A 72,089-nucleotide genomic window follows, 5' to 3' on the forward strand; every position below is an offset into this window, starting at 1 on the left:
TCTGACAGGATTGGACAGGTTAGATGCAGGAAGAATGTTCCCGATGTTGGGGAAGTCCAGAACCAGGGGACATAGTCTAAGGATAAGGGGTAAGCCATTTAAGACTGAGATGAGGAGAAACTTCTTCACTCAGAGAGTTGTTAACCTGTGGAATTCCCTACCGCAAAGAGTTGTTGATGCCAGTTCATTGGATATATTCAAGAGAGAGTTTGATATGGCCCTTACGGCTAAAGGGATCAAGGGGTATGGAGAGAAAGCAGGAAAGGGGTACTGAGGTGAACGATCAGCCATGATCTTATTGAATGGTGGTTTAGGCTCAAAGGGCTGAATGGCCTACTCCTGCACCTATTTTCTATGTTTCTAAACTCGAATCCCTTTGTAACAAAAGCCAACAAAGCATTTGCTTTCCTAATTGCTTGCTGTAGAAGCAGAAAAAACAATAAAATGTGAAACAGGCAGTGGTCGTTGAGTTTGTGTGAGTGAACAGCTGTTTGTAGAGGGTTACTAAATGCTGAGATGCACATGTTTAAACTACTGAGGGATGAATGACCTTTAACTAAACAGGCAATGGAACTCCCCATAATCCAGTTTAAATAATTCCAATTAAGGTTCCATTCATTTTGATTCCAAATATAGTACAATCTCAGGACTTTCTGTCCCAAAACAACCTGGCGCTAGTGATGGAGGATTGTCAGAAAAATCACTCCTCAATAAGCATTATATCTTGTGATCTGCTTTCAGGTACACATAGGTGCCATTTGGATTCCAATCCCACTAAATTGAGGTTAGTGAGCCGTATCAAATGGGCACCTGACCAGGTGGTTGATATGACTGGTCCAGTTAAGCCTCAGGGCACCAGTGACCCCGCCCGGCTGGTTGATGATGGTGCTGTCATCAAAGAAACAGCTGAAGATGGTTGAGACAAGGATGCTGACCTGAGAGCTAATGGAACAATGTTGTGAACTGTGATGATTGGCGTCCGACAACCACAGACATCTTCCTGTGCATCAGATTTAACTCCAGCCACTGGAAAGTTCCCTCGTTGACCTCCCCTCCCCACAGTTGACCTATCTTGGTGCGATGTTCAGTCAAATGCTGCTTTGAAGTTAAAGGTAGTTGTTTTTGCCTCTCCTTTGGCATTCAGCTCTTGGATCCACATTGCCAATCATACTGCCCATCATTACTAGAGATTGTAGAGCGACGCGAGTTCGGGGCCCAGAAGAGGCGAGGGCCCAGAGGCAGCCCGGCCAGCCCACACTGCGATATGTGTGCGCACGAGGTCCGTGCAGCAGAACTTGTCCCCAGTTGTCTTGGTCAATCCTTGCCAGTGGAACAAGACCTAGCTCTGTCAAGCCCGTGTGGTGGCTGGTGTGCAACGGCCACCACACGTTAAAAAAATCCACACACAGGCATCTTCAACATGTAGTTCGGGACCTGGAATGTCAGGACTTTTTATTGAAACACCTGTGAGCTCATTCCTTTTTGGTGTGGAAGCAAGTCATCCTCGATATGAGGGACCGCCTAAGAAGAATAAGTTTTCATTACTAGACAGATCCAATTAAGTCATGGTTACACTAACAAATGCCATGGAATGATAAATCAACTATGGACAAAGGAGGTCAGGCAGCATCTGTGGAGAGGAAGCAGAATTAACGTTTTGGGCCGATGACCCTTCTGACGACCCAAAACATTAACTCTGCTTTCTCTCCACAGATGCTGCCTGACCTGCTGAGATTTTCAGCATTTTCTGTTTTTATTCCAGATTCCAGCATTCACAGTATTTTGCTTTTGTATGGACCACGGAACAAGATACAGAGTGACAACCATTGCTTATTAAGGAATGAAGGAAAAACTTGCATGTATATGCAGCCCAGATACATCCTTGGCTTTGTATGTCAGTGGATTTTTCTTATGCTATTTAAGTGGTGATTGATTGTGTAAATTCCCCCGCCTCCATGAGTAATCAGATGCAGCTGAAGTTTAGAAACAATGGTTTTGAAAGAAGTATTGCTAGAAGTAGCAATAATAATATGAACAACTTTCCCAATTAGATCAAGATTGCATATTTATGATGATTGTATCTCGTCTGGATGAACTAAGAAGCTACCATAATTTCAATCAATTTTTTTCTGGTCGTTCCTTCAAATAATTATAAAATCTTGGTAAAGGACCAGAGTGGCTGAATTGATCAGTTCATTGACCAATATGTTGTCAAATTTCACATTTTAAGTGGTAAGAGTGTTAAGTGAGAAGATGGCAGCAGGAGACCTGCTCTCGGCAATGCCATGGATCCCAGCTATTGGGATGGGATTATGATAAATATTCTAAGGAAGTAGTCAAGCATCCCAGTTCGCTTTGCACCAGTAGTGGAAAGGGGAGAAACTGAGTCGTAACGCTGTGTGTGAGCAAAAGATAGTTTGAGAACTCAATGACAGGGAATAGATTAGAGGACTTGTTGCTAAGAGACCCACATACCTGAAAGGCTGGGAGACTAAGGAGGTGACAGGACGTGAGGCCAGTATTCTGATATCAGAAGCTCACGCATTCCTGAGGGGTACAACCAGATTGAGGATGAATCAGCCGCAGAGCGTGGTCCCGGTGAAGCCAGCTTTCACAGACTCAGCATAGGGGTGGAATCAACGACAGAGATAGGAACAGAGATGTGTACGTGCAGCCCAAGGTAGTCAAATAGTGAAAAGATAGATCCTGAAAATTAGAGAGCTCATGGTACAGTCAGGAAGTCCTTAGCCCAGTGATGGAAGTTGAGCTCATCTTGAAGGCCTAGGAACCAGGTTGTATTATTTAGGATCATAGAATAGAATCATAGAATGGTTACAGCACAGAAGGAGGCCATTCGGCCCATCCAGCCTGTGCCGGCTCTCTGCAAGAGCACTTCAGCTTGACCCACTCCCCCGCCCTTTCCCCATAGACTTGATTTTTTTTCTTCCTTCAGGTACATATCCAATTCCCTTTCGAAGGCCACAACTGAATCTGCCTCCACCACCCTTTCAGGCAGTGTATTCCAGACCCTAACCACTCACTTCGTAAAAAGATTTTTCCTCATGTCGCCTTTGGTTCTCCTGTCAATCATCTTAATCTGTGTTCTAAATTCCCCAGCCAGGGGAAATATTTTCTCAGCATTAACCCTGTCAATTCCCTTAAGAATTTTATATATTTCAATTAGATCACCTCTCATTCTTCTGGGCAATATAGGCCTATTCTACTCAATCTCTCCTCATAGAGCAATCCCCTCATCCCAGGAACCAGTCTATTGAACCTTCGTTGCACTTGCTTTGGCAAGTATGTCTTTCCTTAGGTAAGGAGACCAGAACTCTACACAGTACTCCAGGTGTTGCCTCACCAATGCCCTGTATGATTGTAGTAAGACTTCTTTACTCTTATACTCTAATCCCTTTGTAACAAATGCTAACATACCATGTGAATTCCTAATTGCTTGTTGTACCTGCATGTTAACTTTCTGTGATTCATGTATAAGGACACCTAGGTCCCTCAGAATGCAAACATTTCCCAGTCTCTCACCATTCAAAAAGAATTCTGCTTTTTTGTTTTTCCGACCAAAATGGATAACTTCCCACGTTCCCACATTGCATTTGCCATGTTCTTGCCCACTCAGTCAACATGTTTATATCTCTGCAGCCTTTGCGTCCTCTTCACTGCTTACATTCCCATCTAACTTTGTATCATCAGCAAACTTGGATACATTACATTCAGTCTCTTCATCCAAGTCATTAATATAGATTGTGGCCCCAGCACTGATCCTTCCAGTACCATACTAGTTACAGCCTACCAACCCAAAAAAATCCTGTTTATTCCTACTCTCTGTTTTCTGTCCATTAATCAATCTCAATCCATACTAATATATCACCCCAATCCCATGTGCTTCTCCAGTCTATCCATGTAACTGAAGTCCCTCATCCCTAGAATCATTCTGGTAAATATTTTCTGCACCCTCTCGAAGGCCTTCACATCCACTCTCTCTAAGGCCTTGGCAGCGTGGCGGCATACCACTCCAGGGAGCAGCACGTGCTGGAGCAGGAGAGCAACAGCAGTGAAGAGTGATGTTACCAAGATCCATGTCGGTGATTGGAGCGTGGGCAGTTCCAGGAGTGGCGAGGTCGGGGCGAAGCAGCAATGAGAGATTGTACAGGGGCATGATCGCTGCCCAGCAGAGGTGTGGGTTCAGGGCTCAGAAGAGGCAAAGGCCCAGAGGCAGCACTGACCAGCCCACATTGCGATGTGTGTGTGCACTAGGTCCATGCAGCAGAGCTGGTCTCCAGTTGTCTTGGTTAATCCTTGCCACTGGACCAAGACCAAGCTCTGTTAAGCCCGTGTGGTGGCTGGTGTGCAACGGTTACCACATGTTAAAAAAATCCAAGCACAAGCATCTTCCACCCTTCAAGATTTAGTTTGGACCAGGAATTTTAGGTCCATCATTGAAACACCTGTGAACTTTTTGACGTGGAAGCAAGTCATCCTCAATTCGAATGACTGCCTATGATGATGATGTTTCCTGTCACTTAGCCAATTTTGTATCCATGCTGCCAATGTCCCTTTTATTCCATGGGCTTCAACTTTGCTGGCAAGCCTATTATGTGGCACTTGATCAAATGTGCTTGTTATTTATTGTTAATTATGGAGAACAGTTGTATAAGAACAATATTGTTATTAGTCAATATATTAAAGCTTGTTGATTAAAACCACTCAGGCCAGAATCACGTGGAAGTTATTGTTGGAGGACTAACGGCCCTTTGTTGCGACAGTAACCTATTTCAATTCGGCCCAGCATCCCTTTTTGTCTCTCTAATCTCTCCTGCCTTCCACAGACCTTCCCTTTTATTCTTTCTTCCCCTCCCCTTTCAGTGCTTGTTAAGAATCTGTTCTTTCCGAACACCGTTCTGGCGAAGGGTCGTCGATCCGAAACACTAACTCTGCTTTCTCCACAGATGCTGCCTGACCCGCGCAGATTTCCAGCATTTTCTGTTTTTATTCCAGATTCCAGCATCCGCAGTATTTTGTTTTTGAATAAATCCTCTTGTAGGATATTAAACAGAAAGGCTGGAACTCCATCAGGGAAAGACCAATTACAATGTCATCAGAACCTAAAGATCAGCATGCACCTTAATGAGTCTTTGATTGCCTGGCACTGGGGGGCAATTGTGGCAGGGGGTGGCATCACTTGGACTTGCTCACAACCTTCACCTTCCTTAATGAGCCCAGAGACAACCATCAACACGGAGGTACTTGACATCTATAGAATCAGCCCTTAATGTTCCAAAAAGAAACGTTTGGGCTCAAACTCGAGGCTTACACCTTCACGTATTGTTAAACCCAACATGTTCCTGAGCCTTATTAGTTTCTTGGCATGAAAGAGCATGGCCAGAGGCTCTGTTCTGGATGTCAGGGCATCTCAGAAACACGCAAGAGGATTTTGTGTCTACATCAAATACAGCCGGGAACTGTATTTCACTAGCACCCGAATATTTTTGATGCGACTTACAGCGATGTTTACTGCACATGGCCTCAGATCCCTTGTACAGCTTACTTTACCTTTCTACAGATTTGCCCAATAAACACATTACAGGAAAGCTGTGCTGTTTCTCTGCTCGCCATCACCCAGCCTCCTTAATTCCTCATCGGGGAAACTAGACTTTTGACCTCTTCAGTAATTGTAATTAGTAATTTTCAACAGAAAAGATGATTGTTAACTGGTGGAACCAGTCTCCTGCAATCTTATACAGCAAAAATAGTAACTGTGTTTTTCCGCGGCCAATTTGGAGCACGGGTTTAACAGTCCTACAGAACCTATGGAGCTCTAAAGGCGATTTCAGGAAAAGCATTTCTCCTCCCTAGGGATATTTAACAATGTCTACCATCACCATCAATATCTGCAGATCAGCCACTGTTGAAATGTACTGAAATGATATTTATTTGGTTTTAAGAGGCGCATAAGTAATCACAATTCAGAGATCAGGTATCATTAAAACAACTAATTATTTCAAATGAGTTACATATGACTGAAACACACAACTAGCAGCTCATTAAGTTCCACACCTGACCCGAAAGAAAAGACTTAGATTTATATAGCGCCTTTCACAACCACCAGACGTCTCAAAGTGCTTTACAACCAATGAAGTACTTTGGGAGTGTAGTCACTGTTGTAATGTGGGGAAGGTGGCAGCCAATCTGCACACAGCAAGCTCCCACAAACAGCAATGTGATAATGACCAGATTTTGTTATGTTGATTGAGGGATAAATATTGGCCAGGACACTGGGGATAATAGGTACAGAATGTTGCTCGAGAACTATTTTGCTGCAATATTGACCAAGAAAGACCCAATAATCAACAGCAGTCATGGGATGCAGGTTTGTGCCTGCAATTCCCCACACAAGATCCTGGACTAGATTAGGACGTAATGGCAGGGAGCAGAAGATAAGGCTAGACGCTTCCCCTTAGGGGAGACATAATGACTACATTACTGTCTTGCTCACTCCTGTATAGACCACACTTATGCCCTGCCCCTAGAATACAAAAGTAAACAAAATCCCGTTCCCGAGGTCAAACTTGTGTGGCAGACTTAAACGGAGCCACATGTGTTCATTAAAAGCAGGAGTGATTTCATAAGTAAAATATTTGACAGCTATTTTAAAAAAGCAGTTTAAGTAACTGAAATTAAAAAAAATATACAGATCATCAGGGAACGACAGAGATCCGGAGGAATTGAATAAATACTTGGAAGCAGAAACATTTACAGGGCTCTGGAGAAAGAGCAGAGTGGGATTAATTGGATCGCTCTTTCAAAGAGCGGGCACAGGCACGATGGGCTGAATAGTCTCCTTCTGTGCTGTATCATGGAAGGGCGAGAGACAGAGGGACAGCAGAGGAGGGAGAGAGGGGGTAATAGATTAAAAGACTTAACATTTCAGGTGGAATCTTTCTGAAGTTCTCAGTTGAAGAGAGCTGGGTTAATGAGGCAAAGGTGATTTAGACTCACTGCCCTGGCACATCTCCAGGTGCGTTCCTGCACTATTGCAAATCCCCTGGGAGGACAGACGCACCAACGTCTGTGTTCTCGCTCAGGCCAACATCCCCAGCATCAAAGCACTGACCACACTCGACCAGCTCCGTTGGGCAGGCCGCATCGTCCGCATGACCGACACGAGACTCCCAAAGCAAGCGCTCTACTCAGAACTCCTACACAGCAAGCGAGTCCCAGGTGGGCAGAGGAAACGTTTCAAGGACACCCTCAAAGCCTCCCTGATAAAGTGCATCATCCCCACCGACACCTGGTCCCAGACCGCACTAAGTAGAGGAAGAGCATCCGGAAGGGCGTTGAGTGCTTTGAGTCTCATCGCCGAGAGCATGCAGAAAACAAGCACAGGCAGCGGAAGGAGCGTGGGGAAAACCAGACTACCCACCCACCCTTTCCTTCAACCACTGTCTGTCCCACCTGTGACAGAGACTGTAATGCCTGTATTGGATTGTACAGTCAGCTGAGAACTCATTTTTGGAGTAGAAGCAAGTCTTAGGATTTTGAGGGACTGCCGATGATGATGATGGTCTGCTTTGCTCAATCCTAGTCCCCAATAAGGGATGATCCCAATACCATCAGCCTTACCCAAATGTACAGATCTAGCTGTCCTTGCAAGTAATGAAATGTGCCACAATCGCATAATCAGCAAAATCTTGCTGCTCTTAATAAAAATTGAAGAGGAAGGTGGGGGATGTCCTGCAATTTTCATTTGAGTCCACAGTCAACGGGAAAAAACATTGGAATATTTCTTGATTTCAATTCTTGTTGCTTGCGCATTTGAAAAATGAGTCAACTCTCCCAGTGTATCTAAATAATCTCCTCATGATTATATAATCATTTCCATATCAGTTGATTCCTGCTTTTGGAGCTGGGTGATAGTAATCCGTGTAGATGCCGACTGAAATATATGAAGTATCTGCCGCCATCTTAATTAAATCTGATACTTACTTCACTTGGAGCAAAAATAGTCAGTGGTAGTTCCCAATGTTCATACCTTGTTTCTATAGGAGCTTTGTGTTTTTTTAAAATGAAGTAGAATTAATTTAAATAGCTTGTGCAGTTCGTATTGGGGGGGGCGTGGCTAAGAGCTCAGCAAGTTTTTAAGTGAGTAATCGAGTACATTCTTGGAGGTACAAAGTAAGTTTGTGCAAGGGAGAGACTTCTTGAACTATGTGAGAGTGACTGAGTGAAACGTTAACAGAGCTCATCTTTGCTGAGACAAAGTAAAGAAGTCGATGGGGCGAATAGCTCCCTTGATTGTATGAAGTCAGTTTGGCCCAAACAAATCTAATTAGAATGTGAGAATTAGTTCCAATTAATGTTGTCTAGAATATCATATAGCAGTTAGGAGCAAAGTAATGGCAGATCAGGAGTTAGGCTAGTGATATGGCATGTATTATGTGGCATGCCCTGGATTTGCAAAGTATCCAGGAACTGCTGGAGATAATGCAGGGAGCCTCAGAGTTGTGTTGTTCTAACAGAAGAGTATTGAGCTCGACGACCAAATGATTGCGCTCTGCAACATATGTAGGGAGAATTTCACGGACACATTCCAGAGGGTGGTTACCCCACAGATGGAGAAGAATAGCGAAACAGAGGAAGGGGCGGGAGTGACTGCCTGAAAGAGGTAGGGAGTACACAGGACATGAAAACCCTGTGGATTATCCAATCAGTATACTGTTCCCAACACTCATGATGCGAACAATCAAGAGCAACGCCATGGCACAAGGGGTTACACATGGGTAAAAGAGACTCTAAGAGACACAAGACTCAGACAATTCTATAACTTGGCCCGTTCTGCAGCCCTGACCAGGGATCATGGACAGTCAACCCCCAGGTGCCAGGGTAAGGGACATAATCGAATAGGTGGTAAAACGTTTGAAAAGGAAGGGAAATCAGCCAGAAGTCACAGCACAGAAAGGTTATGATATTAAAAAGGGACAGATAGCGTAAAGAGAGAGAAACTATTTCTGGTACATAGTCTAAAAATTATAGCCAGGTTTTTCAGGAGTGAAGTTAGGAAACACTTCTATACGCAAGGGGTGGCAGAAGTTTGGAACTCTATTCCGCAAATGCAATTGATGCTAGGTAAATTGTTAATTTTAAATCAGAGTTCGATAGATTTTTGTTAACCAAAGGTATAAAGGGATATGGGGCAAAGGCAGGTATATGGAGTTCGGTCACAGATCAGCCACGATCTTCTTGAATGGCAGAACACGTTCAAGGGGCTAAATGGTCTACTCCTGTTCCTATATTCCTATGAACCAGTGACACAGGAAAAGAGTAGAAGGGAGATCTTACAGAAAGAACTTGAGGAGCATGATCTAAAGTACACATCTGCAAGGGTAGTCCCAGTACTATGTACACACTGGACAGGTTAGGGAGAAACATACAAATATCTCAATACCTGGGATTATTTAAGATTTTTGAGGGAATAGATGAATTGAATCTCTGATATGTTCAACACTGCCATAAGCTCTAGAACCAGAGGACAGAAGCTCAAACTTGGAAGGAAGAAAGGAAGGTGCACAGTTAATTTAGATTTATCTACTTAATGCACAGGACAGCGAATATGTGGAACAGAGTATCCAGGAAGGCAAATGGTCTGGACAAATTTAAGGGAGAATTGGTCAGATATTTGCGGAAGTGGTCATCGAGTGGAAAATTAGTGTCTTTTCTAGGCGTATGTTTTTCTATGTGCCATTGATAGGGCTTTACTGTATTGTTTAATCACAAAACAGGGAATTATAGAAGCTTAAAAATAACACTAAATGTCACAAGGAAACCTGCCCATCACATATCTTAAAATACCAACGTAATTTTCCATGTATAACCAGCACTTTCTTGGTTTCCAATTATGTCGGATAAACTTGGGCTTTGTATCTACTGTCCAAATATAAACAGTGTGTTAGATATAGTGAACATGTCGGGGTCCTTTTTTTCAATAAACATTTTTAGATGGACCATAGACTGGATTTCTGGATCATTTTCTCCATGTAGAAGGCTCACGTTGTATGAGAAAGTAGGCTAACTTAAGCTCAAATCAAATGAAGTCAAATCAAACTTAAGCTCCATTAAGACAACTCCACTGATATTTGGTTACACCCATAGGATATAAAAAACAGATTATTTATACCCGTTATAATTTCCTGTCTATACAAATCAGTCACAGTGGCTTTTTGTTACTTTCCTAACTATAATCATTTCAATTAACGTCAGTGTTGCCATCAGGCTTATTTAGTACATTGGTATCAACAACCTACAGATAAAAGAAAATTCACTTGGGACATGGTGTTTCAGTATTGCATAATACATCTCGCACAAAACTCTTAATTCACCACCTCCAGTTGCTGGCATGACCTTCAGCAACAGATTGTAACCAGCAGTACTTTTTCCCGGTGATGTACAGCTCAAATATTCTCTCCAAGGACAACCCAAATCTGGATGGTCCAAAACCATAAGTGAGCAGGTGGGTGTGTTTTCCCACAGTTCAAACAGACATGCAAAAAACTCCACACATCATAGTGACGAAACTGAAGACGCTTTTACCGGTATCCCAATACTTACACTGGGTCAGGGGGACAAGTCCATTCTCGATGCAAGAGGTGCCAAACAAACTAGTTCCAATCATGGACTGAAATACATAGACACAAAGTTTAAAGCATAATACAGGCACATCTTTGCACAGCAAATGTAAATCATGTGAAGCAGAACCCTGGGATCCTCTACAGCATAGACACAAGGAGTCATCACTGGTGTACAACATCCTCCTCTTCACTGTCCTCGTTTGCCTGTCCATTCCTTAGCAGTAGCTCCATATCAATATCAGTTGCTGCCTTATCCTGGAGTTTATCCGTCCTTTTGTCTTTGGGTGAGTCTGAGAAAGGAGAAAGACAACAATAGAAAAGCAAAGTAATTGGGACTCTGAACTTGGATGAAATTGGGAGCAAGACTCTGCTATGAGTTATAATGTGCATTCCATTGGTTAATTTTTGGCCCTGTGATATTACTTTGTAAGTATTCATAATTTATATCACATCTATCAGACAGTACTTAACAATTAGATATTTTTGACATTTGAGGTATTCCAAGTAAAAATCTATATCTGTGCATTAAATTCTTTGAGACTGAATGAGGTGATGTGATCTCTCATGTTTCCTAACACAAGGATGTCCTGACGCTGCTTGTTCTGTAAGGGAGAGTAGCCCATGAGTTTCCCCGGAAAGAGAAAATTTAAAGACAAGTCACCCTCAGCATTAACAGAAACCCGCACTTACAAAAATAAGCTCAAAACAAGTTAAATCCCTCCTCACCCATGAACAAGTAAATCTGTTTTGACGGCACCCAAGCAGAACCAGTTGAAATACACCTTTCACACACAAACCTCCAAGTAAGGAAAATCCTCACTCGCAGAGCTCATGGTGAAGACAAGTCTCGAAGTCCTGAGTTATGTGCTCTCTACTTCTGGCCACTTGAGCACCCTGATTTTAATCGTTCCACCATTGGCTGCCGCGCCTTCAGCTGCCAAGGCCCTAAGCTCTGGAATTCCCTCCCTAAACCTTTCCACCTCTCTTTCCTCCTTTAAGACACTCCTTAAAACCTACTTCTTCTGCCCTAATATCCCATGTGGCCTGGTGTCAAATTTTGTTTGATAATGCTCCTGTGTATGTTAAAGGCGCTGTGTAAATACAAATTGTTATCTGATGGTAGCTAATTTAACCCGCTATGCCCCTTCTAAATGGAAAGAAAAGCAGAGTACAGAAATATCATTTTACACTGAAAGTGCCTCATGTGCTGTGTGTTTTCAGGCTACTGGTCGCTCCATTAAAACATTTTACAATTGATGTTATTTGTTCTTGGGATGTGGGCAATACGGGCAAGGCAGTATTTATTGTCCATCGCTAGAGGACATTAAGTCAACCACTTTTATTTTTAATTAAAGCGTGTGGGAGTGGACCACTCCAGACCATCCTGGCATGGCAGGTCCCTTTCCAAAAAGACATCTGTGAACCAGTTTGGTTTTTACAACAATCCGGCAGCTTCAATGGTCAATATTTCTGGTGCCCACCCACAAATTACAAGATTTAGTGAATTCAATTCACAACTTAAGCCCACAACAGCTAGGTTACTAATCTAGTACCATAACCACTAGGCTACTTTATTGATTCCCAGTTCATAAACCAATAAATATGTAACCTTACCATTTGGCATTTTTACTGAAAGCAAAATAAATGAAAACGCTTTGCATTCATACCACTACACCAAGACTTAGCTTGAAGTTCAAAAAGAAATATCTTTACCTTCTGAATAAATGATTTTAAGTGCAACGTGTAATGAGATTCCAGAGAGACACATTGCAAATCCCAACCAGTTTAACGTGCTCAGCTGATCACCCATCACATGGCTGGCAAGGACCAGTGTGCACACTTCCTGCAAGAGAAACACAAAGCTCCTTTGGGAGCCATTTCCACAAGCTTGCTCTCCTTCCAGTACATATAAAGCACATTCCAAAAACAAACTCAAGCTTTTTTTCCCCATCACTTAATACTGGCTAAAATGGATTTTCTTCCCAGTTTCAATTGCCGGCAATTCAATAGTTTGTTGCTTTGGTTTGGCCACAAACAGGAAAGAAAGGACAACTAAAGTACTATTCACTTACTGCAGGTGTACTTACCTTCCTTCTTCTAATACAGTATAACCTCCATAGACAAATAGGATATTTAGGTGCATGGGGAAAAGTAGTGATGATGGCCAGTTATAAGTTTTGGGAGCATCTAAATGTTGTTAAGGCAAGATAGAGTGCAAACAAAGTACTAGGGTTAATTTTCAGCAGAATAGAATGCAAAAAGCAGGAAGGTAATGTTAAATTTATATAGAACCTTGGTTGGACCAAACTTGGAATACAGTGTGCAGTTCTAGTCGCTATACGACAAAAACAACATTGAAGCACTGGATAAAGTGCAGAAAAGGATGTTATGGGAATTGAGAGGATGCAACTATCAGGAAAGATTGAGCAGGCTGGGGCTTTGTTCTCCATTTAAAAAAGATTAAGAGGAGACCCGATAGAAGTATTTAAAATTATGAAGCCATTCTCCAGGATGGATGTGGAGAAACTTTCCACGTGTGGGAGTGTCCAGAGCAAGGTGGCATAAATATGATAACCACTAACAGGTCAAATAAAGATTATAGGAATTTCTTTGCCTGGAGAGTGGTAAGAATGTGGAACTCGCTGCCACATGGAGTGATTGAAGCACAGAGCATTGTTGTATTTAAGGGAAGGTTTGATGCACACACGAGGGAGTAGGGAAGAGAGAGATACGAGGGGCAGTGTGGGAAAAGGCACAACGAGACGAAACCTGTGGAATATAAACACTGACATAGACCAGTTGGGCCAAATGGCCTACTCTGTGCTGTAGATTCTATCCAGAGGCCTATTTGCACATCTAGTCTTTTTCTGCAACATATCCTCGGCAGGTGCATGGCCCAGGTGTACGGGGGGGTTGGCGAATAGAATATCCTATTTGTGTGTGGAGACTAATCAAAGGAGGTTTTTAAAAAAAAATATAGATCTTCAATCTTGTTTTTTTTTTTAAGTATCTGGAAGTTTAAAGTCACAACTTAAACTTGCATTTTAGTTATCATTGTTTAAAAGAAGATATGCAACCCAGAAAAATCAAACATAGCTGTCCATTCATGAAACTATTCAACTGAAACCCATGACGTTTTCCCAGGATCCGTTCGCTTTGTGCAAGTTTCAGCCCTTCACAGATAAGAACGTGAATATTTACAAGAGTTTACTAACAATACCCATCAACATATTCCTCTATTCATTTCCCCCTCATGTGTTTATCTAGCTTACCCTTAAATCCACCTATGCTATTCGCCCTGTCACACACTTTCTAGCAGGAGTTACTGGATAGCCATATACAAAATTTTTTTAAATTTTTTTTAAAAACATCTTTGCACACATCAATAACACGATTACAGTGCAGACTGAACAATGGGCCAATATAGAGATTTGTTGAAGGGTCACACCTTAATCACAAAGCTAAATTTCTCTTTCAAATGCTGAGTAATCCAGTATGCATTCTTATATTGAGATGTTTTTAGTTCACACTTCCAGCATCCACAGTTCTTTCTGCCTCCATCGTTTAGACACATACTTTGCGATCGTGACAACAACATTGTCATGCGGAAAGGTTCGAGACTGAAGTGGCTCACCTTAAAAATACCCGCTATAGATAGAGTCAGGCTGGAGGTTTTAGAGACCAATAGGAATTCAGAGAAGCATAGTCCAAATGCCAGAAATCCTCCTGCAGCCAATACAAACATTATATGCAGCAAAGTCGAGGCCTCATGGTAACGAAACAATCTCTCTGAAGCAGACAGGCTTAATCCTTGAGAAAGGGAAAACTCAATGTTAGTAGAGCACAGAGGACCAGCTAAGCTACTAGTGATTGTAAATCTAAATATTTTAAATTGAAATTCAATGTTTTTTTTATTCGTTCATGGGATGTGGGCGTCGCTGGCAAGGCCGGCATTTATTGCCCATCCCTAATTGCCCTCGAGAAGATGGTGGTGAGCCGCCTTCTTGAACCGCTGCAGTCCATGTGGTGAAGGTACTCCCACAGTTCCAGGATTTTGACCCAGCGACGATGAAGGAACGGCGATATATTTCCAAGTCAGGATGGTGTGTGACTTGGGAGGGGAACGTGGAGGTGATGGTGTTCCCATGCACCACAGTATGCCGGCGGTGAATAGAGTGAACGTTTAAGGTGGTGATAGAGTGCCAATCAAGCAGGCTGTTTTGTCCTGGATGATGTTGAGCTTCTTGAGCGTTGTTGGAGCTGCACTAATCCAGGCAAGTCCATCACTCTCCTGACTTGTGCCTTGCAGATGGTGGAAAGGCTTTGGGGAGTCAGGAGGTGAGATACTCACCGCAGAATACCCAGCCTCTGACCTGCTCATGTTGCCACGGTATTTATGTGGCTGGTCCAGTTAAGTTTCTGGTCAATATTGACCCCCAGGATATTGATGGTAGGGGATTCAGCAACGGTAATGCCGTTGAATGTCAAAGAACGGTGGTTACTCTCGCTTGTTGGAGATGGTTATTGCCTGGCAATTATGTGGTGTGAATGTTACTTGCCACTTATCAGCCCAAGCCTGAATGTCGTCCAGGTCTTCCTGTATGTGGGCATGCACTGCTTCATTATCTGAGGAGATGTGAATGGAACTGAACACTGTACAGTCATCAGCGAACATCCCCACTTCTAACCTTATGATGAAGGCAAGGTCATTAATGAAGCAGCTGAAGATGGTTGGGCCTAGGATACTGCCCTGAGGAACTCCTGCAGCGCTGTTCTGAGACTGTGATGAATGACCACCAACCACCATAACCATCTTCCTTTATGCTAGGTATGACTCCAGCCAGTGGAGAGGTTTCCCCCTGATTCCCATTGACTTCAGTTTTACTAATGCCACACTCGGTCAAATGCTGCCTTGATGTCAAGGGCTGTTACTCTCACCTCACCTCTTCAATTCAGTTCTTTTGTCCATGTTTAGACCAAGGCTATAATGAGGTCTGAAGCCAAGTGGTCCTGGCGGAACCCAAACTGGGCATCGGTGAGCAGGTTGTTGGTGAGTAAGTGCTGCTTGATTGCACTGTTGATGATACCTTCCATCAGTTTGCTGATGATTGAGAGTAGACTGATGGGACAATAACTGGCCAGATTGGATTTGTCCTGTTTTTTGTGGACAGGACATAACTGGGCAGTTTTCCACATTGTTGGATAGATGCCAGTGTTGTAGCTGTACTGGGATAGCTTGGCTAGAGACGCAGCTAGTTTTGGAGCACAAGCCTTCAGCACGACAGCCGGGATGTTGTCGGGGCCCATAGCCTTTGCTGTATCCAGTGCACTCAGCCCTTTCTTGACATCACGTGGAGAGAATCGAATTGGCTGAAGACTGGCTTCTGTGATGGTGGGGATGCCAATATGGATCATCCACTTGGCACTTCTGGTTTTTTAGCATTTATGTAGTCCTGTGTTGTAGCTTCCCCAGGTTGGCACCTCATTTTTAGGTATGCCTAGTGCTTCCTGGTATGCTCTTCTATACTCCTCATTGGACCAGGGTTGGTCCCCTTGCTTGATGGTAATGGTAGAGAGGGGGATATGCCGGGCCATGAGGTTTCAGATTGTGATGGAAAACAATCCTGCTGCTGCTGATGGCCTACAGGCCTCATGGATGCCCAGTTTTGAGCTGCTAGATCTGTTCTGAATCTATACCATTTTGCATAGTGGTGTTGCCACACAACACGATAGAGGGTGTCCTCAGTGTGAAGATGGGACTTCTCGGTCAGTCGTGGTGCTACCGAGCCAATCGATGATGGACATTGAAGTCCCGCACCCAGAGTACTTTCTGTGCCCTTGCTACTCTCAGTGCCTCTTTCCAAGTGGTGTTCAACATGGAGGAATACTAATTCATCAGCTGAGGAAGGGCAGTAGGTGGTAATCGGCAGGAGGTTTCCTTGCCCATGCTTGACCTGAAGCCATGAGACTTCATGGGGTCTGGAGTCAATGTTGAGGACTCTCAGGGCCTCTCTCTCCCGACTGTATACACTGTGCCGCCACCCCTGGTGGGTCTGTCCTACCGGTGGGACAGGACATACCCAGGGATGTGATGGAGGAATCTGGGACATTGGCTGAAAGGTATGATTCTGTGAGTATGACTATGTCAGGCTGTTGCTTGACTAGTCTGGGGTACAGCTCTCCCAATTTTGGCACAAGTCCCCAGATGTTGGTGAGGAGCACTGGGCTTACAGCACAACACAATGTACAGCACAGAAACAGGCCATTCAGCCCAACTGGTCCATGCCACCGTTTATACTCCACATGATCCTCCTCCCACCACTCGTCATCTAACCCTATCAACATATTCTTATATTCCTTTTTCCCTGGGGTATAGAGTTCCACATTCTAACCACTATCTGGATAAAGAAGTTTCTCCTGAATTCCCCATTAGATTTATCAGTGACTATCTTATATTTATGACTTCTCGTTTTGGTCTCCCCACAAGTGGAAACATTTCTACATCATAGAAGTTTACAGCATGGAAGGAGGCCATTTCGACCCATCGTGTCCGTGCCAGGCATCTAAATCTACCCTATAAAACCCTTGGGTAATTTTAAAAACCTCTTAATGAGCCCCAGCCTGTTCAATGGTTTCCCGATAGGGATAACCTCTCAGTTATGGTATCATCCTTGTAAATCATTTTTGCGCCTTCTCCAGTGCTTCTATTATCCCTTTTATGATATGAGTCCAAAACTGTGCACACTAAATGTGGTGTAACCAAGGTTCTATACACATTTAACATAACTTCCCTAACATACAAAAGGATTTATTTTGCATTTCAGTGTCAGCTTGTCTCAGTGGTACTACTCACCTCCGAGTTGAAGATCAGAGGTTTATGCCATAGTCAAGGCTGACACTTCAGTGCAGTACTGAGGCAGTGCTACATTGCTGGAGGTGCAGTCTCCAGGAAGAGATGTTAAACTGAAACCTCACCTCAATGGCCAACATTCCTCCTTCAACCAACACCACCCACACAGATAAACTGATGGTTTATCTCACTTTGGGGTGTGCATGTTTGGTTGCCGTAAATAGCAAACGACTGCACATCAAGAAGTAAATAATTGGCAGAAGAGTGCTTTGGGATGTCCTGAGGGGACTGTCTAGCAACAGGGCTCTCTTAGTAAGGATGGAATGGGAGAGGAAGTGGCCGGGGGGGGGGGGGGGGGGGGAGGGCGGGGGGAGAAATAAGCGAAGGTGCGAGAAAACTGTCATCAAAAGTTGTATTTCAGTGTACCTCAACACATTCTACCTGTTGCCCAACAATTTGTACAGCAAAAGCACAGCAAACAGCACGAAGGGAAAATTTATTAACAAAAACAGCTAAGGTACCCGACTCATTAAATGGGGAACGTTGCTGATGAGAAGGCACATGAATATCAGGTGGACAGGGCTGTGATCCACTCAACAGTTTTCAAAACTCTCCGTCTAGTTACACGTGAAAATGGAACCCATGCATAACTACCGTCAGAAGAGAGGGGAAGAACCCGGTGCCATTTGGAGATTTTACTGAGCATGTCCCACTTCTATCAAACCCTGGTACTGCCTGCCCATTGTCCCCAAAAAGCTTCCCCCCAAATCTTACAACTCTTCTCCCAGTTCTCCGACACCCTTCCAACACTCTCGCACGCCACGCTTCTACTCCAAATATTCTTCCCATGACCTCATGCTCACTACTCTCACACAATGGCTCCCCTCCGCAATTCCCCCTGAACCCAAAACTTCTCCATTTTGCTCTGACCCTACCACCGCATTTCTAGTACTCCCACAGCCCAGGGCCACCCGTGTAACTCAAAACTTGCGACAGAGGAAGTAGGGATCTGCAGGCATAACAGTCTGCAAGACTTAATACATTATCCTTCCAGAGTGCTACAGCCTGGACAAACACCAGAGATCTATTGAACCCCAAAAGATTATTTTGTTTTATACCTCTAATTATTTAAAGATAGGGCTGTCAATCAATCAAGATCAAAACAACAATACTGCTTTGACATGTAGAAGTTTTTTCCAAACATAAAAAGATTTACACAAATATGACAACTTTGTAACACTTAATGTCGTGTCCCAAAAGGAGACTTATACAAAGTTTGCAATGAAAGCATGCAACACTCATTGCAGACCCACTAAGTAAGCAACAGAACACCATATGTACAGTGAATATAGTGAACTTTTGGACCTTGCTGTTCTTCACAGAAGTGTACAGTACATTGGCTATTATCCCAACAAAACTGCACATACCTTCATTGAATACAAACAGTGGGAAGAGGCCAATGAACATCAGTGGCTGGAGATGGTACATGGTGTCAATGGGATTCTGTAAACCTGAACAAAACAGATTAAAGTTTAGCCATTCCTTGGAAAACTGAAAATCTACTTCAATTTAAAAACATTTCTTTTTAAACTTTAAATGGTTTCGTAATAGCCAAAATAAAGCTGAAAACATGGAAATATAAAGAAAATAAAGTTTATACAACACTGACAATTGCAATTATAAAACATTCAGTGCAAGCAGCACCAACATGGGATCATGAAATCGATTTTTTTAAAACTCAAACAAGATTCACACATCCCTCTGTACCAAGGATACATGAAGAGTACCCAAGTACTTCCAGGCTGCACTTAACATGTCAGGATATATGTGGCAGCTCTGGAACCAGAACATGTTCAGACCAGGACTAAATCTCAAGCATCTGGAGTTATGTATAATCAGCACAGGCCATATCGGATTTCCAACCCCAGGATTGGACAACTGAGCAATAATCACATTTCTTTTTAATTGAAAGGTTCTGTAAAGTTGGTTTTGGAGTTAAGCTGCAACACTTCTAATCTGCAGCCATTGCAAGTCAAGCAGTATCCAGCAGGTACAAATATTAGAAAATGAAGCAAATTGCACCCTTTTCATTCACATAAACAAACATAGGGGGAGAAATTCAGATGTGCCTCGTTTGGCGCTAATATTTTAGTAACCTGGTCCCTGATCGTGGCCAAAGAGGAATCGGAAAAAATTGAAAATATTCATTTGAATATTTTTTCCACCTACCTCAGCAACCTTGCAGTTAACTTTCTCCCCGAAGCGCCCGGCCTCCTGAACAACGCCTCCTGCAGCTGTCGATGTTTACGCCCAGCGATGCTGCAGGGGGCGGAATCAAAGTTCAGGTCCGGGGTGCTACGCATGGCAATGACGTTACGATCTCTGGGCACAGGAGATCAGGGCGCAACATCTTCCCACCACCGCAAACCTCCCGGCCAAGTTAGGAATCGTTCATCTCGCCGCGCCCGGTAAGTCGTTAGCGTCCCCCCCGGAGGCGATAACGGGAGGCACTAAGGAGACCAATTTCTAGGCCCTAGTATATTTTGATGGTTCACGGTTTCAATCTATAATGGCTCAATTGTCCCCCCCACCCCGCAAATTCATCTGTGCCAGTTAGATTGAAAATGGACCCCAAATCGGTATAGTGACAACCCCAGAGTCAGTTAATCACTCACATCTTAGAAGTAGTGCATTGTAATTCATTCTACCAACAATATGCCAAATAAAATTACATCATTGTTTTCATTGATGCTGGCAGAAAATCAAACCCTGATATTTTGTCAGGACTTAACAGAATCTAGCTTTGAATCCCCATTCATCTGAAGCCTGACCCAGTTTCACCAGCAGCAACAGATGAGACAGGCACACTAATGTGTCTATCATTCCTGCTACCTCCCGGACACGGAATTTAGAGCTGGGAGCTGCTGGATTTAAGATACGAATTGCTGAGTAATCCAAGCACAACAATTTTTGTACTTCACACAAAAAAATATATAAATGGGTAGGTAGGAGAGGCAGACACTTGCAGGGAGTAGAGCAAGCAACTGCTCCCCCTTGTGTTCTTTGAAATTATCTTGACCTTACTCAGTGGTGGGGTAATTAATTTCCATAACCACAGCTGATGTTTCAGTTGTCTGCATTTGCACTGGAGTTATATATAGTAGAAAGATACAAAAATTAATTTCAAAGGCCAATGGAATGTTGCTCTTTGTCTCAAGGGGATTGGAATATGAAGAGGTGGAAGTTATGTTACAGTTATATAAAGATCGCTTGGACCTCATTTAGAATACTGCATGCAGTTCTGGGCACCATACCTCCGGAAGGATATACTGGCCTTGGAGTGGGTGCAGTGCAGATTCACCAGAATGATACCAGGTCTAAAAGGGTTAGATTATTAGGACAGGTGGTAAAGAATAGGTGTGTATTCTCTTGAGATTAAGGAGTGATCTAATTGAGGTGTTTGAAATGATTAAAGTAGTGGATACAGATAGAAACATAGAAAATAGGTGCAGGAGTAGGCCATTCAGCCCTTCGAGCCTGCAGCACCATTCAATAAGATCATGGCTGATCATTCCCTCAGTACCCTTTTCCTGCTTTCTCTCCATACCCCTTGATCCCTTTAGCCGTAAGGGCCATATCTAACTCTCTCTTGAATATATCCAATGAACTGGCATCAACAACTCTCTGTGGTAGGGAATTCCACAGGTTAACAACTCTGAGTGAAGAAGTTTCTCCTCATCTCAGTCTTAAATGGCTTATCCCTTATTCTTAGACCATGTCCCCTGGTTCTGGACTTCCCCAACATCGGGAACATTCTTCCTGCATCTAACCTGTGCAGTCCCATCAGAATTTTATATGTTTCTATGAGATCCCCTCTCATCCTTCTAAACTCGAGTGAATACAGGCCCAGTCAATCCAGTCTTTCCTCATAGGTCAGTCCTGCCATCCTAGGAATCAGTCTGGTGAACCTTCGCTGCACTCCCTCAACAGCAAGAACATTCTTCCTCACATTAGGAGACCAAAACTGAACACAATATTCCAGGTGAGGCCTCACCAAGGCCCTGTACAACTGCAGTAAGACCTCCCTGTTCCTATACTCAAATTTCCTAGCTATGAAGACCAACATACCATTTGCCTTCTTCACCGCCTGCTGTACCTGCATGCCAACTTTCAATGACTGATGTGCCATGACACCCGGGTCTCGTTGCACCTCCCCTTTTCCTAATCTGCCGTCATTCAGATAATATTCTGCCTTCGTGTTTTTGCCCCCAAAGTGGATAACCTCACATTTATCCACATTATACTGCATCTGCCATGCGTTTGCCCACTCACCTAACCTGTCCAAGTCACCCTGCAGCCTCTTAGCGTCCTCCTCACAGCTCACACCGCCACCCAGTTTAGTGTCATCTGCAAACTTGGAGATATTACACTCAATTCCTTCATCTAAATCATTAATGTATATTGTAAATAGCTGGGGTCCCAGCACTGAGCCCTGCGGCACCCCATAGTTACTGCCTGCCATTCTGAAAAGGACCCGTTTATCCCGACTCTCTGCTTCCTGTCTGCCAACCAGTTCTCTATCCATGTCAGTACATTACCCCCAATACCATGTGCTTTAATTTTTCACACCAATCTCTTGTGTGGGACCTTGTCAAAACCCTTTTGAAAGTCCAAATACACCACATCCACTGGTTCTCCCTTGTCCACTCTGCTAGTTACATCCTCAAAAAATTCTGGAAGATTTGTCGAGCATGATTTCCCTTTCATAAATCCATGCTGACTTGGACCGATCCTGTCACTGCTTTCCAAATGCGCTGCTATTTCATCTTTAATAATTGATTCCAACATTTTCCCCACTACTGATGTCAGGCTAACCGGTCCATAATTCCCCATTTCCCCTCTCCCTCCTTTCTTAGTTCTGAAGAAAGGTCATCGACCTGAAATGCTAACTCTTGTTTCTCTCCGTCTCCACAGATGCCTGACCTGCTGAGTATTTCCAGCATTTTCTATTTTTATTATAGACAGAGATAAACTATTTCCTCAGGTGTGGGAATCCAGAACAAGGGGACATAATCATAAATTAGAGTGAGACCATTCAAGGGTGATGACTAGAGGAACTTCTTCACACAAAGGGCAGTGGAAATCTAGAATTCTCTTCCCCCAAAAAGCTGTTGAGGCTCGGTCAATTGAAAATGTCAAAACTACGATCAATACATTTTTGTTAGGCTTGGGTATTAAGAGTTACGGAACCAAGGCGGGTAGATGGAGTTAAGATACAGATCATGATCTAATTGAATTACGAACAGGCTTGAGAGGCTGTTGTTTTAAAATCCCTGTATTCCCAGGAGTCACCCCATCAGTCGCTATGGCACCCCCCAGATCACAGACATTTTGAATCTTGCTATAAACTCCCTCAGTGTGCATGCTCGCTGTGCCTCAGTCTTGCGTCCATCAGTATGCAAGTATGTGCCTATGTTGACCTTGGAGGAGTGTCTGAGGAGAGAGGTTGCCTGCCTCGTATAAAGACTTTGCATGCAAATGGAAAAGCTAAAAAAAATGCAACACATATGCACAATATTACACATATTGCAACTTTTACACAGAATTCCACATTGTAGATGCCCAGGTAAGGACTCCGTTCTGCTCCAAAAAGCTGTCGTACTGAGGTATTGAAATTACCTAGCTCTGCCTTCTGGGTAAGAATCTGTGTCAGCGTCCACCGTATCCCCCCAATGAAGGATGCGACCAACACCAGAATGAATCCCTTCACATTAAACTGGGTCGACTTGTATGTAAACATGAAGAGGCCTCCAGCTATTAACAAGATGACCACAATCAGCCACGGTCTCTGTGAACAAGAACAGCAACACAGCCAACAGATTATTCAATAGATGACTGCAAATAATCATATACTTCTCCATTCACTAAAATAAACAGGCAATAAATCAAATCTTTCTGGTGAAAGGTTCCCACCCAAAACATCACTTTCAGACACTAGCTGCTCAGTTTGTCCATGCCTGGGTGGCCCTGGAGAGGAGGTATTTGGTGCTGTCGTGCTCGAGTCCTTCCGCGACCAATGGGCACCGCAAGGACTGCAGTGTATAGTGTGAACCAGAAATATTATAATTTAGTTTTAGAAGTTTCCCTTTGTCTGTTCAAAGTTATTAAAGAAATAGAAAAAATATTTTCATTTTTCTAGCGCTTGATTCTGATTTCAAGTTTCTCAAATTTGCTTAATAGAGCAAATATTCACAAAACTGAAACTAAGGAAAGAAAATAATACCAAGCCACATTGAACCAAATATGCCTAGAGTGTGAGCGACATTATATTAAAAAATGCTCAAGAAACCTCCCCCTTGGTGTAATCCAGATCACCTCTTTTTATGAGCGTTATAAAAGGTACCTATGAGATAGCCAGGTTGGGCCGCTGGCATAGGAATCTCCGAGGTTATTCAGTTAATGGCACAGTTATACTCCACAGCTGCTCCTCTGATTCCACGGCGGCCTGTTCAGAGATATTGCCCGTCGTGTGGGACAAACCAGCAGGAGTCGTTTGCAATTTCATAAGTGACATTACTTGCAATTTAAAAATATACAACAATGTATCTTTATATATATGTAAAAACATTACAATGTTTTCATTGCACTATTCTAGTTTTTTTAAAACCAACACCCGTGGGCTACATTGTACGCAGTCTCAACTCACTCCAGTCACAGCGTACCTTGCAACACCTGCAGCTCTGTTTCACTCATCCCAGCTCCAGGATCTACAGTTCAATGTTGCACAGCTTGGGTCGACTAAACCCATTTACACAACCTGTAATTTTAGTGACCAATATTCCCCCATTCACAAAATAATGCTGCATAAGTGTATTTTTAAAAATTTTCTGCTTGGGAAATGTGCACCAGTGGCAAGACCAGCATTTATTGCCCATCCCTAGATGCCCTTGAGAAGGTGGTAATGGGCCTTCTTCTTGAACCGCTGCAGTCCGTGTGATGAAGGTACTCCCACAGTGCTGCTGGGAGGGAATTCCAGGATTTTGACCCAGAGACCATGCAGGAACGGTGATATAGTTCCAAGTCAGGATGGTGCGTGACTTGGAGGGGAACTTGCAGGTGGTGGTGTTCCCACGCGCCTGCTGCTCTTGTCCTTCTAGGTGGTGGAGGTCACGGGTTTTGGAATCTCTGTCTTAGAGACCTTTGACAAGTTGCTGCAGTGCGTCCTGTAGAAAGCACACACTGCAGCTATGGCGTGCCAGTGGTGGAGGGTGTGGACATTTAAGGTGGTAAATGGGCAGCCGATCAAGCAGACAGCTTTGTCCTGGAGGATGCTGAGCAAAATCCTCTGTAGTATGAGATTAAAAATAAAAGGGCTAGTTTGACAAAATGGCCTTTTTCTATTCCCAAATGATTTTAGGATTCAGCTTCAGTTTTTAACCCTTGACCTCTGGTACCAGAGATATGGATATGGAAACTCTACAGCAATATTGCAGGCAATTTCATGGGTTGCCAAGTTACATGCTACATACGTATTCCTACAGTCACACCAACAACGTGCTTGTTTAACCTGCAAACATTCTCAATAGCTCGGCAGAAAAGTGCAATGCTTAGTGTGAAACTGCAACTTACAAATCAGAAGACCTCAGGTTTACTCTTTGCCCTGTGCAAAAATGGGGTGGGGGAGGGGGGGAAGAAAGAGTACGAATGACTCGCAACTTCTGGGCTTGGGAGGAGGGGAAATAAAAGTATCAAGAGCTCCCATTTCTGACTGCTATTCGGACTCCTGCTAGAATGTGTTGATGTCTGGTCATCGGGTCAGGAAAATATCAGCCAGGTTATGACGCCCTTTGTGGTAGAAGAGCATGCTGACCCCCCTCACCATCCAGGCTCGCCCATGAAAACAGCCGCCTGGCAAGGTGCTAGAGTGCTGTTAGTGCCCATGGGACCATACTGCAGCACTTAGAGGAGAGAATGGGAGAAAAATAATGAGGCCACATATACAGTGCTTCACTTCCACAATGTTTGTATACCACCCCTACCCTTCCACTCAAATCTACATCAACTGTTATCCCCTTGCACAGAAACCACATTTCCAAAACCCCAAATATCATCAAAGTTATTCACCCCTGAAACTTCATCCTCTCCCTCTAGGTCACAACATATTTCTCCCCCTAGCCCCCATCAATACTAGGTGCTTCCTCTTCCGTAATTCATCACCGCGTTGAAATCAAGACCATGTCCGACTCTAGCTCATTCTTTCCAAAGATCTTAGAACTGTGGAACTCTCAACCTCCCAGGGTCAGTCATCGCTTCATACAAACTTTTAAACCCAAGGTCTCACCACTACTTCCCGATTTATTTCACTGGGGGTATTCGGCCTAAGAAGTCCTGCACAATGGCCTCAGTTTCTCAACCAAAGAGTAATCTAACCTCGGAGGCCTTATCACATTTACAGTAAGGTTGGTTTCAGTGATGGTTTAAACTGGCAGTTGAAGTGACAATGCTTACCAATTTCTCTAGTTTGAATAGGACTGAAAAGAATAAAATAAATAAGACGGCAGTTGATTTTGTCATAGTATACCTGAAATAAAGAAAGACGCAATTAGAACAAACGTAAGGAAACAACTCACTCAGTTCTCAGCAATCAGAATCAGTGCAAGGAAGTAGCTTAAGTATGTTTTCAGCTGAGAAATTTGTCATTCTTGAAAATGAGGTAACAAGGGTCTGGTAAGGTACTGGGATCATACAGATCAGTTCCAGGTTTAATCCTTGGTTTCTGCTACTTATTGCCTGAACTACATGAGCCATCAGGGAATGTGCGTGTCCTTTTGGAGGACGACCCAGTCTCTATGAAGGGGACGGACTTCTCCCTTATTCTCTGAACACTCCATGGAAGTCACTAATGCGGAGTTAATGATGGACAAATTGGAAAACAAAAGGAAGTCCAACATACCAGGTTTAGTACTGAAATAAATGGAAATTTGGTTGGTTCTTGGACACATTTTACTTAAGGATTAATAACGCAGCAACAGCAATGTTCTGCATCATATCGTGCGATGTTCTGTATCATAGCGTGCGGCAAACCAGACTTCCCACCGACCCTTTCCTTCAACGACTGTCTGTCCCACCTGTGACAGAAACTGTAAGGCATCTTTTGGACTGTTCAGTCACCCAAGATCTCACTTTTAGAGTGGAAGCAAGTCTTCCTCGATTTCGAGGGACTGCCTATGATGATGAAGTCTCAGAGGGTCCTGATTCAGAAAGTGCTTAATATAGTAAGATATCAGATCACAACAACAACAACAACTTGCATTTATGTAGCATCTTTAAAGCAGTAAAACATTCCAAGGAATTTCACAGGAGCGTAATAAGACACAGAGCCAAAGAAGGAGACAGGCAGGTGACCAAAAGCTTGGTCAAAGAGGCAGGTTTAAAGGAGCTTCTTAAAAGGAGAAATGGAGAGGTTTAAGGAGAGCTTAAGACCTAGACAGCTGAAGGCACAGTTAGAGATAGTTATCAGTAATGGTTGGATCACAAAGATGTAAAAAGGTAGCAACAAACCAAGTAATTAAAAACCTAGCCACATTCTTCCTCCCGTGAGGAGAAATTACTCAGGACTTAAAGAACAGTCAGCATTGGCTGGAGCATAAGGGGTTGTCATATGAAGAGGTTGTCATATGAAGAAAGGTTGAGCAAGTTGGGCCTATACTCATTGGAGTTTAGAAGACTGAGAGGTGATCTTATTGAAACGCATAAGATTCTGAGGGAGGTTGACAGGGTAGAGGCAGAGAGAATGTTTCCCCTCGTGGGGGAATCTAGAACTAGGGGGCATAGTTTCAGAATAAGGGGTCGCCCATTTAAAATGGAAATGAGGAAGAATTTCTTTTCTCAGGGGGTCGTGAATCTTTGGAATTCTCTACCCCAGAGAACTGTGGAGGCTGGATTTTTAAATATATATATGTATATATATATATCTAGAGACAGATTTTCGAACGATAAGGGAGTCAAGGGTTATGGGGAGCAGGCGGGGAAGTGGCATTGAGGCCAAGATCCGATTAGGCATGATCTTATTGAATGGCAGAGCAGGCTTGAGGGGCCAAACGGTCTATTCCTGCTCCTATTTCTTAGGGCCATCAGGGTCCCATAAATCAGGAATTAGTTGAAAAACACATTACCGATAACCTTATAACTAAAGTCTTATAAAAATCCTTGAACTAAAGCAGTTGAGTGAGAACAGTTATTCTAAAGGTCAATGCATGTTGATAGTTACACAGAACCTCTACATCATGACCAATTCCAGTAACAAGATGAGTGACTTACAGCGAGACTGTGATAAACAGGAAGCTCCAATTAGACAGTCCGATGTCCAAGGCAGTCGCCAGAGCTGTAATAGCAAGATGTAAACAAAAGGACTTAGTAGGAAAAATTAGCACAATGAAGTTAATCACTAGTTGATCTCCCATGGTTTTGTTAATGGATGAAAACATTGTGTCTCTACCTGTATGTTTATCAGCTTCCCACTCTAATCCTTTCTGTGCCCCTTTATGACTTCCTTTTCATCTGCCACAATTTGTCTCCCTCATCCTTTTATATTACTTTCTCGCACTATTTCTACAATGTTTCACCTTCTCCATTGTTGCCTCTCTCTTTCCAATGTCACTGTAAAGCTCTCACACATCTGCGTTTACCAATATTCAGTTACACTGCTTTCTGTTTCACTTCTCATATTTGATCAGGTATCTACTAAAACTCGCTTTCACACCACATCTCCTTCCTCAGCAACAGTCTCCGATTCAGACTTATTCCACTTGGATTCCAACTGGAATTCTATCCTTCATGATTACAGATATCTTCAAGACATTCAACGTTCCTCGAACCACTGCTCTCGCCGCTTCCCGAGAGCCACACTCAAGGCCATGAGCCGCCACATGCACGCTCTCCACCTCTCCAGCAGCACCGACTCACCATCACAGAGCTGTCTGTCTGCAGTTTCATTTCATCCTTCGCCTCATCTGGCACTTTCACAAAAAAACGTATTTTCATCCTTCCAGATGTCAAGGACCAGAAGTTCAACAACTCATCGATACCGATGCCCCTCAGGATCCCTCTTCCCCTTCACTTTCTTTTGACCCATCCCTCCTTCCAACCTTACCCGTTGCCATGTTTTTACTATCCTCTCTGATCTTCCCTTCTTTGACCCTGAACCATCAGTCCTCAGCAAAGGCCTCAGCTTCATCCCTTTACTCCCCCCAACCCAAAGAATTTTGGGATATAGACGGTCAACCAATATCTACTGTAAGCCCACTGATCCCCACAGCCACCTGGACTACACTTCCTCCCACCTCACTTTCTGTAAAGACTCTATTTCGTTCTCCCAGTTTCTCTGTCTTGTCACATCTGATCTGACAATACCATCTTCCACATCAGTTCTTCCAATACGTCTTACTTTTTCCCTAACCAACGATTTCCCTCTATCGTATCCGTCTCATATCCCACACTTCTGCTCTCAGCTCTTCCACTCCCTCCCAGAACCACGATAGAGTTCCCCTTGTCCTCACCTTCCATCTCACCTACCTCCATATTCAATGGATTATCCTCCACCGTTTCCAGCGCGATGCTACCACCAAACACATCTTCCCCTCCCCTTTCAGCATTCCAAAGAGACCATTCCCTCTACGACATCCTAGTCCACTCTTCAATCACCCCCAACACACCCTCCCCTTCCCATGCAAGCGCAGGAGATGCAATACCCGTCCATTCACCTCCTCCCTTCCCACCCTCCAGGGGCCGCAAAGGTGAAACAACGGTTTACTTGTACTTCTTTCAATTTAGTATACTGTGTTCGCTGCTCACAAGGCGGTCTCCTCTACATTGGGGAGGCCAAACGTAGAGTGGGTGATTGCTTTGCGGAATAGCTCCGGTCAGTCCACAAGCGTGACCCCAATTGTTAATTCTCCATCCTATTCTGTCCTCGGCCTCCGACACTATTCCAACGAAGCTCAACGGAAGCTCGAGGAACAGCACCTCATCTTTCAATTAAGCACTTTACAGCCTTCTGGACTCAACAATCAGTTCCAGTTTCAGACCATAATCTCTGCCTCCGTTTTTCAGATAGCAGCTGTTACTGAATATTCTGCTGTTGTAATTTACAACTCTTCTAGACACATCTTTTGTTTCTTTACTTATCACATTACCACTCCCTTTTACCTAGCTACATTTACATCACTCCTGCCTTCCACCCTATCACAGGCCGTCCCTTTCTTCCTTCCTGCCCCTCCCTGCTTTCCCTGCCTCTGCACTTGCTTAAAACCTGTTATATCTGTAAATTTTCCAGCTCTAACGAAAGGTCACAGCCCTGAACGTTAACTCTGTTTCTCTCTCCACAGATGCTGCCTGACCTGCTGAGTATTTCCAGCATTTTACAGCACAGAAACAGGCTATTCGGCCCAACAGGTCTGTGCTGGTGTTTATGCTCCACAAGAGCCGTGTCCCACCTTACTTCATCTCACCCCATCAGCATATCCTTCTATTCCTTTCTTCCTCATGTACTTATCCAGCTTCCCCTTAAATCCATCGATGCTATTCGCCTCAACCACTCCATTTGGTAGCGAGTTTCACATTCTCACCACTCTTTGCTAAAAAATATTACTTTCTGTTGGTATTTCTTATCTTTTCTTTGTTGTTACAATTAATTAAGGAAATGATGCCCCCATATCTACTGATTCCTCCAGTGATGTGACTAAGTATGTCTAATTTCTTGGCAAGCAAATGTCATGAATTATAGTTAAGAGTACTCTAATTTACCTCACATGGGCTTGCGCCAATTGATGTTGTGATTTGCTTTATGCTTGAAGGCAATAATGAGCTGTTCCCACTTCTGTTTATATATTCAATTTCCGTGCTTTACCTTCATTAAAAGCCAAGGTATGGAGCAAGCTGGCAGTCAGCATGTACCGTGACAGAGATGGATACAGGGATTGGATGAAGATACACTGCCTGGGATGTGGTGCAATACGTAGAGGGAAAGAAGGGGGAGCCCAGCCCTGAGGTTGATATGTGGGAAGAAGCATTGGGATTAGGCAACTAACTGGGGCTCAGTTTTGGTGATCTAGGGCCCAAGAGCATTTAGAACACAAGAAGATAAGAAATAGGAGCAGGAGTAGGCTATTTGGTCCCTCGAGCCTGCTCCGCCATTCAATATGATCATGGCTGATCTGATCTTGGCCTCAACTCCACTTCCCTGCCCGCTCCCCATAACCCTTGACTCCCTTATCGTTCAAAAATCTGTCTATCTTAAATATATTCAATGACTCAGTTCCACAGCTCTATAGGGTAGAGAATTCTAAAAGATTCACAACCCTCTGAGAAGAAATTCCTCCTCATTTCCATCTTATTCGAAAACTATGGCCCCTAGTTCTAGATTCCCCCATGAGGGGAAACATCCTCTCAGCATCTACCCTGTCAAGCCCCCTCAAAATCTTTTATGTTTCAATAAGATCACCTCTCATTCTTCTAAACTCCAATGAGTACAGGCCCAATCTGCTCAACCTTTCCTCACAAGACAACCCCTTCATTTCAGGAATTAACCTAGTGAGCCTCTGAACAGCCTCTAATGTAACTATATCCTTCCTTAAATAAGGAAACCAAAACTATATGCAGTACTCCAGATGTGGCCTCACCAATACCCTGTACAGGTGTAGCAAGACTTCCCTGCTTTTATACTCCATCTCCCTTGCAATAAAAGCATACATTCTATTTGCCTTCCTGATTACTTTCCTAGTACCTGCATACTAACTTTTTGTGTTTCATGTACGACGACACCCAGATCCCTCTGTACCGCAGCATTCTGTATTCTCTCGCCATTTCAATAATATTTTGCTTTTCTATTCTTCCTATCACAGTGGATAACCTCACATTTTCCCACATTATACTCCATCTGCCAAATGTTTGCCCACTCACTTAGCCTATCTATGCAGACTCTGTCCTCCTCACAACTTGCTTTCGCACCTATCTTTCTATCGTCAGCAAACTTGGCTACGTTACACTCGGTCCCTTCATCCAAGTCATTAATATAGATTGTAAATAGTTGAGGTCTCAGCACGGATCCCTGTGACATCCCACTAGTTACAGTTTGCCAACCTGAAAATGACCCATTTATCCCGACTCTCTGTTTTCTGTTAGTCAATCCTCTATCTATGCTAATATATTATCCCCAACACCATGAGCTCTTATCCTGTGTAGTAACCTTTGATGTGTCACCTTATCAAATGCCGTTTAGAAATCCAAGTATACTACAATTACTGGTTCCCCTTTATCCACCCTCCTCATTAGATCTTCAAAGAACTCTTAATAAATTTGTCAAACACGATTTCCCTTTCATAAAACCATGTTGACTCTGCTTGATTGTATTATGATTTTCTAAGTGTCCTGCTACTACTTCCTTAACAATGGATTCCAGTATTTTACCAATGACAGATGCCAACACTCATGGAACCGTCAGTAGGGTTGGTTTAAGTACTTGCAATGGTGCTGCAATGTCTCCAACTTGACTTTGTACTGAGTGTAATGTATACATGCACCTGTGAGTTCGCTCACAGGTTTGTAAAGCGGTCGTCCCACACTCCTGATCTTTGGGCACCCTGTGCGGAGGGGAGCGGGTAGGTTCGAGGGCCTGCTCGTAGGACTGCTCCTGGGCACGGCCAAGGGGGCCATCAGCCGGTCCAGTCAGCGGGCGGTCGAGGGGGTTGTTCAGCCCGACTGCCTGCCTCTCTTCCGCGCCTACATCCGGGCCAGGGTGTCCTTGGGAGATGGAGCACACGGTGTCCACCGGTACGCTCGCGGCCTTCTGCGAGAAGTGGGCGCCGGAGGGACTGGAGTGCATTATTACCCCCAGCAACCAAATCTTAATTTGATTTTATATGTTTTAAAGTTTAATTTGTTTTAATTGCCGGTTTTAGTGTCCCCCTCCCCTTTTATAGGGAGCACTTGTAAAATTTATGGTTTTACTGCCAAAAAAAACCCAAAAAAACCCACAAAAATCACCAAAAAAAACACAAAAAAAAGGGCATGTGAAAAGTGTTTGGAGTGTCCCCCAGATCGAGGGGCACTTGATTTCAATGTTTGATTTTGTCTTCAAAAGAGTTGTAGAGTGGTCGTCCCACACTCCTGATCTTTGGGCACCCTGTGCGGAGGGGAGCGGGTAGGTCCGAGGGCCTCCTCGTAGGACTGCTCCTGGGCAGGGCCAAGGTGCCATTAGCCGGTCCAGGCAGCGGGCGGTCGAGGGGGTCGTTCAGCCCGACTGCCTGCCTCTCTTCTGCGCTTACATCCGGGCCAGGGTGTCCCTGGAGATGGAGCATGCAGTGTCCATCGGTACGCTCGTGGCCTTCCACGAGAGGTGGGCGCCCGAGGGACTGGAGTGCATCATCACCCTCGGCAACCAAATTTTAATTTTATTTTATATGTTTTAAAGTTTAATTTGTTTTATTGCTGGATTTTAGTGTCCCCCCAGTCAGGGGGCAAGTGTATAATTTGCCTCTCGGTGCCCTAAAAAAACCACCAAAAAAAACAAAAAAGGCACTTGAAAAATGTTTGGAGTGTTCCCCCCAAAGGGGGCACTTGATTTAATTGGTTAATTTGATTACAACCAAAAGAGTTGTAGAGCTGTTCGAAGCCAAAAGAGTTGTAGAGCAGTCGTCCCATACTCCTGATCTTTGGGCACCCTGTGCGGAGGGGAGTGGGCAGGTCGGAAGGGCTTCTCGTAGGACTACTCCTACGCCGGTCCAGGCAGAGGGCGGTCGTTCAGCCCTACTGCCTGCCTCTCTTCCCTGGAGATGGAGCATGCAGTGTCCATCAGTACGCTCGCGGCGTTCCGCAAGAGGTGGGTGCCGGAGGGACTGGAGAGCATCATCACCCCCGGCAACCAAATTTTAATTTGATGGTTTTTGTCTGAAGTTTAATTTGTTTATTGCGCCTGTTTTAGTGCCCCCCCCCCCCCATTTAGCCAGGGGGCACTTGTGTAATTTGGGTTTTAGTGCCCTTAAAAAAAAAAACATTAAAAAAAACAAGGGGGCACTTGAAAAGTTTTTGGAGTGTCCCTCCCCCTTTAATCAGGGGGCACTTGATTACTGATCACAACTTAATAGTTGTAGAGCTATCATCCCACACTCCTGATCTTTGGGCAGCCTGTGCAGGAGGGGAGCGGGCAGGTTGGAGAGCCTCCCCGTAGGACTACTCCTGGACACGGCCAAGGGGGCCATCAACCGGTCCAGGCAGCGGTCGGTCGAGGGGGTCATTCAGCCCGACTGCCTGCCTCTCTTCCGCGGTTACATCCGAGCCAGGGTGTCCCGGGAGATGGAGCACGCGGTATCCACCGGTACGCTAGCGGCCTTCCGTGAGAGATGGGCACCGGAGGGACTGGAGTGCATCATCACCCCCGACAACCAAATTTTTATTTGATTTAAGTTACTGTCTAAAGTTTAATTGTATCGGTTTCACTGCCCTCCCTTTAATCAGGGGGCATTTGTATTAATGTTCCTAGATAAAATAGTTGTAGAGCTGTTGAGGAGCTGGAACGGCACCTGTCCTGGGCAGATGTCGAGTCGCTAAAAATCGCAATGGGCCCTGACTCCGTTAGGCGCGTCGAGGATGCTCCAGCACGTGGGGCGGTCCCGTCTGAACTGACCCCCGTCCGGACGGAATTCCTCATCGGCGCCAAGCCCCGGGATACCTCGGGCGCCAGTACCTCACAACTTGAGCCTCCTCCAGGAAATCCCTTCCGTGCCTTTCAGTTCTGCGCGGAGGGGATTCCTGGAAGGGCTAGTCTTGCACACTTGCCACTTTGCCATCCTCGTCTGCCGTCTGGACACGCCATGGCGCACCATCGTGCCGTCTGGAGGAGGCGGGGGTCCCCAATGGAGTGCTCTCTACGCGGAGTCCTCCCTTTATTTATTGGGGATTTGGTCTGGAGGGTGTTGCATGGATCAGTCCCGTGCAGTAAGTTTTTAAGTCGGTTCACGGACTCCCAGGCCGCCTGCAATTTCTGCGGTCTGGAGGAGTCCGTGTTCCATGTGTATGTACATTGTGTGAGGTTGCAGCCCCTCTTCCACCATTGGAAGGGGCTGTTCCTCGATTTTTGGTTGCATTTCAATCCCATGCTCCTGATCTTTGGGCACCCTGTGCAGAGGGGAGTTGGCAGGTCAGAAGGCCTCCTCGTAGGATTGCTCCTGGGCATGGCCAAAGTGGCCATTAACCGGTCCAGACAGCGGGCGGTTGAGGGGGTCGTTCAGCCCGACTGCTTGCCTCTCTTCTGCGGGTACATTCGAGCCAGGGTGTCCCTGGAAATGGAGCACGCGGTATTCACCGGTACGCTAGCATCCTTCCGCGAAAGGTGGGCACCGGAGGGACTGAAGTGCATCATCACCACCGGCAGCCAAATTTTAATTTGATTTAAGTTGATGGTTAAACGTTAATTTGTTTATTTGTTGGTTTTAGTGCTCCTTTAATAAGGGGGCATTTGATTTACAAATCAACTAAAAATAGTTGTAAAGCTGTCGAGTTGCGAGTGGCTTAGCCAGTCACGTGATGTTCACAAGACTCAATAAAACCCCAGCCAGTTGGGTTCGGGGGATTCACGACGAGGCAGGTGATTGTAAGTTTGGTGGATGAACTGGTATTGTGAAGTGTGATTGTTAAACCTTTTGCTAATAAACCAACTAGTTCTTAATAGCAATGTGTTGCGATGAATTCTTAAGCAAAGAACCCCTGAAGCAAGTACATTACACGGAGTCCAGTACCACTCTAGCCTGGTGCCAAGCCACATTGTAAAAATGTAACAAATCTGAAGTTTTTAGCCCAAATTATTAAATTCTGTCCTCTTGAACATAAGAAATAGGAGCATGAGTAGGCCATACGGCCCCTCGAGCCTGCTCCGCCATTCAATAAGATCATGGCTGATCTGATCATGACCACTTCCCTGCCCGCTCCCCATAACTTCTTATCGTTCAAGAAAACGTTTATTTCCGTCTTAAATTTATTCAATGTCCCAGCTCCACAGCTCTCTGAGACACCGAATTCCACAGATTTACAACCGAGAGAAGAAATTTCTCCTCATCTGTTTTAAATGGGCGGTCCCTTATTCTAAGATCATGCCCTCTAGTTTTGGTCTCCCCCATCAGTGGAAACATCCTCTCTGCATCCACCTTGTCAAGACCCCTCATAATCTTATACGTTTTAATAAGATCACCTCTCACTCTTCTGAATTCCAATGAGTAGAGGCCCAACCTACTCAATCTTTCCTCATAAGTGAACCCCCTCATCCCCGGATTCAACCTAGTGAACCTTCTCTGAACTGCCTCCAAAGCAAGTATTCCAGGTGTGGCTTCACCAATACTTTATATAGCTGCAGCAAGACTTCACTGCTTTTGTACTCCATCCCCTTTGCAATAAAGGCCAAGATACCATTGGCCTTCCTGATCACCTGCTGTACCTGCATACTATCCTTCTGTGTTTCATGCACAAGTACCCCCAGGTCCCACTGTACTGCGGCACTTTGCAATCTTTCTCCATTTAAATAATAACTTGCTCTTTGATTTTTTTTCTGCCAAAGTGCATGACCTCGCACTTTCCAACATTATACTCCAGCTGCCAAATTTTTGCCCACTCACTTAGCCTGTCTATGTCCTTTTGCAGATTTTTTGTGTCGTCATTGCTTTTTCTCCCATCTTTGTATCATCAGCAAACTTGGCTACATTACACTCAGTAACTTCTTCCAAGTCGTTCACATAGATTGTAAATAGTTGGGGTCCCAGCACTGATCCCTGCGGCACCCCACTAGTTACTGGTTGCCAACCAGAGAATGAACCATTTATCCCGATTCTCTGTTTTCTGTTAGTTAGCCAATCCTCTATCCATGCTAATACATTATCCCCAACCCCATGAACTTTTATCTTGTGCAGTAACCTTTTATGTGGCATCTTGTCAAATGCCTTCTGAAAGTCCAAATACACCACATCCACTGGTTCCCCTTTAGCCACCCTGTTCGTTACATCCTCAAAGAAGTCCAGCAAATTTATCAAACATGACTTCCCCTTAATAAATCCATGCTAACTCTACCTGACCAAATTTTGTTTTTCCAAATGTCCTGCTACTGTTTCTTTAATAATGGACTCCAACATTTTCCCAACCAAAATGTTAGGTTAAATGGTCTATAGTTTCCTGCTTTTTGTCTGCCTCCTTTTTTTAAAAAAAAAACAAGGGCATTACATTTACAGTTTTCCAATCTGCTGGGACCTCCCCAGAATCCAGGGAATTTTGGTAAATTACAACCAATGCATCCACTATCCCTGCCGCTAGTTCTCTTAAGACCCTAGGATGCAAGCCATCAGATCCAGGGGATTATCCGCCTTTAGTCTCATTATCTTACTGAGTACCACCTCCTTAGTGACTGTGATTGTGTTAAGTTCCTCCCCCCCTATAGCCCCTAGACTATCCACTGTCGGAATATTGTTAGTGTCCTCTACTGTAAAGACTGATACAAAATATTTGTTCAGAGTTTCTGCCATCTCGATGTTCCCCATTACTAATTCCCCGGTCTCGTCCTCTAAGGGACCAACATTTACTTTAGCCACCCTTTTCCTTTTTATATACCTATAGAAGCTCTTGCAATTTGTTTTTATATTTTGCGCTAGTTTACTTTCATAGTTTATCTTCCCTTTCTTAATCATTTTTTTAGTCGTTCTTTGCTGGCTTTTAAAAGCTTCCCAATCTTCTGTCCTCCCACTAGTTTTGGCCACTTTGGCTATCTTTTCTCTTACACCCTTTCCACCTCATTGGAATATATTTTTCTTGAGAGTTATGAAATATCTCCTTAAATGTACACCACTGTTCATCAACCGTCCTACACTTTAATCTTTTTCCCAGTCCACTTTACCCAACTCTGCCCTCATACCTTCATAGTCTCCTTTATTTAAGTTTAGTACGCTGGTTAGAGATCCAACTTTCACACCCTCCATCTGAATTTGAAATTCAATCATGCTATGATCACTCATTCCGAGGGGATCCTTTACTAGGAGATTATTTATTAATCCTGTCTCATTACACAGGACCAGATCCAAGATAGCCTGCCCCTTGATTGGTTCCGTTACATACTGCTCAAGGAACCCATCCCTTACGCACTCTATGAATTCCCACATTATAACTGCTCATCCATCGGTTGCCGTGCCTTCAGCTGTTTGGGCCCTAAGCTCTGGAACTCCCTCCCTAAACCTCTCTTTCCTCCTTTAAGACGCTCCTTAAAACCTACCTCTTTAACCAAGCTTTTGGTCATCTGCCTTAATTTCTTATTTTGTGACTCGTTGTCAAATTTATCTGTTTTATCTTGATACACTGCTGTGAAGCGCCTTGGGATGTATTATTACATCAAAGGGCTATATAAATAAAAGTTATTATTATTGGTTTTAATGCAGAAAGCAGGCATTCCTGCCCATGTTCTCCCAACAGGAAAAGTATCCAATTTGAGGAGTGCAATGTTGGGCTTGCGTCCAAACATGTACATACATAGTACTACTTTCTAAATGCGCTCAGTGTGATCGGCAGCCAGCAATATAACTGCAATCTACCAGCCGGGATTCTAGCCCTGCACGTGCCTTTGTGGAGTAGACGCGCAACCTGTACAAATTTTGCAGACTGTCAGTGCCTTATGTGGGTGGCAGAGAGAGATGACCAGAGTAGGGAATAAAATTACCTGTGGCAGCAATCCTCTTCAGATACAGTTTCCATGATAGACAGATGTGTGACTTGCCAGTACACCATGAGGTGAGTGTTCGGCTTATTCCGGAGAACACAAAGATCATCACAAGGTGAACCAAAGTCATGAAGATCGGGTAATGAAAAGTCTAAAAAATGGGGGAAAAAATATAATATTGCTCATCATTAAAAAAAATTATAAATGTCTGGTGCTGTCACTGGGATTTTGCTTGATACGCTGTTTTATAATGAGAGGAATATAATACCATGCACCGTACAATGTATTATATGATTATATAATGGGGTAATCAGTTCATACAGTCAAACTGTGTCACTTTAACGTCACAAAGTCCAAATGCTGTTATGTAAAACAGTGAGGTCAGAATCCAGGATGAAATACCGAGCTTACTCTCACTTTTTGATTTTAGTAGTATTTTTGTTAAGATCAGAGGATGAAGAATTTGCAAACTGTGACAAGAAGGTATTTGCTATTGCTGGGAGAGGTTTCTGTTCACTGCAAGTGAGTGCCACTTTGAAGCATGCCAGAAATATGCATATAAACAGGTGTGAGGACCAAAACATGCCCTGCGCGTACCATTATTAAATATATACACTTTAAAAAATATCAGTTTGCCCCGTCCCTCCCAAGTAGCTATTCTGAATATGCAAGCCTAAATAGTAAGGATCAATTGGCTCTTCAATCTGGGAGGGGAGGAGAGGGCGGGGGTGGTATCACAGCTAATATCCGCACATGCACACATTCCACACCGAATCAGCGAATCATACAGTCCATCAACAGCGATCCAGAAATCCAAATTAATGCACAACCTCTCACCCAAGTCCATACAGAAGGCTTCAACCACTCCTTTAGATAGGAAAGAAAGAAAAACAGCAAGCAGATTGAGGGGCCTCTCAGAGCCCTCTCTGTAACTGTTTCCTCCATGGCCTTGTCCCTCCCTAGCTCTGTCATCTCCTCCAGCCCCACAACCGTCTGAGATATCTGCGCTTCTCTAATTCTGCCCTCTTGACCAACCCTGATTATGATCACTCAATCATAGGTGGCCGTGCCTTCTGTTGCCTAGACCCTAAACTCTGGAATTCCCTCCCTAAACGTCTCCGCCTCTCTATACGCCATTAAGACGCTCCTTAAAACCTAACACTTTGAACAACTTTTGGTCATCTGTCCTAATTTCTTCTTATATGACTCAGTGGCAAATGTTTTTGTCTTGCCATACTCCTGTGAAGCACCTTGGGATGTTTTACTACGTTAAAGGCGCTATTTAAATACAAGTTGCCGCTGTTGTTGTTAGCTCTTAAAGAACGGTGAGTACGCCTACACTTAATTGGGGGGCAATTTTGGCCCCTTGGTCTCCTTAACTAAGGAAGGATATACTTGTCTTAGAGGGAGTCCAACGAAGGTTCACCAGACTGATTCCTGGCATGGGGGGGATTGTCCTATGAGGAGAGATTGAGTAGACTAGGCTGACATACACTAGAATTTAGAAGAATGTGAGGTGATCTCATTGAAACATATGAAATTCTTAAGGGGTTTGACAGGGTAGATGTAGGGAGAATACTTCCCCTGGCTGTGGAGTCTAGAACCAGGGGTCACAGTCTCAGGATAAGGGGTCGGCCATTTAGGACTGAGATGAGGAGGAATTTCTTCACTCAGAGGGTTGTGAATCTTTGGAATTCTCTACCCTAGAGAGCTGTGGATGCTCAGTCATTCAGTATATTCAAGACAGAGATCGATAGATTTTTGGATATTAAGGGAATCAAGGGATATGGGCAGAAAAGTGGAGTTGAAGTAGAAGATTAGACATGATCTTATTGAATGGTGGAGCAGGCTCGAGGGGCTGAATGGCCTACTCCTGCTCCTATTTTTTGTGTTTGTGTTCTCAACTCAGTCAGGAGCCAATCAGGAGCAGTAATTCTGGCTGATTTCTCCTTCCCAAGCCCATAGGCCTTAAAGCGAATTTTATGTAGCACCTTACTGCTGCTCCAACCGAGATCAGCCCACCCAGCACAGACTATGAACTGAACCCTGGATCTTCCAGTCTGTGTGGCTTAGTACTACACCAAACACTAACAACTGAGATATCAGGATAGCAATTCTGTCTCTGACCTGTGTCACAACACTCAGGAGATTCTTATACAAACTAACAAATAATGAATCTGTTGGGAGATAAATTCTTAGTACAAACATTCAGAAGGTAACAAATACATTTTAGTCCCAAGTTTGTTATTCTATATTCACTTTAGGCAGTTCAACCTGTCAGAGCACTGGGGAGTGTTGTTACTGACAAAGGATCAAGGGACTAACCAGAGACAGCCATAGATAGCAGACAATAATCACAGCAGTAAGCAAATAAAGTGCTTGCTGAGACAGTACAACCATGACTTGCAATACAGTTGGACAGATCTTTTAACGGTAAGGGGGTCAAGGGTTATGGGGAGCAGGCAGGGAATGGAGTTGAGGCCAAGATCAGATCAGTCATGATCTTATTGAATGGCAGAGCAGGCTCGAGGAGCCGAATGGACTACTCCTGTTATGTTCTTATGCAGATCAACAACTAACATGCAATTAAACAAAGTGAGATTTAATACAGACCTTCCAAGTCACCTTCACTTCAAAGGCAACACTATAATTTGTGATCATACATCTTTTTAAACATGCCTGCACTTGTATCATCACTTTACTCAGTTAGCTGGTAGATTCCTATCAAACAGAATGAAGGGTTTGTGCACTTGGCCAAATCTCCTCTCCCTCATAAAGTGCCCCTGAGGTCAGAAGGTTTTCTCATACAACTTAGAGACTCTTGTAAAATGTCCTTTTTAAGGAAAAATGTGAAATCACAGGTCAACAGGGGACCTTTAATCACCTCTGCCAACTTCCCTTCCCCCAACCCAAGGCCTAGTCTGCAATTGACAGCTCAGATTGTTGTTTTTCATTATGAAATGTATCACTTTGCCTTGAAAGAGATGTCAATGGCATCTTTGGCTTGAGTCTTTGCCATAATCCTTGGCAACAACACAGCTGCAGGTGTCTCTTAAGTCTATTTTGCACAGGTGTACCCACTCACTGTTTTGTGTTGTCAGCAACCTATATCAGGCTGATCTGATGCTCTACCAACTTAACATACTGTACCTCATCAATCATTTGCCACAACACACACAAGTAACTGTTTCTCTCGTCCAGTGGTAGCTCTCACCTCGAAGTCAGAAGTTTCTACTCCAAAGACTTGAGCACATAATCTAGGCTGACTCTCCAGTGTAGAACTGAAGTTGGAGGCGCCGTCTTTCTGATAAGACGTTAAACGGAGGCCCCATCTGCTCTCTCAGGTGGACGCAACAAGATCCTATGACACTATTTGAAGAGCAGCAGAGTTCTCCCTGATTTTTGGTCCAATATTTATCCCTCAACCAACATCACTAAAACAGATTATCTGATCATGATCACATTGCTATTTATGGGAGCTTGCCGTGCACAAATTGGCTGCCGCATTTCTCACATAAACAAGTGACCAAACTTCAAAAGTACTTCACTGGCTGTAAAGGGCTTTGGGAGGTCCTGACGTGGTGAAAGGTGCTCTATAATTACTCAAGTCTCTTCGCTGGGAGCACGTACAAACAGCGGAAGCAGCATACGACAAATCAAGCACCCCCACCCACCACCACCTGCCCCACCTGTGACAGAGACTGTAGATCCCGCATCGGTCTCATCAGTCACCTTAGGTCTCATGTTAGTGTGGAAGCAAGCCATCCTCGACTCTAGGGGGACTGTCTGAGAGAGAGAGAGAGAGAGAGAGAGATATAATTACAATCTCTCTTATTTGGTATAAATGCAAGCTGTTACTGCTGTTGTTGTTTGCGACCAGGCCAACATCCCCAGCATTGAAGCACTGACCACACTTGATCAGCTCCACTGGGCGGGCCACATTGTCCGCATACCTGACACGAGACTCCCAAAGCAAGCGCTCTACTCGGAACTCCTTCATGGCAAACGAGCCAAAGGTGGGCAGAGGAAATGTTACAAGGACACCCTCAAAGCCTCCCTGTGCAACATCCCTACTGATACCTGGGAGTCCCTGGCCAAAGACCGCCCTAAGTGGAGGAAGTGCATCTGGGTGGGCGCTGAGCACCTCGAGTCTCATCGCCGAGAGCGTGCAGAAATCAAGCACAGGCAGCGGAAAGAGCGTGCGGCAAACCAGTCCCACCCACACTTTCCCTCAGCGATTATCTGTCCCACCTGTGACAGGGACTGTGGTTCTCGTATTGGACTGTTCAACCACCTAAGGACTCATTTTAAGAGTGGAAGCAAGTCTTCCTCGATTTCGAGGGACTGCCTATGATGATGATGATTTGGTATAAATGCCAGCTGTTGCTGCTGTTGTTGTCCAGCTTCAGGCAGACAGAGCCCAGCCCAGCCCAGGATGTGTGCACAATGACCAACTCTCACCTTCAGCACCCACTTGTTGTAGAAGGTGATCCCAATGGAGAAGCAGTAGTAGAAGAGCACCAGTATAGCGGTGAGCAGGGCTTTCCTGAGGAAGGACAGGCACAGGGCCAGCTCACTCATGGCCCAGCTCCTCCTCCCCCCCCTCCGATGGTGATTGCCCGGGATCTCCAGTCCGGCCTACTCAGGGCCGGGCGGCGGCGGCGCCCCCCGCCCGCTGGGGGCGAGGGTTAGGGTACGGGTGCCTCCCGGCCCACCGGCCAGCCTGGCCTTCCATGCCGCTGCCAGGAGACCGCACCTGTCACTCACTGACGTGGCCGCCCCGCCCCGCCCCGCACAGCGCCATGGGAGGAGGGACCTTTCCAATTAAAATTAAATCTTCTCCGGTCACACCATCGGCCCGATTCCCGCCCCTCAACTTTCCGTTTTCAATCTTTATTCATGCGGGGGGAAAAAATTAATTTCTTTCGTCCGTTTCATTTTTTTTTTATTTTAACGAAGAACTTGTCCCCCGCAGTCCGCCATGTTGGTGAGGTCAAGGGTTGCGCCTGCGCTGAATGACCAGCATTCAGGAGGAGCACTCAAATGTCAGGCTGGGCGGAGGATGGACATTTATTGCATAGAAAGTACAGCACAGAAATAGTTAATTCGGCCCAACTGGTCCATGCCAGCATTTTTGCTCCATGTGAGCCTTCTCCCACCCCTCTATCTCATCTTCTATTCCTTCCTCCCTCATCTGTTTATCTAGCTACCCCTTAAATGCATCTATGCTATTCGCCTCAACTACACCTTGGGGTAGCAAGTTCCAAATTCTAACCACTCTCAGGTTAAAGACTTTTCTCCAGAATTTCTATTGGATTTATGAGTGACCATCTTATGTTTATGGCCCCTAGTTTTGGTCTACCCCACAAGTGGAAACATCTTCTCTACAGGCTCTTTTCATGCAAAGGCACTCCGTGTTGGCTCTTGGCGTTTTGGCTAAGATCAAGTGTAGTCTCGGTTGATTGGGCATTCATATGCAAATTGACTGATTGCAGAAACTCGTTTTTCCAGTTTTGCTGGCTCTGGCCTTTTGGCTTGGGCCAAGCGGCAATTGGAGAGAAGAGGATAATCTGCATGTCGACCGACCATTGGGGCCCGCCAAGGTGCTGGACTGGCACCACAACAGATTGAAGGCTTCGGCCAAAATACACATCAAAAGGAGGAATCTGCAACCCGGATGGCGGCCAACCGAGCGGCGATCCAGGGCGTCCGAAACACCATCCGAGTGACGATGAAGAAAGTGGATGGACAGACAACGATCAACTGGGACCTTTTCTTCAAGAAAATCCTGCTGGGAACATGTGGCATGAAAGTCGCCGGCGTCTTCGCCTTGCAGGACCTCCCGAAGAGAGGTTACTTTGATGTGACCTTCAGAACCGTCACCCTTTGCCTGAAGTTCCTGAAGGGACTGAAGGAGGCGAGTGAACCGCTGCGTTCAGTGCTGACGTGCTGACTTGCTGACTCAGTGCTCACTGTTCACCCTCCTGTCGCAGAGAAGACGCACTATCACAGTGCAGATGTACAACCCCCACATCGATGTGCTGACTTTCCTCGCCAAGTATGTCGATGGGGCAGGAAACAGCAGCGACTTGAAAGACTTGCACGGGATTTGGACCAGCAAGTGCCAGATCCAGGTCACCATGAAGGTGGACGCCAGCGGAACCATCCTGCAGCCCCCCTCCAGCTTCGCCATCGGAGGAAGTCGGGGCTACATGGTGTACGCTGGCCAACCCAACATGTGCCGCACCTGCGGGAAGGCAGGCCATGTGGCGGCAAGCTGCAAAACTGACATCTGCCGAAACTGCAAGAACGAAGGCCACCAGACAAAGAACTGTAAGGAGACCAAGTGCTGCAACCTCTGTGGTCTGGCTGGGCACCTTTACAAAAACTGCCCCAAACGCAACTTCAGCTATGCGCAGGCAGCAAAGAACATTGCACGAGAGGAGGAGGAAGCTGAGGAACACAACGCTCCAGAGGAGACCCACACCTTCCCCCCGACCAATGCCCTGGGCAAAGAAGCAACCACCCCCGTAGACTCGGAACAAGTCGGCGAGGAAGAGAAGCCTGCCACGGCGAGCTGCGAGACACCAGCAGCCAGCAGCGAAGCTCTCCCCCATCGCACCGAGTCCAGGAATGAGGAGACAGCAGACAATGAAGCGGGATGGGAGACCATCAAGAAAAAGGCCCGCAAGCGTAAGGAGAACAGGCGAGCAAGGGCCCCTGCGAAAACGACAGGTAAGAGGCGGCTAACAACCACGACGGACAGCAGTGACGGCAGCTCGTCTGATGAGGAAAGGCGAGAAAAAGCCCCTTACTACCGCCGCCAAAACAAGAGGCAATACGCCAACCCACAGCCACAGGCGACCGGGAGCAGGGAAGCAACCAGCGCAGCCCCACTCCAGGAACCCGCGAGCAGCGAAGCGCCCAGCGCACACGAGCTCCGGAACACCGGGAGCGAAGAAGCGACCAGCGCAGACCAGCTCCGGGAGAACGGGAGCAGCGAAGTGCCCAGCACACCCCACCTCTGGAATACTGGGAGCGACACAGCGATCAAACACCAAAATACCTGGAGCACTATGTACAGAAATAAGAAATCATGGACACTGGACACTTGGATAAAGAATTAATAAGACAAGAGTTTTGTTGTTGTTTGTTAAACTTGTAGTTGCTTAATCATCATAGGTAGTCCCTCGGAATCGAGGAGGACTTGCTTCCACTCCCAAAGTGAGTTCTTTGATGGCTGAACAGTCTGATATAGGAGCCACAGACCCTGTTACAGGTGGGACAGACATTCGTCGGGGGAAGGGGTCGGTAGGGCTGGTTTGCCGCGCACTCCTTCCGCTGCCTGCGCCTGGCCTCTTCATGCTCCTTGCGTCGAGACTCAAAGAGCTCCAAGCCCTCCCGAATGGACTTTCTCCACCTCAGGCGGTCTGTGGCCAGGGTCTCCCAGGTGTCAGTGGTGATGTCGCACTTTACCAGGGAGGCTTTGAGGGTGTCCTTATAATGTTTCCGCTGTCCTCCTTTGGCTCGTTTACCATGAAGGAGCTCCGCATAAAGCATTTGCTTAGGGAGTCTCGTATCTGGCATGCGTACTATGTGGCCTGCCCGGCGAAGCTGATCGAGTGTGGTCAGTGCTTCAATACTGGGGATGTTAGCCTGGTCGAGGACACTGATGTTGGTACGCCTGTCCTCCCAGGAGATTTGCAGGATCTTGCGGAGACATTGTTGGTGATATATCTCCAGCGACTTGAGGTGTCTTCTGTACATCGTCCATGCCTCAGACCCATACAGGAGGGCAGGTATTACTACAGCCCTGTAGACCATGATTTTGGTGGTAGATTTGAGGGCCTGGTCTTCAAACACTCTTTACCGCAGGCGGCCGAAGGCTGCGCTGGCGCACTGGAGGTGATGCTGAATCTCCGCATCAATGTTTGCCTTTGTTCATAAGAAGCTCCCGAGATATGGGAAATGGTTCACATTGTCCAGGGCTGCGCCGTGGATCTTGATGATTGGAGGGCAGTGCTGTGCGGCGATGACAGGCTGGTGAAACACCTTTGTCTTACGGATGTTAAGCGTAAGGCCCATGCTTTCATATGCCTCAGTGAATACATTGACTATATCCTGGAGCATTCAGTTGCTTAATACATGTATTCATAAGAAGTTAACTACCTGTTTATATTGAAGTTAACTTTAATTCATTTTTGTTTCTTATGAAAGGGAACGTGTAACGAGATACCTCTAGCTAGGAGGTATCGTTATAATATATAGCACCCTCTAGCTAGGGGGTAAGAACAGACATTGACGACGAGATTCAACACTGCCTCCAATGCGCCAGTGCAGCCTTCGGCCGCCTGAGGAAAAGATTGTTTGAAGACCAGGCCCTCCAATCTGCCACCAAACTAATGGTCTACCCACCCTCCTGTATGGCTCAGAGACATGGACCATGTACAGTAGATACCTCAAGTCGCTGGAGAAATACCACCAACGATGCCACCGCAAGATCCTACTGATCCCCTGGGAGGACAGACGCACCAACATTAGCGTCCTTGACCAGGCCAACATCCCCAGCATTGAAGCACTGACCACACTCGATCAGCTCTGCTGGGCAGGCCACATTGTTCGCATGCTAGACACGAGACTCCCAAAGCAGGGAACTCCATCACGGCAAATGAGCCAAAGGTGGGCAGAGGAAATGTTACAAGGACACCCTCAAAGCCTCCCTGAAAAAGTGCAACATCCCCACCGACACCTGGGAGTCCCTGGCCAAAGACCACTCTAAATGGAGGAAATGCATCCGGGTGGGTGCTGAGCACCTCGAGTCTCATCGCTGAGAGAATGCAGAAATCAAGCTCAGGGAGCGGAAAGAGCGTGTGGCAAACCAGTCCCACCCACCCCTTCGCTCAACGACTATCTGTCCCACCTGTGACAGGGATTGTGGCTCTCAAATTGGACTGTTCAGCTATTTAAGGACTCATTTTAAGAGTGGAAGCAAGTCTTCCTCGATTCCGAGGAACTACCTATGATGATGATGAATGGGCAACACAAAACAGGTTTGCTGCAGGGCATCATAATTGAATGTAAATTGGCTCCTGTATTTGCCTACATAACAGTAACCTAACTTCAAAAAATAATCCATCCCTTGTAAAAAGCTCTTTGAGGATACGATCATGTGCTGTATAAAAGCAAAATGCATTGTCTGGTGATGTTCACTGATCATGATATGTGGGTTTTAGTTTTTGCAGCTATTACCAGGGTCTCTAAAAGAAAGACTTGCATTTCTATAGCACCTTTCACAACCTCAGGTCGTCCCAAAGTGCTTTACAGACAATGAAGTACTTTTACAGTGTAGTCACTGTTGTAATGTAGGTTATGTGGCAGCCAATTTGTGCACAGCAAGATCCCACAAAACAGTAATATGATAGTCCCTTTTCAGTGATGTTGGTTGAGGGATGAATGTTGGCCACGACACCAGGAAGTACAGCTGTCTTCAAATAGTGCCATGGAGCCTTTTACATCCACCTGAGGGGTGGATAATCTAGGCTGACACTGCAATGCTGAGGGAGTGCTGCACTGTCAGAGGTGCCATCTTTCAGATGAAATGTTAAACCATTTAATAGCTCATTAGAAAGACGGCACCTCCAACAGTGCAGCAGGTCAACGTTATCCCACACAGGACCTCTGACTTTAACTCTGGACTGCTTCCTATTGTCTCCTTTCTATTCCCCATTTACTACCAGGATATTCTAATAATTGCTATGTAACCAGGGCTCTATAACTTGACTTTCCCTGTGTCCATTCACCTGCGTGTTTTGGCTTCTGCTCCAGACTCGAGCCCATTACTTCTATTTTCACTTTTTTCTCTCCCTTTTTTACTCTTTTTCTCTTTACCCCTCCTGGAACCCCCTCTCCTGATTCGGGTACTCTGCCCTCCTAAATTCTTAATCCAACCCTTCGGCACTCCTTGACCTTGCTACTCTCCTGCCGCCGTTCGGGTTGACTCCCTCTCACATAAGCCTACAGCTTCCCCCTGTGCCTCTCTCGGCACCCTCCAAAGTGCCCATCGAGGCATTCATCGCTGCCTCCTTACGAGCAGCAACCCCAACTGCCCCATCCTACTCTCTTGCTGACCTTCCCGCCCAACGCGCCCACGGAGGGCTTATCTTACTGCTCTCTTTCCTGTCCAACCTACCCCTATCTATGCTGACCCTGTGAGCTCTGTCACTGGATCAGCTATTACTGCCCCTCTCTGCATCTCCCTCCAGAATGTCCATTCACTTGTGAACAACACCTTTGCTATCCATAAGCTTATTGTGGATGATTGCATCAACATCATGGGTATGATGGAAACCTGACCGAAGGGTGATAACACCTTCCCCTTCTTCTTTCATACGGTAGTAGAGCAAATCAAATGTCAATATCTAAGACAGATATCCAGGCCAAAGCTTCCAGAATAACAGCGTGGATATTTTGTAGGCTTCCTGCAAATTTCCTCTGAGGGCAGTGCTCAAGAGACTGATTAGGAGCTCCACAGTCGCCTGATGGGGATTCTCCACCTATGGAGAAGGTGGCAGCACCGACCATGACCAGTTCTGAGGCGGTTGTTGGTTGTTCACTGTTTGCGAGGAAGGTTTGATCCTTCAGGTTGTACTATGGGGTATCATTGGTTCCATGGTGTAATGGTGAGTACTCTGGGCTTTGAATCCAGCGATTGGAGTTCAAATCTTGGTAAAACCTGAATTTTTGACTTGGCCTGGAGGGTGGTGCACAGAGCAGTCCCGTGCAATAAATTTTTAAGTTGGTTCACGGGCTCCCAGGCCGCATGCAAGTTCTGCGGTCTGGAGGAGTCCGTGTTCCATGTTTTTACTGAATGTGCGAGGTTGCAGCCCCTGTTCCATTATTTAAAGGGGCTGCTCCTCAATTTCTGGTTGCACTTCAGTCCCACGCTCCCGATCTTTGGGCACCCTGTGCGGAGGGGAGCGGGTAGGTCGGAAGGCCTCCTCGTAGGACTGCTCCTGGGCACGGCCAAGGGTGCCATCAGCCGGTCCAGGTTGCGGGCAGTTGAGGGGGTCATTCAGCCTGACTGCCTGCCTCTCTTCCGTGCGTACATCCGAGCCAGGGTGTCCTTGGAGATGGAGCACGCGGCCTTCCGTGAGAGGTGGGCGCCGGAGGGACTGGAGTGCATCATTACCCCCGGCAACCAAATTTTAATTTGATTTTATATGTTTTAAGGTTTAATTTTTTTTATTGCCGGTTTTAGTGTCCCCCTCCCCTTTTATAGGGGGCACTTGTAAATTTATTGTTTTAGTGCCCAAAAAAACCCACAAAAACCAAAAAAAAAATCCCCAAAAAACAAAAAAAGGAAAAAAAGGGCCCTGAAAAATGTTTGGAGTGTTCCCCCAGATCAGGGGGCACTTGATTTAATTGTTTAATTTTGTTTCCAACCAACCAAAAGAGTTGTACTGTGGGGTCCTCTATAAGGAATCCATTCCGTATGTCAGACTGGAGTGCATCATCACCCCCCCGAAACCAAATTTTGATTTGATTTGTACGGTTTTCTCAAACATTTTTGGTTAGTTTGCAGTTTGTAGTTGTTGTGACCCTTTAACAAGGGTGCACTTGGTTTAATTGTATAATTTAAAAAATTTGTGAGCTTAGAAGCTTATTAAGCCATTGTAGATTGTTTGACTCTCAAAAGGTATGACTGGCCTAATTTCCTTTGGGTGGGGGTGGGTGAGGGGAGTAATCAGCCAGGGCCCGTCTCTTGATTGCTATTAATTGAACCCTGCTGGAAGTACATAAATATGGACTTCAGGTGAAGACATGATTGGGCTCCTGCCCTTTTCTGGCATTGAGTAGAACACTCAGTATCCAGCTTCACACAAAAAAAATGGGCTGCTTGCCTGAGCTACTGGAGGGGAGCTGGTGCCTGTGGATTATACCTCGGTGTGAGTTAGTTCCTTTTGAAGAGAAGAGAAGAGAAGAGAAGAGAAGAGAAGAGAAGAGAAGAGAAGAGAAGAGAAGAGAAGAGAAGAGAAGAGAAGAGAAGAGAAGAGAAGAGAAGAGAAGAGAAGAGAAGAGGCGTGTAAATTGAACATAAAATGAAACTACACATGTAATGTCTGTAGCTCCACACTGTGGACACCTGTGTTACTGCAGCTAGTGCTGTTTAATAAAGGGCAGGTCACCTGACCAGCATGTCAGAAGATTCCAGAACCTGCAGCCATCTTCCAGGTTGTGTGTTGTGTGCTCTCCGAAGATATGACATTTGATGACGAGAATGGGATGTAATCAGATAATACAAAGCTGAAATTTTTGTTGGTGAAGGATTCAGCCAGCTGACAGAGAGACTTTGAGAGCTTCTCTGTTTTTGGAAACAGCTACAAATCTGAGGTAAATTACGAGCACACTTGGTTAAACTGCCAGAGTCAAAATGGCTGCCCCTATGGGAGTTATTGGGCATTTGGGGGCATTTCAACATGACCGTGAAAGTTTCAGAGCATATGTGGATCAGCTAGAAATGTTTTTCACTGCAAATAATATCATCGAAATTCCCGGTAATGAAGACGTGTTGGAACGAAAAAGAGCTATATTCTTAACTGAAGCTGGGCCCGAGTTGTATGAAATGCTGATAAATTTGCTTGTGCCTGACAAGCCAAAGGATACAATGCTGAAACACAACATTACAACCCTGTTCCATTAGAAATTGCTGAAAGTTATCGTTTTGGAATACGAAATCAGAAGGCTGATTTCACTGTAGCGAGTACATTGTAGCATTAAAAAAGCTATCTATTCACTGTAATTTCAGAGACTTTCAGAACCGAGCATTGCGAGACCGCTTTGTTTGTGGGATGAAAAATGATGCGATCAGAAGAAAGTTATTGATGAATCCTAACCTGACTTTTGATTTAGATTGTCAGACAGCTAGGTCGATGAGCATAGCCGACCAATATTCCCAAGAATTTCATACTAATTTCAGTCATCAGACAACCGAGGTGAATTGCCTGCAGGTTCAAAGTAAAAGGCGGTGGGGCCCCAAAGTCTCAGAAACTGGAAATGGGAACAGAGCATTAACGTCCTGCTATCGGTGTCTGGGACAACACATTGCTCAAAGTTGTCCATATGTGAAGGCAGAGTGTTTCATCTGCAGGAAAGCTGGGCATCTTGCGAAAGCATGCCGACTGAAGGGTAAACCAGCTTTCAAAGCTATGAGTAGAAATCCTCAGAGACTACATAGCATGGAAGAAGAACAACAGGACGAGGAGATGTTAGAGTTAAACGTCATCAGGAGCACGAGGTTAACGGACAGCGATTCAAAAAGTATCATAATCCACATAGATGTTGCAGGATTCAAGATACCCATGGAAATTGACACCGGTGCATCCGTGAGTGTAGCACCGGAGTCGCTATACCTCGACAAATTGTGGGATTTCCCATTGGAGAAAGCCAAGATAGAGCTGCAAGGCTACTCAGGAGAAAACATTCCGATGGTAGATCGTATCACCATACCGGTGAAATACAAGGATCAATTTCAGAACTTGCCTCTAATAGTAGTGGGAGGAGACAAGCCTGCCTTACTAGGAAGAAATTGGTAGGGATCACTGAAGCTGGATTGGAGTGAGATTGTTATGTTGAAATGAGATTTGCATCAAAGGATGATGTCATCAAGAATTATCTGAAGGTGTTCTGCGAAACGGGCAGTCCGATCCAAGGCTTCAAGGCGAGTGTCAGGGAACAAAAGGACACTAGATTGGTTTACTACAAGCCACGTTCCCTACCATATGCACTCGAGGAGAAAGTTGAGCAAGAACTCAAAAGACTAGAGACTGAGAATATTATTTCTAAGATAGATTGATGTAATTGGGCTACACCCATTGTTGTACCTAAGTCCAATGGTAAGGTAAGATTGTGTGGTGATTATAAAGTAACCGTAAACAAGGTTCCAGAGGGTAATGTCTCCAATACATTGACAAATATAGAAGATTTGTTCACAACACTGACAGGGGGTTCAGATTTTTTTCAAAGTTGTATCTTACGAATACCTACTTGCAGCTTGAACTAGATGAGGAGTCCAAGTCATGCTTGACTATAAATACCCATCTAGGCCTATATCAATTTAATAGGCTATCATTTGGAGTGTCTTCCGCCCTGCCATATTCCAAGAGGTAATGAACCAGATTTTAAGGTATTGAAGGGATTGTATGTTATTTAGATAACATATTCATTTCAGCACCAAATAGGCAAATTCATAATAACATATCGAATTAAGTCCTCAAACGGCTAGAGAAGCACAGAGTACGAGTGTCTGCTCGTAAGTGTGAGTTATTTCAAAACTCAGTGGAGTACTTCGGGTGCAGAGTAGACAAAGATGATTTACATCCAACCAAGGGAAAACTGGATGCAATCAGAAATGCACCCACTCCCAAGAATGTCACTGAACTTTGTTCATTTTTGGATCTTTTGAACTATTATGGGAAGTTTCTACCAAATTTGGCTACAGTATTACATCCACTGAATGAACTATTGAAAAAATAGGTCCATTGGAATGGTCAAAAGAATGCGATACAGCATTCAAGGAGTATAAAAGCAACTTGGTAGGGAGCACCATGTTAGTTCACTATGACGTATCTCAGGAGATCAAGCTAGTATGTGATGCCTCTCCTTATGGAGTTAGGGCAGTAATCTCTCATGTATTACGTAGTGGGGAGGAGAGACCAATTGCTTTTGCCAGTGACCGTTATTATGCGCAAATCGAAAAGGAAGCTTTGGCATTAATTTTTGGGGTCAAGAAGTTCCACAAATACTTGTATAGTCGTAAGTTTACCATTGTTATGGACCATAAGCCCCTGACAGCAATCCTCCATCCAAAGTCCCCAGTTCCAACATTAGCTGCAGCTCGAATGCAGAGATGGGCTTCGATTTTGTCAGCATATACATATGAAATTGAATACAGACGATCAGCTGATCACAGTCTAGATTGCCTTCCCCATCACAAGTTACACCCGATAGGGAAGAAGAGTTTTATTTTTCATACATTGATGAACTGCCAGTCACAGCTGAAGAGATTGGTAGAGCAACCAAACGTGACCCAGTTATGTCAAAAGTGTATGATTATATTGCAAACGGATGGCCAAACCAGGTAACAGACAAAGATATTCAGTCATTCTTCATTCGTGGGAATGAATTATCAGTCGATAAAGATTGTATCGTGTGGGGTGCAAGAGTGGTTATACCAAATAAATTCAGGTCCAAATTATTAGGAGAACTCCATGACCAGCACCTGGGAATGTACTTGACCAAGAGTTTTGCACGCAGTTACTTATGGTGGCCAGGTCTTGATAAAGATATAGAGTACATCATAAGTCAGTGTAGAACATGTCAATCGGTAAGCAAGCAACCACCATCAGTACCATTACAGCCATGGAAATGGCCTCCCATGGTGTGGCAAAGGCTACATTATTGATTTTGCTGAGCTAGAAGGACAATAATTGTTCATTGTGATTGATAGCCATTTGAAGTGGGTCAAGGTGTTTCCAATATGGAAAATAACAAGTAAAACATTAGAAATTTTGCGAAGATTATTTTCTTCATTTGGCCTCCCAGAAGAAATTGTTTTGGATAATGGACCACAATTTCATTCAGAAGAATTTGCACAGTTCACGAGCAAAAATGGTGTGAAACATACCAAGGTTCCACCGTACCACCCTGCTTCAAATGGTGCAGCAGAGCACACTATACAAATTGTAAAACGTTGGATCCAAATTCAAAGAATTGACAATTGTCATTGGACCACAAATTGACTAGTTTTCTAATAACATATCGTAATACTCCTCACACAACTACTGGTAGAACACCAGCAGAGTTGTTTCTCAAATGACAGCCACAAACCAGATTCTCGTTGTTAAAACCAAACTTGGCATAGTCCATAGAAGAGACACAATTAAGACAGAAAGAGAATCATGATAGAGGTAGAGTAAAAGAGAGAAATGTGAAATTAAATCAGCAGGTGAGAGTGAAGAACCATCGCCATAAATAGGTAAAGTGGTTACCAGGAAGAGTGGTGAAGATATGTGGTGCTCGCACATATTTGGTCAAGATGTTTGATAATGGACAGGTTAGGTTTGTTCACATTGATCATATTTTACCTACAGATATGGAAGGAATTGAAGGTGGGAATGATTCAATTGTTTGACTCATCAGATAGTTTTGATACACCAGGAGCATATCCTACATCCAATGTACTGGAAACAAATCCAAGAGAAAGTCAGAATTTAAATCTGAGTCCGATTCAGGAAAACAAACAATCTGAAGTTAGAGAGAGTTCAAATAGAAATCAAGGGCATCCCTTGGAGGAAAACTTCCCTCAGGATCAGCCTCGAATGAGTTTAAATTCCTCACCATGTTTGAAAGGTTCTGTTCGAGAGTGAAGGTATCCTCTTCGAAACAGAAAACAAGTGGTAAAGCTTGATTTGTAAATATGGCAAAATAAGTCCATATCCTTTATGTATAACCATGCAAGTTATGTATGATTGTTTGTTATAATAACTTCTTCATTAAGAAGGGAGAAGTGGAATGTATGTAGCGCCACACTGTGGCCACCTGTGTTACTGCAGCTAGTGCTGTTTAATAAAGAACAGGTCACCTGACCAACAAGTCAGAAGATTCCGGAACCTGCAGCCATCTTACAGGTTGTGTGTTGTGTGCTCTCCGAAAATATGACAACACAGACCTCAGTAAGCCACTCTAATGACCTTTTTATAAATAGTATCCATATTAAACTGGGATTGTTCTCCTTAGAACAGAGAAGTGTTCTAATTGTGATGGGTTTTGATAGTAAATAAGAAGAAACTGCCTCCACTGGTGGGTGGGTTGGTAACCAAAGGAGACAGATTAAGGATAATTGGCAAAAGAATTGGGGGGAGATGAGATTTTGTTTTGACGAGGCGAGCAGTTATGATCTGGAATGCACTGCCGGAAAGTGTGGTGGAAGCAGATTCAAGAGAAGGAGCCTGTTCTGGCCATCGTGCCTGTACTGACTCTTCAAAAGAGTTATCCTATTAATACGACTCCACTGCGTTTTCCCCATAGCGCTGAAAATTTGCAGGAAATGTGCACATTAAATACAAATGATAAGCATTCACTGTGTAGGGAAAGTGGATTCACAATCCCAATGTGTACTTAGAATTACACAGAAACAGGCCACTCAGCCCAACTGGTCCGTGCCAGTGTTTATGCTCCACACGGACCTCCTCCCTCCCCTCCTCATCTCACTCTATCCGCATATCCTTCTATTCCTTTCTTCCTCATGTGTTTATCTAGCTTCCCCTTAAACGCATCAATGCTATTTGCCTCAATTGCTTCTTGTAGTCACGAGTTCCACATTCTTACCACGCTTTGGGTGATGAAGATTCTCCTGAGTTCCCTGTTGGAATTCTATCCCTCTAATTATGAACCCCAGTGCTTTATTTGCTTTTATTATGTCCTTATTAATCTGTATCACTGTTCTTAGTGATTTGTGTATCTGTTCCCTGAGCTCCTCTACCCCATTGTAACATATATTGGCTGAAGAATTCTCCTGTCCTTTCAGCAACATATAGGAAAATTGGATTGGTGTCTGGGGTATTATATAATGTTTAAATTAGCTAATCTCAACTTGCCTTGCATAGATCCAACTTAAAGTGGATTAAGTCTGAAGTGTCACCCTAATGTTACCCTAATGTATCCTACAGATGTCCCTCTGTGCTCATAATTACTTGGATGCCACAGCCTCAGCATGTGGAGAATTTCACAGCATGTACCATGACAATTTGTCAAGTGTACAACCTGAAGCCTCCCTTTCCTTGTGCTGTAACAGGACTTCTGAGTTTATTTGCTTTATTCAATGATCTGAAAACCAGCACCACAGTAGCTGGAATTTAAATTCAGTTAATTAAATAGCTTTGGAATTAAAAAGCTAGTATCAGTAATGGTGACTATGAAGGTATCGGATTGTCGTAAAAACCCAACTGGTTCACTAATGTCCTTAAGGGAAGGAAATTTGCCGTCCTATATTTTACCACAAACATACATTCCTTTAAGGCACAAAAACCCCATAGGCAAAGTAGTCCAACTGTGGCTAACAATTGAAGTTAAAGATAGTATTCGATCAAAGGGAGAAGCTTATAATGTTGCCAAAAAGAGCAGTAAGCCAGAGGATTGGGAGGATTTTAGAATTGACCCAAGGAGCACCAAGAAATTGATGAAGATAGGGAAAATAGAATGAGAGTAAACTAGCGAGAGACATAAAAACAGATGGTAAAAGCTTCTATAGGTATGTAAAAAGGAAAAGATTACCAAAGGTAAATGTGGGTCCCTTACAGGCTAAGGCAGGAGAAATTATAATGGGAAAAAAGGAAATGGCAGAGAAACTAAACAAATACTTTGTGTCTGTTTTCACGGAAGAAGACACAAAAAACTCCTGGAAATAGTAGAGAACCAAAGGTCCAGCAAGAATGAAGAACTGAAAGTGTCATGTATTCAACCAGCATTGTAACCCATGTATAATCTGACCTAAGTTGTACACTGTGAGAACACTGACCACTAGGTGGTGAACTTGTGGGAGACACTCCTAACCTAGACCTTCAGATATAAAAGGGGAAGCTCCACCCACTTCCTGCACTTGAGTGCTAAGGAATAAAGGACAGGTCACAGACTGACCTCTCAAGCATGGGCCTCGTGTGCATTTATACTGTATAGTAAGGACGTATCAGAAAGAAATTAGTATTAGTAAAAAAATAGTACTGGAGAAATTAATGGACTGAAAGCCGATATATCCCAGGACCTGATGGCCTACATCCTAGCGTTTTGAAACAGGTGGCTATAGAGATAGTGGATGCATTGGTTATCATCTTCCAAAATTCTATAGATTCTAGAACGGTTCCCGCAGATTGGAAGGTAGCTAATATAACCCACTATTTAAGAAAGGAGGGAGAGAGAAAACGGGGAACTACAGACCAGTTATCCTGACATCAGTCATAGGGAAAATGCTAGAATCTATTATGGATGTGGTAACAGGGTACTTAGAAAATAATAATCGGATTGGGCAGAGTAAAAACGGATTTATGAAAGGGAAATTATGTTTGACAAATCTGTTAGAGTTTTTTAAGGTTGTAACTAGTAGAATAGATAAGGGGGAAACCAATGGATGTGGGTTATTTGGATTTTCAGAAGGCATTCGTTAAAGTGCCACACAAAAGGTTATTAAACAAAATTAGAGCTCATGGGATTGGGGTAATATACTAGCATGGATTGAAGATTGGTTAACGGAGAGAAAACAGAGAGTAGGAATAAACAAGTCATTTCAGGTTGGCAGGCTGTAACTAGTGGGGTGCCGCAAGGATTGGTGCTTGGGCCCCAGCTATTCACAATCTAGATCAATGATTTGGATGAGGGGACCAAATGTAATATATCCAAGTTTGCTGATGATACAAAGCTAGGTGGGAATGTAAGTTGTGAGGAGGATGCAAAGAGGCTTCAAGGGGATATAGACAGGCTAAGTGAGTGGGCAAGAACATGGTAAATGGAATATAATATGGAGAAATGTGAAGTTATCCACTTTGGTAGGAAAAATAGAAAAGCAGAGTATTTTTTAAATGGTGAGAGATTGGAAAATGTTGATGTTCAGAGGGACCTAGGTGTCCTTGTTCACAAATCACTGAAAGTTAACATGCAGATACAGCAAGTAATTAAGAAAGAAAATGGTATAGAATCATAGAAGTTTACTGTTGGTCTTTATTGCAAGAGGATTTGAATATAAGAGTAAAGACCTCTTATATAGGACCCTGCCAAGACTGCACCTGGAGTATTGTGTACCGTTTTGGTCTCCTTACCTAAGGAAGGATATACTTGCCATTGAGGGAGTGCAACAAAGGTTCACCAGACTGATTCCTGGGATGGGGGGATTGTCCTATGAGGAGAGATTGAGTAGACTAGGCCTATATTCTCTAGATTTCCGATGAAATCTTAAATCGAGATCCTGTCCATTCACTCAGATGGCTGTAAAAGATTCCATGGCACTATTCGAAGCTTAGCAGGGGAGCTCTCCCCGGTGTCTTCAACATTTACCCTCAACCAACCTCACTAAAACAGATTATCCGGTCATTATCACATTGCTGTTTGTGAGAGCTTGCTGTGCAGAAACTGTCTGCCACGTTTCCTACATTACAACAGTGACTACACTTCAAAAATACTTCATTGACCGCAAAGCATATTGGGATGTCCCAAGATCATGAAAGGTGCTATATGAATGCAAGTCTTTCTTTTATTATTCCTCTTTTGTGGATTGTGTTGGGGATTTTGTAGTTTAATCACAGCTTAAAACAGCCTCTGTCTCCTGTGAAACCACACTGCATTCGTCCAAAAGAACTCGGCCACTGGTGGTGTGAGTGACCATTAGTTCTGGGGAAGCTTCTATCTCAGGTGGGATGCGTGCGTGCAGGAGCTGGGGTGAGCGGCAAGCCCTTCGACCCTCTGTGGAATGACATTTTAAATAAGAACATAAGAAACAGGAACAACAGTAGGTCATAAGGCCCCTCGAGCCTGCTCCACCATTCAATATGATCATGGTTGATCTGATCATGGACTCAATGCCACTTCCCCGCCTGCTCCCCATAACCCTTTACTCCCTTACCGCTCAAAAATCTGTCTATCTCCACCTTAAATATCTCCACTGACCCAGCCTCCACAGCTCTCTGGGGCAGAGAATTCCTTAGATTTACAACTCTCTGAGAAAAGAAATTCCTCCTCCTCTCAGTTTTAAATGGGTGGCCCCTTATTCTGAGACTATGTCCCCTAGTTTTAGCTCGTCAGACTCCCGGCTGGATTCAATCCCTGGCCGGCAGGCGAGAGCGGGATTTCAGTCTCCCGCTCCTCCTGGGCCATCAGAAAAGCTAAAATATATTTGAAACAATTTACCTGCTTGGGCCTGTTCTAGCCCTTCATGCAGCTAGAGGCTGGTTTGGCCTGACAGTGAAGGCACCACATGCACACATGCTCAGGCCTCAGGCTTAAATTGTCCTCACTGGGGCCAAATCGCCACATTTAAAGCGGGACCCCACAGTCTTCCAGCCTGCTGAAAAAAGCACTTTAAAATCCAATCCTGTGGGAAGGCAGTGGTAGGTGGGGTGGGCATGTCACGACCTTTATTTTAACTGGCACCCACCTCGCCCCGTTTTCATCGGGAGTGCATTATAATTTCCCATTTAGTGACACATATCAGTGATGGATGCAAATGTGTCTTCCAGCTAGGAAGAGGCTCATAGAATCATAGAATGATGCAACAAGGCGGTCATTGATGCCTGAGCAGTTCCTGTCACCTCCTACAGGGGGCAGTGGCACTCGTGGCGACCATCTGTGAGCAGGCCACGTGTTGGCTGCAGACGCATCGAGCCAGGTGGGACAGGTAGGGATTACAAAAAAAGCACGGTCATTGAGAGCTGCAACTTAACATTTGCTAGTGCAAGGCTTTCAGCTAATTCTTTCTCTTGCATGCTCTGCTCCTCCGCAGGGAACGCTTACACAGCAGATGTTGGCTTGAGTGTGGTCCAAGATTGGTAGTTGCTGTTCAGGTTCCAGCCAGGCAGAATCCGGTATACACTGCGTGGCTGCTGCCTATGTTTAAAGCGGGACCAAGGTCCAGGTCGGTGATGGGAGCGTGGGCAGGTACAGCAGGAACGGCGAGGTCGGGGCGAAGGAGCAGCGAGAGATTGTAGAGCGACGTGATCGGGGCCCAGGAGAGGCGTGAGTTTGGGGCCCAGAAGAGGTGAGGGCCCAGGGGCAGCACGGGCCAACCCACACTGCGATATGTGTGCGCAATAGCTCCATGCAGCAGAGCTGGTCTCCAGTTGTCTTGGTTAATCCTTGCCACTGGACCAAGACCTAGCTCTGTCAAGCCCGTGTGGTGGCTGGTGTGCAACGTCCACCACACGTTTAAAAAAAATCCACGCACAGGCATCTTCCACCCTTCAGGATGTAGTTCGGGATCTAGAATATTAGGTCCTTCATTGAAACACCTGTGAACTCATCCTTTTTTGGTGTGGAAGCAAATCATCCTCGTTTTGAGGGACTGCCTATGATGATAATGATGCTGCCTATTTAGGAGCGAGCTCTGTGGATTCCTTGATCATCATCATAGGTGGTCCCGCGAACGAGGATGACTTGCTTCCACACGAGTTCACAGGTGTTTCAATGAAGGACCCGATGTTCCAGTCCTGAACTCCAATTGAACGGGGTAAAAGATGCCTGTATGTGGATTTTTTTATCACGTGGTGACTGTGGGCCACCCCGACCTGTGTGAGAACATCTCCGCAGGTCGGGGCTTCAAAAAGAGCTGGATCGCTGGGCCCTCCACCATCGTTTGCCACCCCGAACTGAATTCCTGGATACGCACATGGACAAAGCTCACTCCAAAAACAGTAGAAACTGAGATCTGCAGATTCACCAGAATGACAGCGGGGCTTAAGGGGGTAAATTATGAGGACAGGTTGCGTAGACAAGGCTTGTATCCTTGAGTACAGGTGATTTGAAGGGCGATCTGATCGAGGTGTTCACAGTGTTAACATAAAAAACATGGGATGGGCTAGAATTTCCACTCCATTTCCGACGGTTTTCGGCGGAAAACCACCCGGCGAATGCTTCCACTCCATTTCACAAAGAGTTCCGCCAACTGTTTCGAAATATCGCTGGGGAACAGACCGCTGGCGTGTACCACCGAGAAAACTGCTACTGCCCGAGTTTGGGCTCAGCAGTGACCCGTAGATAAGATCGAAAAAACCTCCCACAAGAAGCAGTGGGAGCTGAGCGGTAGTTAAGTAGCCCTGCAAAGAAAGGTAAGTTAAAGGGTTTATTATAATTCTTTTAAAATTCTTTTACAGCGATTAAGTTAAAAAGCATCATGAGAATGTTTTCTGATTTTTTATTTATTGTTTCTTGGAAAAAATATTTTTTGTATTTTCCCCCTCCCTAGGCCTCGGTCTAAATTTGAATAATTACCACCCAATTTGCCCAAGATCACGTTTAACCGCAGAGAATTTGTGTGTAAGATCCATTTCCTCACTGGGCGGTATTTTTGCCTTTTTTGTGTGCAATTTTTTCACCTGCGTTAATTTAAAAATCTTAGCGGTCTTTTGGGCGGCAAACTGGCGGTGGTGGGTTTTATGGAAATTCTAGCCCATAAGAACATAAGAATTAGAAGCAGGAGCAGGTCATTTGGCCCCTCAAGCCTGCTTCGCCATTCAATGTGCTCATGGCTGATCTACCTCAACACTTTCCTGCACTATCCCTATATCCCTTGATTCACCTTAATATCTAAAATTCTATCAATCGCTGTGTTGAATATACTCAACAACTGATCCTCCACAGCCCGCTGGGGCAGAGAATTCCAGCGATTCACCACCCTTTGAGTGAAGAAATTTCTTCTCATCTCAGTCCTAAATGGCCGACCCCTTACTCTGAGACTGTGACTCCTGGTTTTAGACTCCCCAGCCCTGTAAGAATTTTGTATGTTTCAATGAGATCACCTCTCATGGATATTAAGGGGAATCAAGGGATATGGGAATAGAGCAGGAAAGTGGAGTTGAGGTAGAAGATCAGCCATGATCTCATTTAATAGTGGAGCAGGCTCAAGAGACCAAAAGGCTATTCCTGCTCCCATTTCTAATGTTCTTATGCTCATTCTTCTAAACTCTGGAGAATATAGACCGAGTCTACACAATCTCTCCTCATAGGACAATTCCCCCATCCCAGGAATCAGTCTGGTGAACCTTCGTTGCACTCCCTCAATGGCAAGTATATCCTTCCTTAGGTAAGGAGACCAAAACTGTACACAATGGATAAAAAGGATTTGATAGAGTAGATACAGAGAAACTAGTTCCTCTGGTGGGGGAAATCAAGAACGAGCGGACATAAATTTTAAAATTAGAGCTAGGCTATTCAGGAGCGAAATCAGAAAGCTCTTTTTCACAAAGTGTGGTGGAAATCTGGAATTGTCTCCCCCAAAAGCTGGGGGCCATTTGGAGCTTTTAAGCTGTGATCGAAACATTTTTATTGGGTAAGCATATCAAGAGATATGGAGCAAAGGCTGTGGTGCAGACCAGCCATGATCTAATTGAATAGCGGAGCAGGCTCGAGGGACTAAATGGCCTACTCCTGCTTCTAATGGGCTCAGTTTTCCCCAGTGGTGATTTGCACCATATTTTTTGGAGCAGGTTGCTCTTTTTGGCCTAAGTTGAAAATCCACAGTTTCCTCAATCAATTTGCACCAGCGTAACTCAGTTACGATTTTTTTAGGTCCGTTTTTTTTTCAGCCAAAGAGGGCGTAACCAGCCACCTACGCCAATTCTGGCCATTTAGGGAAGTTTGGTCAGCTGAGAGTTAATCCAGTTCTGCTTAGACCAGAGTATGTGACCTCTCCAGAAAAACCTTGCAGAGAGTTAAGGAAATCGGCGCAGGTAAGGGAATCGGCGCAGGTAAGGGAATCGGCGCAGTTAAGGGAATCGGCGCAGGTAAGGGAATCGGCGCAGGTAAGGGAATCGGCGCAGGTAAAGAAATTGGCGGAGCAGATGCCCAGACACACTAAAAGAATTGAAAAATACATAGCCACAACTTACCTCCAACCCCACCTGAAGGCTGTCCAGTCCCATTCTCGGTCCCCCAGTTCACTCACACCCACAAAGAGGCTGTCCAGTCCCAGGTACACACACACGCACACGCACACACACACAGAGAACCGAACCGGGGATCGAGAATGGGACCGGACCGGATAGCCTTCTGGCGGGGTTGGAGGTAAGTTGGTGCTATGTGTTTTTCATTCTTTTACACCAAAAAATGGCTTGGGGAAAATTGAGCCCATAGTTCCTATGTTCAAATGTTTAGAGAGTGGGTGGAGAGAAGCCCTGTCCTAGCAACGTAGGAACAGGAGTAGGCCATTCAGCCCCTTGATTCTGTTCTGCCATCAATTAAATCATGGTTGATCTGTGTCTCAACTTCATCTACCCGTCTTGGTTCCGTAACCCTTAATACCCTCTGAATTTCTGCGTCCTCTCCTAGCTCCTACTTCCCAATGATGTGTGTGTTCTTTCTGTGTAGTGGTGACTGAAATTGAAAGTGTGGGCGGACCATTGTAAGACCCAGGGGTATAGCCACAGGTGTGCACACCCAGATAGAGAAGGCCAACAGGATTAAAGCTCAGTGCAAAAGAGGGATGGACTGTCTGGAAAGAACAAACTGTACAGTCTAGAGTTAGGGGGGGAACCTCCCAAAATGAGGTTTCAAACATAAAGTAAAATATTCGTTCAAATTAAACAAGGAAAGTGGAGCCAAAGGATATCAATTTAAATTATATAAAACAGATGGTTCAGAGGACTTCCTTTATGTCAGCTGTGGCTCAGTGTGTAGCACTCTTTCCTCTGAGTCAGAAGGTCGTGGGTTCAAGCCCCACTCCAGGGACTTGAGCACATAAATCTAGGCTGACGCTTAAGTACAGTACTGAGGGAGTGCTACAATGTCGGCGGTGCCATTTTTCAGAGGTTAAACCGAGGTCCCATCTGCCCTCTCGGGTGGATGTAAAAGATCCCATGGCACTAATTTGAAGCAGGAGTTGTCCCCGGTGTCCTGGCTAATATTTATCTCTGTAATGTATGTATGCCTGGGTTTACCGGCCACCAGGGGGAGCGACCGTCAGAGGTCATTGGGCCACAGACACACACATGCAGCCCTTGTATGTAAAGAAAGCTTCCATGTTTAATCCTCACTTTGAGAGCTAATAAAGTAGAGTTAGGTCACACCTGATTGAGTTCACAGTACTAAACCTATTGAGTTATTGCGTATACAACATTTGGCGACGAGGCACAATACAAACTTACACGCACAAAAAAAAATAAGCACCATTGAAATCCTGGAGCGATTCGTGGAGGGAGAAGACTGGGAAGATTTTACAGATCGCCTCAACCAGTACTTCGTGGCCAACAAGATGGATGAAGATGCTGACGCAGTTAGGCGCAAGATGGTTTTCCTCACGGTTTGTGGTCCAAAAATCTATGGCCTCATAAAGAATCTGCTCTCACCTGCACGTTCTATGAGGAATTGTGTGCCCATTATTCAGGACCATCTCAAACCTAAAGAAGGCATCATTATCTCGAGATATCGCTTTTACAAGTATGATTATTCTGATGGCCAGGACGTGGCGGAATTTGTTGCTGACCTGAAACATCTCGCTGGACCGTGTTAGTTTGGAACCGCGTTGGAAGACATGCTGCGCGATGTCTTTGTAATAGGCATAAACCATGAGGTGGTCCTGTGGAAGCTGCTGGCTGCAGAGATACTGGATCTGAGCAGGGCCATCACGATCGCCCAGGCTTGCCTGACCACGGTCGATAGTACAAAGCAGATATCCTCACAGAGTCGGAACTCCACGGCAAGTACTGTGCATCAGATTGTGTCGTCGGTTGGCAGAGCTGCTGCTGGCAGGGCCTACCCGACTGTGTTTGCGAAACTTGTAGCACTCGAAGACCACCATTGGGCACGAATCCTATTTCACCCCGTTGGCCTTGTGGGGGCAATCATCGGCCTCATTAGTGCCGTTTCAGACAGTATATTTGTAGAGGCTGTGCAAAAATGGGGCATCTTCAGTGGATATGTCCGCAAGCATGCTGCGACACACCACATGGATGATGATGACCGATCCAGAGCAGATCCGGCAACGCAACCCGAGATACCTGAGGGGGAAGTGTATAGTGTACATTCGTTCCTGACAAAGAGCCAACCAATAATGATTAAAGTAAAATTGAACGGCGTGCCGGTATTTATGGAATTAGACACGGGTGCGAGTCAGTCAATTATGAGCCAGAGGACTTTCGAAACGCTGTGGGACACCAAGGCCATGAAACTCAAGCTGAGTCCAGTAAATGCAAAATTGCATACCTACACCAAAGAGCTCATACCAGTGATTGACAGTGCAGCAGTCAAGGTGTCATACGATGGGGCGGTTCATGATCTATCGCTGTGAATCGTTCCAGGCAATGGTCCAATGCTGTTTGGCAGTGTAAAGTCCTGTCCCCTCAGTACAGATTCACACGAGGCACATAGTGAAGTCAAGGTCACTCAGGACCTGCACCTTTATTACGCAGCTCTCGAATGCCACACTTGCCTGAGACCTGTACTTATATACCTGTCTGGGACAGGTATCCAGTGTCTCCTGCAAGTGCACCCCTGGCGGTAAGGTATGCTTATGGTTACAGGTCATCTCTGGTTACAGTCATGTATAGCATGGTAAGATACAGTTATGTACAGTAGTGTGAGATACATGACATCACCCTCCCCCAAGGTCTTATTGTCTTTATAGGTTCTGTCTCTCAGGTGGTCTACGCTCTCGCATGGAGTATCTTAGTTGTGGTTCAGTTGTTTGCCTTGGTGCCTGTTGTTCTTTCGGGGTGATTGCTGGTATCTCGCCTGGGCTGTCTGTTTCGTTCAGTGTGATTGTTAGTGTCTCGCCTGGGCTGTCTGTTGGGATTTGGATTCTCTCTGTCTGTCCACCAGATGTGGTGTGACTTCCACATTGCCTCTGGTTCAGCAGTGTTGTTGGTAAATCTAGTTTTGACTTGGTCTACATGCCTCCGACAGGTTTGGCCATTGTTCATTTGTACCACCAGTAGCCTGTTTCCTTCCTTGCCTGTTGCTGTCCCTGCAAGCCATTTGGGACCCCTGCCATAGTTTAGCCCAAACACTTTGTCCCCTATCTCATTCCACCTCCCCTTCGAATTTCGATCATGGTACTCGGTTAGCTTACAGCGCTTTGTCTCAACGATTTCATGCATGTCAGGGAGGATTAATGAGAGCCTTGTCTTTAAGGTCCGTTTCATTAATAGTTGCGCGGAGGGAATTCCAGTCAATGAATGTGGGCGAGATCTGTATGCCAGCAGCAGTCGCGACAGGTGGCCCTGCAGCGTGGGACCTTGGATTTTGAGCATGCCTTGTTTCATGATCTGCACTGCTCGCTCCACCTGGCCATTGGAGGCCGGCTTGAACAGTGCCGTCCTAACATGATTTATGCCGTGGTCACTTATAAAATCTTGGAATTCTGCGCTGGTGAAGCACGGACCATTATCACTGGCCGATATGTCAGAAATGCCGTGCGTTGCAAACATGGTTCCAAGGCTCTCCACAGTGGTGGAGGTGGTGCTCGAGTTTAAAATGGTGCATTCGATCCATTTAGAAAAGCACCTACAACTACGAGGAACATTTTGCCCATGAATGGGCCCGCATAATCCACATGCACCCGCGACCACGGTTTGGTGGGCCAGGGGCTCGGGGGGGCCTCCCTGGGGACATTAATGAGTTGGGTACAAATGGTGCACCGTCGGACGCAGAGCTCCAAGTCTGCGTTAATGCCAGGCCACCAGACGTGGGATCTGGCTATGGCCTTCATGAGAACGATACCCGGGTGCTCGCGGTGGAGCTCCCGGACAAATGCCTCTCTGCCTTGCAGAGGCATAACTACTCGGCTGCTCCACATCAGGCAGTCTGCTTGAAGTGACAGCTCACGCATGCGCCGATGGAAAGGTTTGATCTCCTCGGGGCAGGCATCGCGAGCCTCTGCCCAGTCACCGGTTAGGACACATCTTTTTACGTGGGGTCTCTGGTCGACCAGGCTCTGATTTGGCGAGCCGTCATGGGCGAACCTGTGGACTCAAAGGCATTGATTGCCATGACTATCTCACAGTCCTGTTCGTCAGACCCTTCCATGGTCGCCAGGGGTAGCCTGCTAAGCACGTCGGCACAGTTGTCTGTGCCTGGTCTGTGCCTTATGGTGTAATCGTAAGGCGCCAGCATGAGTGCCCACCGTTGAATTTGTGCCGAGGCATTGGCGTTTATTGCCTTGCTTTCGGATAGTAGGGAAGTGAGGGGCTTGTGGTCGGTTTCTAATGCGAACTTGGCCCCGAAAAGGTATTGGTGCATCTTTTTGACACCGTACACGCACCGAGCGCCTCCTTCTCCACCATTCCGTACCTGCGCTCCACCTGCGAAAGTGACCTAGAGGCATAAGCTATGGGTTGTAATTTACCAGCACTATTGACATGTTGTAAAATGCACCTGACCCCATACGCTGACGCATCGCATGTGAGAACTAGCTTTTTACCTGGATCAAAGAAAGTCAAAACACGGTTGGAACACAGCAGGTTGCATGCCTTATTGAAGGCGTGTTCCTGGACGCACCCCCAAAACCAATCGCACCCCTTTCTGAGTAGCACGTGGAGAGGCTCCAGCAGCATGCTTAAGTTCTGCATAAAGTTCCCAAAGTAATTGAGCAGCCCGAGAAAGGCGTGCAGTTCTGAGACATTCCGGGGCTTGGGTGCCAGGCGAATTGCTTCGATTTTGGACTCTGTTGGGCGGATTCCATTAGCGGCAATCCTTCTGCCCAAAACTTAACCTCGGGCGCGAGAAACAGGCACTTAGATTTCTTAACTCTTAGGCCTACCCGATCCAACCGCTTTAGTACTTCCTCCAAATTGCGGAGATGAGAGTCAGTGTCCCTGCCCGTGATAAGTATGTCGTCTTGAAATACAACCGTCCCCGGGATGGACTTGAGCAGACTCTCCATGTTGCGCTGGAATATGGCAGCTGCCGACCTGATGCCGAATGGGCATCGATTGTACATGAAAAGGCCTCGATATGTGTTGATGGTGGTGAGTAGCTTGGACTCCTCGGTCAATTCTTGTGTCATATACGCCGATGTGAGATCCAGTTTTGAGAAAAGTTTTCCTCCAGCCAATGTGGCAAATAGGTCCTCCGCTCTGGGCAGCGGGTATTGGTCCTGTAGGGAGACTCTGTTTATGGTAGATTTGTAATCCCCACAGATTCGTACAGATCCATCAGACTTTATGACTGGGACGATGGGACTTGCCCAGTCGCTAAATTCCACGGGTGAGATAATGCCTTCCCGCAGAAGCCTGTCTAGTTCATGTTCAATCTTTTCCCTCATCACATAGGGCACAGCTCTAGCCTTGTGATGGACCGGTCTAGCATCCTGTGTGATGTAGATTTTGACTTCAGCCCCTTTGAAGGTGCCCACACCTGGCTGAAAGGGATGTTCAAATCAACTTTGAGCAGGAGGTCCGTTCCTCTGACGACATGGCATGAACACCATCCCATTTCCAGTTTAGCTTTGTCAGCCAGCTTCTCCCCAGGAGTGCTGGGAGATCTCAGGGGACAATCCACAGGGGAAGTCGGTTCACTGTCCCTTTGTGTGTGATGGAGAGCATGGCGCTGCCGAGGACTGGTACGATTTCTTTGGTATAGGTCCTTAGTTTGATGTCGACCCTTGTGAGTTTTGGTCTGTCTCTTTTGTGCGGCCACAGCTGTTCAAATTGTTGAGCGCTCATGAGAGATTGACTTGCTCCCGTATCCAGCTCCATGTTGACGGGTATCCCGTTGAGTAGGACCCTCATCATTATTGGAGGCGTCTTGTTGTAGGAGCAGCGACCATTGATCGTGTTGACCCGCTGTACATCAATGTCCTGGGTACTGTCCCCACCGTCTTCTGGTCCGCTTTACGACCCTTCTGATTCGTATACCAGCCGAGCTGCCATTTTTCTGCACATGCGGGCCAGATGCCCTGTATAGCCACAGTTTCTGCAAACAGCATGCTGAAATCGACACCCCCTTGATGAGTGCTTTTCCCCACATCTCCAGCACAGACCACTTCCATTGTTTTCAAAGAATGAGCTGCGTCTGGCTGATCTCTCTTGAGCTTCTCTCAGTTTGTAGTTGATTGCTTGCATTGTGGGTTGATGAGATGTGAGCGGCCGTTCATGTGGCCCTTGATGGCTTTTGGCGCCACTGCCTGCTGTTGAGGGCCTGCTCTCCTGCTTTGTCTGTGTGTGGGGGTAGCAACTTGTTTCACGCTGTGAACCCCTTGTTCCAATGTTTCGTTATTTGTCGTACCCGCAGTGTGGATCAACCTCGTTTCTTCTTCTCCTGCCAAGAATGTCTGTGCAACCAGTGCTGCTGCCTCTAGGGTCAAGTTCTTGGTTTCTATGAGCTTTCAGAATATGCCTGCTTGGCCTATTCCTTCAATAAAAAAGTCTCTCAGTACTTCTCTCCTTAGTTCATCGGAGAACTCACATAAGCTAGCCAACCTCCGAAGTTCCGCCACGAAGTCGGGTTTGCTCTGGCCCACACAGCGTCTGTGGTTGTAGAACCTGTGTCTGGCCATGTGTAGGCTGCTCGCTGGTCGGGTGTAGGGTGGTCTCTTACCAGTATGCTCAACTCTTCAAACGACTTGCTTGCTAGTTTCTCGGGTGCCAGCAGATCCTTCATTAAAGCGTATGTTTTCGAGCCACAGCTGGAAAAGAGATGGGCTCTTCGCTTGTCTGCCTTGTCGTCGCCTAACCAGTCTTTGGTTACAAAGCTTTGCTGGAGCTTTTCTATAAAGTCCTCCCAGTTGTCTCCAGCATTGTATTTTTCATCTGAGCCGTTGTTCGCCATTCTGTGGATTCTGTAATCCCGTAACTCGTCGCCACTGTAAAGTCCTGTCCCCTCAGTACAGATTCACACGAGGCACATAGTGAAGTCAAGGTCACTCAGGACCTGCATCTTTATTACACAGCTCTCGAATGCCACACTTGCCTGAGACCTGTCCTTATATACCTGTCTGGGACAGGTATCAAGTGTCTCCTGCAAGTGCACTCCTGGTGGTAAGGTAAGCTTGTGGTTACAGGTCATCTCTGGTTACAGTCATGTATAGCATGGTAAGATACCGTTATGTACAGTAGTGTGAGATACATGACAGGCAGGAGTTGGCTAGAAAAAATAAAATAGAACTGGAACGATATTACAGCTTTGTCATCGGTGGATGACGCTTCGTGTGCTTAAGTGCTGAGAAAATCTCCCTTGCTATTTGAACCGGGTATCGGCAACTTCACGGGAGCCAAGGTGCAGATCCATCTGGACTCGGATGCAAGACCCGTCCATCACAAAGCCTGGGCGGTCCCATACATGATGAGGGAGAAGGTCGAAATTGAACTGGACAGACTCCAACGTGAAGAGGTAATTTCACTGGTCGGATTTAATGAATGGGCTAGTCCCATTGTTCCTGTGCTGAAGAGTGATAGCACTGTCAGGATTTGTGGAGACTACAATGTTACGATCAACCAAGTTTCGAAACAGGTTCTGTACCTGTTACCAAAGGCTGATGACCAGTTTGCAACGCTAGCCAGGGGAAAGTCATTTACCAAATTGGATCTGACGTCGGCCTATATGACACAGGAGCTTGTCGAATCGTCGAAGAAACTTGCGAGCATCAATACGCATTAAGGGCTGTTTATTTACAACAGGTGTCCTTTCGGAATTCGCTCGGCTGCAGCCATATTTCAGAGAAACATGGAGAGTTTACTGAAGTCCATCCCTAGAATCGTGGTGTTCCAAGACAACATTCTGGTCACAGGTCGTGACACTGCCGAACACCTGTACAACCTGAAAGAGGTTCTACGTCGTCTGGACAAAGTGGGGCTCGGACTGAAACATTCAAAGTGCGTCTTTATGGCACTGGAAGTCGAATTCCTGGGAAGGAAGATTGCTGCAGACGGCATCAGGCCTATGGAGGTGGGCGCTGACATTATCTGCCTATGATTATGTCATTTGCCTTAGACCTGGCACCGAGAATTGTGCCGATGCATTGAGCCATTTACCGTTGCCCATGCCCGAGTTGGAAACGCCACAGCCCGCAGACCTACTGTTAGTCATGGAGGCCTTTGTGAGTGAAGGGTCGTCTGTCACTGTTCAACAAGTTAGGACCTGGACCAGCCAGAATCCGATCTTATCGGTTGTAAAACGTTGTGTCCTTAGTGGTGATTGGTCAGTCATTCCCAGGAAGTGTGTGATGAGACCAAACCTTACAACCGTCGCAAAGACAAACTATCCATTCAATCTGATTGTTTGCTATGGGGTAATCGTGTTGTTATGTCCAAGAAAGGCAGGGAGAGATTTGTATGGGATTTACACAGTACCCATCCCGGTATTGTGATGATGAAGGCCATTGCCAGGTCTCACGTTTGGTGGCCTGGCATTGACTCTGATTTGGAGTCATGTATACATCAGTGCAACATTTGCATGCAGTTAAGCAATGTATCAGTGGAATCTCCGTTAAGTCTGTGGTCATGGCCATCCAAACCATAGTCGAGGATCCACATCGACTATGCGGGTCCTTTCCTGGGCAAAATGTTTTGGTGGTGATGGATGCGTATTCCAAATGGATAGAATGTGTAACCATGTCATCTAGCACATCCACAGTCACCATTGAGAGCCTTCGTGCCATGTTCGCCACTCATGGTCTGCCCGACATCATTGTGAGCGACAACGGATCGTGCTTCACGAGTTTGGAGTTTCAAGAGTTTCAAGAGTTTATGAGACTCAATGGAATCAAGCACGTGAGGTCAGCACCATTCAAACCTGTGTCCAATGGTCAAGCAGAGCGGGCCGTTCAAACCATCAAGCAGAACCTGAAATGCATAACTCACGGTTCTTTGCAGACATGCTTGTCACGCATACTGCTTAGTTACAGAACAAGACCCCATATGCTTACCGGGGTCCCCCCTGTTGAACTATTGATGAAGAGAGGTCTCAAGACCAGGTTCTCGCTTGTCCACCCTGATCTTAACGATCACATCGAAAATAGACGTCAATATCAGCAGTGTTATCATGATCGCATTACCGTGTCATGTAACATCTCTATTAATGACCTGTGTATGTGCTAAATTATGGTCAAGGTCAACAGCAAGTTGTTGGCGCGGATACATGACCTCATCTCTCTCATTTGGAGGGAGAAGAGCAT

The 72,089-nt window shown here is 45.3% G+C and overlaps 1 protein-coding gene across 2 annotated transcripts; it reads right to left on the reverse strand.

The window, feature by feature from the left end:
* Window positions 1–5,923: 5,923 nt before the first annotated feature.
* slc35c2 (solute carrier family 35 member C2) lies at window positions 5,924–43,001 on the reverse strand. Of its 2 annotated transcripts, XM_070895943.1 has the most exons (9): window positions 42,692–43,001; window positions 38,231–38,381; window positions 27,811–27,874; window positions 25,999–26,071; window positions 23,170–23,338; window positions 18,918–19,001; window positions 14,275–14,450; window positions 12,354–12,483; window positions 5,924–10,930 (listed from the first exon to the last, which is right to left on the reverse strand). In XM_070895943.1, the coding sequence occupies exons 1-9, from the start codon at window positions 42,809–42,811 to the stop codon at window positions 10,803–10,805; spliced, it is 1,095 nt and encodes a 364-aa protein (XP_070752044.1). In that variant the 5' UTR covers window positions 42,812–43,001; the 3' UTR covers window positions 5,924–10,802. The 2 variants fall into 2 exon arrangements, with proteins under 2 accessions (XP_070752044.1, XP_070752046.1); XM_070895945.1 differs by lacking the exon at window positions 5,924–10,930 and having other exon boundaries at window positions 12,360–12,505.
* Between the last annotated feature and the right edge of the window lie 29,088 nt (window positions 43,002–72,089).

The sequence above is a fragment of the Pristiophorus japonicus genome, chromosome 12, assembly GCF_044704955.1.
Source record: "Pristiophorus japonicus isolate sPriJap1 chromosome 12, sPriJap1.hap1, whole genome shotgun sequence".
NCBI classification, from domain to species: Eukaryota; Metazoa; Chordata; class Chondrichthyes; family Pristiophoridae; genus Pristiophorus; species Pristiophorus japonicus.

Bases quoted from the DNA above. Each gene is read 5' to 3' on its own strand.
- slc35c2 (XM_070895943.1), bottom strand. From the start codon at position 42,811: ATGAGTGAGCTGGCCCTGTGCCTGTCCTTCCTCAGGAAAGCCCTGCTC. The intron at 14,451-18,917 runs GTATGTGCAGTT...CCCTTTCTCAAG, and splicing joins ACTGTTTGTATTCAATGAAG to GATTAAGCCTGTCTGCTTCA. The intron at 10,931-12,353 runs GTAAAGATATTT...CTCCTTTCTCAG, and splicing joins TAAAATCATTTATTCAGAAG to ACTCACCCAAAGACAAAAGG.